This window comes from Carassius auratus, unplaced genomic scaffold (genome assembly GCF_003368295.1).
Source record: "Carassius auratus strain Wakin unplaced genomic scaffold, ASM336829v1 scaf_tig00023455, whole genome shotgun sequence".
Lineage (NCBI taxonomy): Eukaryota > Metazoa > Chordata > Actinopteri > Cypriniformes > Cyprinidae > Carassius > Carassius auratus.
The window spans coordinates 1-62,614 of NW_020525270.1; the positions used below are offsets into that span (position 1 = coordinate 1).

Sequence of the window (62,614 nt, forward strand, 5' to 3'; positions counted from 1 at the left end):
AACCTGTCCACTCTTACTCTCAGGAGCCAATCCAGAGTAAAACAAGAGAAAGGGCCTCATGCCAGAATCAGTCAATTTGATTTTACCTTTCTGACCTAGACTTGGCTACTTGGCTTGGCCAATGAGCTGGATTTCCAAACTGAAATTCTCATGGTAGGAATATGTGATTTTGATGGATGTACATGGTCTGTTTCCCTTGAGGGAATGAAAAAGAAAAGACAATAATGCTCTCTTTTTGGACTGACTATGCAGAGTCAATTTGCAGTTCATCTTGGTTTCACATCACTTCCCATCTAACTAAAGCTCCTCACACCCGACCCAGTTAGCAGACAACACCTGTGGTCTCCATTCAAAACAAAAAATAAAACAGAGTTATAGTTTGCAAAGGTTTGTCAGATACATTTTTCATCAATGATACAGGTTGCACAGCACAGTCAGCATCAGTTACCAAAAAAGATACATGAAATCCAAGATGGTCCATAATCCAAACTTTAAAAAACTGACAAATAAAGAAAAAAAAAAACAGGAAAAAAAAAACAGCTGCTTCCAAGTGCCTGAGGCAATGTCTTGGATTCAAAATTGAATTTAAATCTGGAAATAAATAGAAGGTTTTTGCATCTTGAAAAATTCCAAAACAAAGAAATGTTATGACATGAAATAAAAACCACAATAACAGCAGCCAGTTTGTACAGTTGGTCAAAGGTTTTTTGCTTCCAAACTTAAGATCCTGTTCTCCCAGATCATCTCAAATCATACAGGAGAAAAAAACCATCAGGATTTTTCAAGGACAAACCAACACTAAGACATAAAATCATGCAGAACTTCAAATCACCTGCCAGCCAAAGATGAAATTATAGCCTGAGCCTAAGCAACCAAAGCATTTATCATCTTTTACGTTCAAAGTCTTTGTTCCAAAACCTAGCATTTCCTTGAATCAAAGCAAAGTAAAGAGGTGAGGGGGTTAAATGAAAAAGCAGCTCTTGTTCAAGCCCCCCCCCCCCCCATTATCAGCCCTTCACCCCACCTCGGTTGCACTTGAATCTTTTAGCCACGCGCTCGCAGTTCTTCTCTGCCAATTTTTTTGTGCGTTTCTTCTCCTCTTTCTCCTCACCTCAAACCTGTCAAATCCTATAAGCGAAAACATATTGAACGCACACTATTTTCTTTCTTTCTTTTTTTCCTGTTTTTCACAGGACTGATGGATTTTCAATCTACGAAACATTTGTCTGCATGACATCACCCATGGGTTTTAACTGCATTATTTCACCAGAAACTGTAGTAAGGAGAGAAACACTTTCATTACCTTCATAATTCACTTTGGAAAATCTTCCTCAGACACCCCCTTTCTCTTTAAAGCTAGTTATTACTACAGGAGCAAAAAAACCCATCCTTGCTTGTCACAATGGCATGCATTTAATTAACTGTGATTGTGATTACAAAACACTGTGGCGGATGAGATTCCTGGAGGCTGACCTTGATAAAACTGCTGTGCATGGTCATCAAATTCTACGTCACACTTCCTTCTCAAGTGGTTAAGCAGATCAAACTCTACTAACATGCATTAACTTTATACTAATTGAGCTTGATTTAGACAGTTGGACTACCACACATACAGTATTATGGTTAAAAAATTTGAGGTCAGTAATTTTTTTTTTTTTTTGGCAAGAAGGCAATAAATTGCTAAAACTGTACTCCTACAAAAGATTTCTACTTCAAATAATGCTATTCTTTTGAATTTTTCTATTCATCAAAAAATCTTACAAAAAAAAAAATCAATTGTTTCCAATAATGATAAGCATATTAGAAAGATTTCTTAAAGTCTCATTGACACTGGAAGAAAAAGTCTGCTGAAAACTATAGTTATAAGTTATTACCTTTCACAACACCACAGACCTGCATTTTGGCTCAAGCAAATATTCTCACAAAAAGGGATTTGTTTAATTTTTAAAGTGAGCAAGTGGGAGATTTTAAGGCGACATTTCTGTGCCAAAGGTTTACAGAAATCAACAGTTTCTTCTAGGTGAATAATTACTATTTTATCATGGTTTGGAAAAATCACATCTGATTGGCTTGTAGATTGTGGGATGCCAGCAGACACAAACACACAGCAGACTCAAGGTAGCACGTCTTACCTCGGCGTGTGTGGAGGGTTATTAAAGGAAGACAAACAGCATGCTGAGAGATGTGACAGGCCTGAAAGACCCAGACGAGTCGAACGACGCCCCCTGATGACAGACAGCCACACGTTCTTTAGAGTACCGTTGTCCCGGGACATCTTGAGCAGCATGGGCAGTTGAGGCCACTTGAAGAGCAAAGTGCAAACGTACACACAAAAGTTAATAAGCCTGGATAAGGGCTTTCTAATCTTACATTTAAAAGGTAACGAGTGACTAATGGAGCTAAATAAGTGCTGCCTGAAATGAGATTTGGACATAGTTACACTACTTTTACACTCTAGGCCAAAAAAATACACCAGCCATAACAGCCACAGCAATGACAAACAAAAGAATGTGTTAACAACAGTTAACATCAACTCGCAATGGCTTATCAGTCATCACCAGGTGCCATGTAGTCTGGTGGGTGTGTCACAAATATTTTACAGCCTTCTTTGATTCAGTCATTCACGTTTTCTTTTGAATGAAGCGTGTTATTTGAAAGAAATCTAATCTCGGTGCCAGACATCACTGCAACTGTCTGATGATAAAAGTCAATTGTTTATAATTTGTTATAACTGAGAAGAAGAGAGAAACATATGGGCCATTATAAATGACTGCAAATGTCACTCACAGAATGTCTAAAGCAATCAGAGAGGCTGATTTCACAGGTCTGTCTTATTCACTTGACTATAAATAATCCTAGAAGACTCCCATGAAGCGCAATGAATGAGTGTTGTGATACAGGTGGGCCTTAAGTTTTACAGCTACATTTTAAAGTTACAGTGTAAACCATACAACAAAAATACACCATACAAAGTTTTTTTTTTTTTTTTTTAAATCATATCAATAAACAGGAAGTCCTCACACTCCAAACTTTACACACTGGTTGAGCCTGATTATTATTAACTGCAACAACAATAACAATTGAAATCACAAAATAAAACATAAAAAGGATGAATTTAATTATAATGCAAAGTATAATAAATAGAAATTCACTATGAGATTCATTGAAGATTACATTGAAAAGTGTAAAGTGTAAATTATAAAGAGTAACTTAAGTTGTGTTAGATGAAGGCAAATGTGATTTACATGTTAAAAAACACGGAGCTGCTTCCGTGTACAACTGTTGGCACAAGCTACATTAAAGTGATTATTGCATTTAGAATATAGATATTTCACTTTCAAAAATGCATCGATTCGCTACCGAATGCCTTTGTTCCCCCCACGGATGGGTGAACCAACGCTTTTATGTTTATGTTTCAGGCAAACCAACTGAAATAAAACAAGTTGAAATTGAAGTAAAGAAATTACTAAAACTAAATCAGAAAAAATATATAGGCTATATATTAAAAGTAAAAAAATATATACAAATAAAATATATTACATAAAATATAGTAAATATGAAAAAAACAATAACAAAAAAAAATACTACAATAATACGTAAATTATGCTTAAATAACATTTACGAAATTGTCCAGTAACAAGAAACAAAACAAAAACTCTAATTTCAGCAAATAACAGATTTTGATATACTGCACTTCTAGAAGTCTCCTTACATATTATGCACACTCTCATTATATGAAGATTCCAGTTAAACCAGTTTCTGAAAAAAAGATATATATATTTTTTTTTCAAGTGGAGCTGGCCACCAAATCAAGGCCACAGATTTGTGTGACCAACAAAAAAACAAAAAGTGCACCATTTATATTTATGTGTGTTTGTCTGTGCACACAAAACAGAGCACTGAAAATGCATTGTTAGAGTAACTCAATAGAGGTGGATGCATCTAGTCTGACATCTTCAGACCACACCGACCTCATTTATGAGCATGCTTTCAGCTACAGGACACACTTATTTGGAGGGACTTATTGGACCTCTTCACCTATACCCAGGTGGGCTGGTTAAGGAAAGACATTTCATCACTTTAAAAGAGGAGAGGGGGGAAAATTTTATCAGCAGATCTGAGATCCAATGACAAGCAGTGAAGCGAGGCGACTTGGGTCCTTGCAAAGCACTCCATACAGGCCTGATACTCCCTGGGGCTTCGCTCTCCATGTGTGGTCCCTCTCTGTTTCTCTCAGGGCCTGTGTGCCTCCGTGCACATGGACAATATGACAACACTGACGGCCCAAGATGAGCCAAGACAAGAAAAACAATCAAGCCAGGGCTGTGAACTCGACTGTGAGAGCTTGATTTTCACTGCCGTCCACTCCCTATCTGAAAGTGGCTGACAAACACACATATACACACAGGATCTTCTCTTTTTTCCACACTCAGCTTGGTAATGTAGCTTAATGGAGTGATGGTAAAGATCCAAATAAAACATGCCCCCCCCCCCTTCTTTTACGTCTTCCATATGCTTTGATTTCAGTGCTCTGAAAGGAGGGAAAATGATTCATGCTGTTGGCGTGCGCAGCGGAGCTGCAGCTGGACGCTGCACCTGCAACTCCCAAATCTGGGAAAACAAGCTCCCGGGAGCAGGAGGAGAGAAACACACACACATATACATGCAGAATACCTCGTCACCATTCAAGGGCTAACTGATTACTTTGTACACAGAAGAGCAGCTTAAACTCTCTGGTTTATAGAAATTACATTCGTTAAAAGATACATTCATTAAAACAGCCACAAATGAAGAAGAGATCGTCACCTTCGTGATTCAAGCCAATAAAAAGCAGCTTTCCAACAATAAAGGCTTTAAAAAAAATTGTGACATTTCGGCTTTTATGATGATTTGTTGGGCTGTTATTAACTAAAGTGGAATGCCAAAACAGCACTAGATCAAAACACCACACTATTAGAGATCTTTGCGGTCCTCTTTTGTGACTGTTGCCCCCAAAAGGGAATTCTCCACAGTTACACACACATATGTAAAGACATTCCACACAATACCCCTGCACATACACAAACATACCAGGAATAACGACCCCATTATTTCTCAATCCTCGGGGACATTCAGATTGATAGTGTTTTTAGTAACTGGTTTTAAAGCATATTTTGTTTTGCAGTAAATTTCAGAAGAAAAACGAGCCTTCAATGTTCCAAACATTGCATGTTATAATTGAAGGGATAATTCACCCCAAAATTTTGAAAAGTTTTGTATTTCTAATTCGTGATGGGTGTGTTTTTTTTTGCTTTCTCATCCTACGCTACACCTACGTCAGGGTTCCCAAATCTTGCCGGTGATGGCCAATGCACTGCAGAGCTTAAAAAAAAAACAAATTATCTCGTGGGCCAGATTTAATGATCCCTGTCCTACGTCATCTAATGGAACGCCACTCTCTCATGAACGCATGTATGGCAGTTAGGAGAAGCTAGGTTTATAAAGTTTTAAATATGGATGTTTTTCTTACACAAATGCTTTGATTCGCTTCAGAAGGCCTTTATTAACCCCCAGTGTGGAGCACTTTTATGATGGATGGATGAACTTTATTTAGCTTAAAAATCTCGACCCCCATTGGCTGCCATTATAAAGCTTGGAAGAGCCAGGACATTTTCAGTATAACCCAGGCCCTGTCTACACGGAAACGTGGTTAGCTGTTTACGCAGAAATTTTGTATCGTATAGGCGATTTGTCCACACGGATCCAGTGTTCTGGGAGAGTGGAACTGATATTTTTTGAAACCGATTCCCAGAGACGATAAATATGAAAACGCCATCCTTGCGATTTTGTGTAGACAGCAAATCTGTAAAATTTTCTGAAACGATGACATCATCAGCCCACGTTTCGCCGCTAGTCAGGTTTTTGTCTTACATACGTAGTCACACATACGTAGAATGTGTTGAAGGTGAGTAAATAATGGGGTTATTTTCATTTTTGGGTGAACTGTCCCTTTAAGTGTACAAGTAAAAAAAAAATTGCTTTGAGACATCAACACCTTATTTTCCTGTTAACTGACATAAAAATATTTGAGCATATTTATAAAAAGGATATACAGTGTTGTGATGCATCTAAAGTAAAAAAAATATATATTTATTCCATTAAAATGTTTACGTTTATAAGTATATTATATCATAAACAGTATGCTGTGCAATGTATCACTGACAGTAAACTGATGACTTGTGTATGATGTACTGACACACAGGACAAATTGTTTGCAACAGGTGCTTTGTCATGTTCAGTGTTGACAGCGCCTACATGTCACAAGAAATGTAGACAAGGTGTTTGAGCCCTAAATTCCTGCAAAAGTCTGTTATATATATATATATATATATATATATATATATATATATATAACTACTGTATGCAACTCATAACGTATCTAATAACAAGTAATTTTTATTTTTATTGAAAACTAATTGCAATAAAAACTACTTATTACACTTACAATTTACATATTAATATTTCATTGCAAAGTGCATATAACAATAATTCATTATATTACTTATTTAAATACCCCCCCCCCAAAAAAAACAACAACTAACTAACATGAATGAGAAACAATATTCCTATATTTAAAGACTTTATTCTTATTTCTATTATCCATTTCAGAGTGTGAGCTGCAGTTTAATGTAATTCTAACTTCTATTTACTGAAAACAAATTTCACTAATTATGGCATTATGTTTACTAATTAAATACAATTTAATAGTATTTTTTTACTTGCAAAGTGCACATATAATAATAATAATAATAATATTTATATTATTGTATAAATTATTTATTGCAAAAAAAATCATCTCCAAAAAAGTTTTTATAAATGAGATCTTTTTCTATAGTGTTCCTATAATGTATTTCAGAATGTGAGCTATATTTGATTGCACTTTGATATTAAAGTGTGTCTATGAAGTTTAAAAATTGATTGAGATATTACAGAACTTAAGATGTTTTGCATGCCAACTATGACACAGGAAAATAGACACACAAGGACATTCACACACACACACACACACACACACACACAATCCCTCACGCAAACTTGTGCAGCCCCTCTATTCACACGCAAACAGCTGGGTGAGGAATGTGGGAAAAACATGCTCCCAGATCTGTTTTGAATAGCACTAACTTCACTGGTCACCCACTGCCACTTTGAAGCATTCAGAAGGACTCTTGATACTTCACAGACAGACTGTAATGTGGGATTATGGCGTGCTGCTGGATGTTTGTAGTAATATGACCTTTGTCCTACCGTGAAAGAGATTGCTGTACCTTATGATGGTGCATATGGTTCCATATCACACATATTGGACCTGTAAAAAAACCCAAAAAAAAAAACATGAGATATGTATCCATGGGCACACATGTCAAAAACATAACAATGAAAGACTGTTAGACTTTTATCTCACAGTGAGATCAATTATCTGATTTCAGCAACAATGGTGGTGACAGACATAGTGACGTATCACACTCTTGTAACTGTCTCTTCTTGCCCACTCACAATATTGCAGTAACAACTTTAGTTTTTTTTGGGAGGGGAGAAATATTTAGAAATATATAAAATTTGATTTAAGTATGAAACTGTATGAACTGTACATAAGGAGCCGAGTTGGTTGGGATGGTGCAAAAGCTTCCCTAAACAGTCCCGTCTCCCTCGATTCATATTTTCCTGGGCTGTCAGCACTGCCTGGCTTCACTCTCTGACTCAGACTGGGAGATCAAGGTTGTCACTCTTTAGTTGCCATCGCTAAAATGCTCATGGCCTGAAACCAGATTTTAATGGGTGGGCCGCCTCTCCCCTGGGGACAAATGAGTAGGCAATGCTCATCAACGGTCCCGGAACAAAGTTCTCGATCAACCCCTCACCTGATGATAACAATGTCTGTCTGTAGTACACTTGGCTGACAAATTTTTCATTTTCTTCTGACAGCTGGAAAATGCAGATATGTTATAAATGCCTTTAGGGTGTTGGTCCTTCAACATGTAGGTCATGACCTAGTAAGAAAAAAAAAACAAGCTGAATTTGAATAAACCATGTAATTCTGCATAGTTAAAACAGGAATAGACTTATATAAATAGGCTTCTCAAGAAAAGAGGAAATGTTTCAAAGCTTTTTGAAGTATTCAAAAGCTGTTAAAAAAAAAACTACAAAAAATAATAAATACAAATATTAAATAATAAATGTATATTTACAACATTTACAAAAATGTATTATACAAAATTATATTATTAATTTTAAGTATTTTACATTTTGTTATATTTAAATAAACACGCACGCCAGTATATACAAGCTATATACGCTCATATAAAAATGTACATATTTTCAATTTAAAAGGAATAATACATAATTATTTTAAAAATACACACACAATAAAAATTACAAATGTGTGGTTTAGAATTGTATTTTAATAATTGTATAATAAATATAATTATAGATATATTGTGTATTATTACATTGTATGACACTGTTTAACATTAATAATTCATTTTTGATATGTACAGTATTATTGACAATATAATAATTTGTAAAATTATATATATGTGTGTGTGCATTTGTATCATTTTATTTATATTAATTACTACAATAACATTATTTATGTGAATAATATGTGATTGTGTGAGTACTTTTTTTTTTTTGAAGCCCAAACCACACAACAGACTCACCTGTTTTCAGTTATAAAAGAAGGGGTCCTGTCTTCAGGGTGCTATACATAAACTTGAAGGCACTGTGTGGTGGTGACTGCCACGCTAAGCTGGACTGGTGTAACGTGCCAGTTTAAGAAACTACATACAGCTGCTGCTAAGGCCAGAATTGACTTTGGCAAACGCTCTGAAACCTCAAGATCCTTAACAACTTATGTCCTCTCTGCCATCCAAGGCAAGCAGAGCCCTGTCAGAGTCATGTCAGGAAACCTCAAACCAGAGGAGTGTATCGCAGAGGCCTGCAGGCACTTACACCAGCGCCTCCTGCAACTACATGAGCCAAGAAATAACATCTTTGGGCGATTTATGTCTTTTGCACGACCACAATACTAGGAAATTACATGAAATACTGTACAACTGCTTTTACAGCACTAAACGTGGTGACAGTAGAGTCTCCGTTGCTGGTACGCAAGCCAAAAATAATGTTATTAATGCAGGAAAATACACAGCATACATTTGACATACATTTGGACACTTTTTAATTAAATATAAAATGATAATATATGACGCGATATTTATATTTTATGGCTGTTCACTAAAAATGGACGCATCAACTGATCTAATTTTCCATTGTTTATGCCTGTTTGATAACTCGAGTCTTAAAAGTACGTTGTCTTACACTTCTGTTGTAACTATATAGTGATACGTTAGCATAAACTTGTTTCTAAACACATACGCGTCGTTTTGTTGTGAAATAAATGTATTTATCCATGCCTGCCAGGAAGAAAAACTCGAAACGCCACATACAACGTCGTTATCGTTACGGATGTTAATTAGATTACGCAAACGGTTTTGATTACGTAACGTTACCTGTACAGTGTTGAATTACGTAATCACGTATATTAATATGAGTAATTTAATAAATAACATATTATATGTTAAATATAGGCGTATATGTCAATGTCAACTTCTGTCAAAAATCACGATTTTAAACATGATTCGTTATTTTATCCTGCTTGATTATTATTATTAAAAAATTAAAATGGAATTGATGCGTATTAGTAGCCCTAGTTTCTGTCATTGAAAAGTGTGAAAAAACATGTTTGTTATAATTTTAGCAAAAGTACAAGATTTAAAACAATAATTTAAAAATACAATAAAAAAACGACGTTGGAGCACTTTCTAACACTAGAGGGAGCAGCGGACAAAATCCACCGATGACGTGTCGAGCACGTGGCAGCGCCTGTGAATGGAGCACAACAAACAAAGCAGAAATGTTCTTTCACATCTAACGTAAGTTCGTGCAGACAACAATAACTCTGAATCTCCTTCAGAGGATTGAAACTTTACAGATGATGTAGTTGCACTTGTTCAGAGAGAGATAGGCGGCGATCTTAAGTTGCTAAAAAAGGTGTCAGTGCTTTTGGAGCAATTTAAATCAGAATAAAAGCAGCTGGAGGAGCAGGTAAAGCCACAGAGACTCCCTTAACAGTATTTAAGTGTTGTAAAGTATATATATATATAAATATATAAGCTTAGCCATTTTATTACATTATTTTTATTTGTCTCATGTGAGACAAACTAGACCAAATGCTTGTCTATTTATTTAAGTATTTTCGTTTTATTTATTATTTGTGACTGCATTAAAATACATTTACAAAACTGATATTGCATATGCTGAAAGCATATTAAATGCAAGTGAATAGTCTACTTTAATGATTTAAATAACTTTTGTGAAAATAAAACGTTAGTATACGTTAGGTCAAATTATGTTCCATTGTCATTCAGCGTGACATATTTATGTAAAAATGAAACGCATATTTATTCTGACCTGTGCTTAGTAAAACATAAATATATATATATATAAATGGTCATACTTCATTTTATTATATTTAAAAATGCTAGCAGTTTGAAGGATAGTGGTAAAGAAAAAATAAAAGCGTATTAAATCTTTGTTTTGATGCCTGAAACCCCTTTTATTCTTTGACTCATATATAAATAATTTGTTATATATTTTTCCGTATTTATTATTTTTGTTTTGCAAATTTCTAGTTCTGTTATTCATTATTATTTTGGTGTTATTTATAAAATCATAGAAATTATGATCTTTGTGTATTTATTTATTTTAGGAATACTTTTATTTATTTGTGTGTGCATGCAGGTGCTGACTGTCCCCTTTTCAGTGCCAATGCTCGTGTCGGCTGCCCTGTCCGTGGCAGAGGAGTCCCAAGTGAAGCTGGAGTCTTTACTGGAGAAGGAGAGACTTTTGTCCAACAATTTGCAGCAGCATCTGCAGGGCGCACAGGTCTGGGCCGACAGCATTGGGCAGGTCTTGGGTCAGCTAGACAGCTAGAGAGGCATATGAAGTACCTTCAATGTTTGTCTCATATTGAGGAACTCAGGTAAGTGTGTCGCCACTGATGGTTTATACTGGTATTTAACACAGGTTCCACTTCAATTCTTTTGTGTAGCATTAGTGACAGCATCCAGCAGTATCTGATGACCAATAGTGTGTGGGATGCTGTCGGTGTGATAGACGGGATGGCCTCTCTGGATTTTTGGGTGAACTAATGTTAGACAAACTATATGAGATGCTGTTCGGTTTTATTAACAGTATTATTGATTTATTTTATAATTTATTATTTATTTTATAACTTTTTAAAGATACAACACTGGTCATTTATTTTATACAAAGATTTTCTTAAAGTATGAGACACACTACACCAGATGCTGCTAAGACTAATCATTTTATTTACAGTATTATTATTTATTTTTTTTATTAAGGTGCAAACTGGTAATTTTCCTTTAACAGGTGTTGAAGTGATGACCTTATATCAGAGTCTCCTCCAGTGCAGTCCCAGACTTCTCCACTCTCATTGCCCATTCAGATCATGCTGCTTCTCCTCAGTAAGAGGTTCAGATATCTCTTCACTGAAAACTGCCTGACAAACAACTTAAGCAAGGTTAGCGACTACACATTTGTGCGAGTAGGCAAACTATTTATAAATTATCATATGGACATCAATGATATGATATTAACTTAAATTTTTCACCTTTACAGCCAGAGTGGTATTTGACCCAAGTCCTCATTTGGATGGGAAACAACTCCAACTTTATGGATGAGAAGATTCAGCCTATATTGGATCATGCTGGAGCATAAGTTAATGCGAGGGTATGTTTTACATTGCATTGGTTTTTCTAAATGCATATTATAGATTTATTTATTGTTTTCACCTTGTACTTTTTAATCCAAATTTCATAACTTGGTCTTCCAGTCAATCAACCATTTTCTCTTTGGTGACTTATGGCAGATTTCTCAAATCCCCGTCCCTTTCTTACAGTTGACTGCAAGCTTGCATTTCAGATCGGCCTCCATTCAATCAACAACCTATTGATAGAACCATTTTTTTTCTATAATGCATGTACATCACAATATGAATGAGAAAATCTTTTTAAGTGCAAATCTGTAGGCATCAGTCTGTCCTCCAGGTGGAGCTTTGCAGAGGACTCTTGACACTAGCGCAGGAGAAGCTCATCAATGACGCTCCTGTACGACGATGCTCTCTTCTGCCACCTAGTGGACGAGGTGCTGCAGTTCGAAAGAGAGCTCCGCAGCACCCAGTTACCCACGAGCCCACCCTGGTGTCTTGCACATACTGCTGGAGCAGACCATGTTCCAGAAATGCATTTTGACGTCAAATTTTCAGTTTCTATGATAAATTAAATTTAGTATGTTTATGCTCTCTAGTGGCTGTGGAAAAAGTGGACGTTATGCTGTCTGCAGAGGGAGCCTCTCAGTATAAAGACATCACTGATATGGATGAGCTCAAAACAGAGATTTTGCAGAGATCTTTACGACCCTTCTGCTGGTCATCACAGGTATCAATTTAAAAAAAAATCCTTTTGATCATCCTCATCGAATAAAATCATTCATTTCTTTATTTTTTATTTTTTTGTCTGACTGACCCCCAACGTAAAAATGTAGAATGGTTAAAGAAATCGAGTCAGGATTAACCATACTTAAAATCTGCATACAGTAATGTGTCAGGTTTTTTTGCTCTCAGCTGATCTTCTATAACCATTTCAGTGAAGGCGGGGAGGCACAGCTTCAGTACGATGTGACCAGAAATCTCTTCCCTCTTTTTGGACACTACTGCAAGAGACTTGAAAACTTCTTCAAACAGTAAGTGTGTTGAATCGGAGCTAATATTAAGAAAAACCTGATTCTAATGTCTCTGTTTCTTCGTCTCAGTGTGAAGGAGGCCTGCATCATCCTAACTATTAAGGTCAGCCCGGCACTGCTGTTGTGTGATGTGCTGAAGCAGTCAGAGGAAGATGAGGGCATTCTGAATCCTCATCAGCAGCCCAGTCCAGATTCAGCGCTCAATGAGCTGGGAGTCTATAAGCTGGCCCCCAGTGATGTGCAGATCCTACTCAACCTCCGTTCAGCCTGGCTCAACCAATCATAAATCACCCAAAGCAGCATTAACAAAGCATCACCAAGCATTAAAACTCCTGTTATACTTCAGATATGACTTAATGAAATATCCTACATCAGCTGCACTATAGTATTTAAAAAGTGGACTGAAGGGAAGGGAATTGAGAAGAGTATGCTGATGTACAAAAGTAAAACTTAAAACTCTTTTGGGCTGAAGGAGGAGGCTGAGCTGGTGGATGGTGAAACATGCCCATCACCCTCTACACCTGCTGTGTTCAGCAGTGCATGAACAGCCTTTCAGCCTAAATGGAGTAATAAGAGTAAACAAAACTCAATTAACTACAACTTAAATCAAACAGACGAAAAGAGAGAGGTCAAAATAAACCACAGTCCCATTTGCTAAAAATAATGCACTCTGTAAAAACAGCGCATGTGTATCCAACACAAAATAAGGTATGTCTTTAGATTAAATAAAATCTACCTGTCTAAACAGATCTCTTTTTGTCCAGCCTGTAGTGCTTCCACTGCGTCTGCAATAGGGTTCATTGTTGATAGAGGAACATTATTAACAGCAAAGAGAAGCAGAATCTAAAGAGATCAAATACAACTCTGCTCAGGAAATACAGAGTTCTGGCATGAAACTCTGATGGCGCAGTCTGATAGGTCTAACTCAATCTGACGTAATGACATCATCATCACATGGCACATCTGATTCACTCCTGTATCGGTAGCCAATGAGCTCGCTGCTCAACATTTAAATATATGACTAGAGCTTGCCGTAGCAGTGGGCTTCAGACACCCTCCACCTTCCCCAGCTTCACCTGTATAGATCTGCTATGAGGTGATTCATGTATGCTATATGGGGGTTATTTCATGTATGTTATATTTAGGATCGCCAGACATTGACAACAGCCCATCAACACCCTGAACTCCACCTGAATAACACAGTCACCATTACATAAAAACATATATACAGTACAAAGATTTTCAGAGTTTAGATCAATTAATTGTTTAATGTACTGAATAAAAACCCTAGTTTAATAAAGTTATTTTTCCTGAACCTGTAATGTCATGTTTGAACAGAATTAGAGGATAACTTTTATAGTAAAACAACATAAGTTTTTGCTAAGAATATGGTTAAATGTGGTTAAACACCCAAAAAGAGGCCTCTAGGTCTTTGGGGATCAGATTTGTCTGCCCACCATTCCTGCATACAAAAAAGATCAACCAAGAGAAGATGCTAGATATAAAGATTACTCCCTAACATGTGCAGGATATCAGCCTCCAGCAGGCGGTCTCTGTTGCTAGAGGCCTGATAGATGCTGAGCGCACATTGCAGAACTTCCTGAGCAGATATTAAGGGCCTCCAGGGTTCCTCACATCCCTCAGAGGAACTTGACAAAGCCTGCAATGCCAACGATCGACCTAGAACAGATAGAATCCACATTCATCATAGCAGCATCTACTAAGCCATTTTTGGAAAGAAATAGCCATGGCATAGCAAAATAATTAGTTTGACATTTAATTCTGTGTAAATGTAATGCTTAAATACATGACCAATGACAACTCGGTGTGCAAAATGACATAAGATAAGAAGACCATTCACAATTTAGTACTCAAATATCACGGAACATTTTCAGTTCTGAATATTATTTCAGTGTAAGTTAATGGGAGAATTCCATGCATTCATCTTAAACAAACAAACAAAAACTAAATGAAAAAGGGAAAGCAAAACAAAACAGAAAAAAACTAAATGGAACAAACGAAATATAACATTTAAACAAAACAAATAGCACACCCAATGCAATTTACAAAACAAAATTTCTATATGTTAAGCAGCTGAGTTAACACATTTTAGATAACAGCAAAGGTTAAGTCCACATGAATATCTACTTGTGTCAGGCTTCAACAAACATTTTGAGCATAATAATATCAAAAAACCTGTTGCTGCAGTAGTTTCTGTGTGTCTTCCTGTTCCTCTCAACTCACAATCTCCTAAACAGACACACATCAGCCATCAGAAAGAGTCAAATAGCACTAAATCAAAATCAACTGTCGTAACAAACTACTGATCTGTAGCGTGGACGTACTGTCTTCTCTGGGTCTGCCACGGTGTGTGTTGAGTTGGACACCTTGTAGGAGTAACAGGGCTTTAGTGTCAAGGTCTCCCCAGGCCTCAGTCTCCTCCAGACCCTCTTTCAGTGGCCAAAACGCCTCTGCACTGCTGTCCGCACCTGCACAAACAAGCACAAGTGGTCAAAAAACACCAGATACCAGTTAGATCGAGCAACATTCACACCACATTAAACTTTGCAAAGCAGTTAACCAGAGCAGATTGCAGTTCAGGGACATGGCCTTCGAGGGAGCGAGCTACCGCCAGCCCACAGTGCAGCCAGAGAAGGAGATCCATGCGTTCTCTCGCTTCCACTTCTTCTGGAACTTCTCCACTATGGAGATCAAGAACAGACTTTTTGTCCCGGGAGCTTGTCTGCAGAGAAAAAGACAGAGAGATAAAAGCCTAATGAAACTGATGCAAGATCTGAATTAAGCACTGAATTTATCTCAGTAAATCAGAGGTTGATTATTACCTGATGTGCTTTGGCTCTGGGTCATCTGAAAGCAGAGGAGGGTGGTCCAGGACTCCTGGATAAAGAGGAGCCTCAAAGCAGATACTGACAGATCTGTACTACAATAGAGAGGAAAGATGTTCAGATTTATAATGGATTCAAACATACAGACAAGCATGCATTCCCAGGGGCCTACGATACCATAAAAAGTTTTTGAAATTTTCATAGGCTTCTTTTTTGACTTAAAAAAAAAAAAACTTAATATTGGTAAATATTATTACAATTTAAAATAACTGCTTTCTATCTTAATATGTAATTTATTCCTTTGATGAAAAAGCTGAATTTTTAGATGCCACTACTCCTGCTGCTGCTGGAAATCCTGATGCATTTTTTTTTTTTTTTAGTTCAAAACAGCACTTATTTGGAATATTATAAAAGTCTTTACTCATATTTTCTGAATAAATTCATGCATCCTTACTGAATATAACTACTAGTTTCTTAAAAAAAAAACACTGATCCCAAGCTTTGTAACAGTAGTGTTCATACAGACACCCACACAACTTCACAAACATGCATTTTTCCTCATGATTTAAGTTTCTGTACTACTTGGCAGACATTCTGACCTGGTGCATGTTGATATTGGACATTAACAGTCTGATCTCCACTGCCAGCTCCATTTCTTCAGGATCGGTGTTCAGAGGATGTGGAGTAAAGAGCTCTGGACTAACCAGAGCTTGTGCTTCTTTAAAAAGTATGGTCTGAAAGGGGCAATAAAGAGACATTATGTTCACTTTGTCCTTAATGTTCTTGGCATTCAGCAGATGCATTTATATTTGTGTTTATAACTTTATACTTTACAGCTATTAATGCTATAGGGTCAAACAATGTTAAAATGCTTTTATAGGCCTAGATCTGGAAGAACAATTTAACAGAAATGAATGGAGCACCTTGAATTCTCCTAATGTGAGTTTCCTGGCACCGAGCTGGAGACCCTTGGACTCGTCACTGCTGGAGACATCAGGCAAACAGGAAGTGCTAGAGCGTTTCTCCTGAGATTCGGATAACTCTGGGGGTTAAAGAAAATAATTCAGTAATGTGTTCTGGAGATTTATTATCTGTAATTGTCCATAATAAGATGATAATGGTATGATACCCGGAGTCAGTGGCTCAGGCAAGTCATGTATAGTGCTACATATAGCCAAGATGAGGTTAACTCTGGCCATCAGGAGTCACCTGGTCAATTTTTGCCATAAAGATCCTTGATGTCTTTACATTGCCTACTGTTAACCACTTCCTCTATTACCCAAGTAAAAGATCATACAAAACATTAAGCTTTTTACAAACAGTACAGTATTTTGTCAATGATGTACGTGTATAAAAACAGGTTAACTAGAAGATTGGAAGACAGCGGTTTCCCTTCATTAAATATTTCCTATGGCTGTGGGATTCAATGTGAATTTTTCAGTGTCACATGCTGCTACAGAAATCTTTCTAAATATGCTGATTTGGTGCTATAGAAACATATAAACTCTACACTTTACTGTAAAGAAATTAACTGCTGTATTGCTTTTGTAAACTGAGTATTTTTTTAATTGTTTATGCTGCTTTACCCAAGATGGTTTCTCTGCTCTGTGGTGGCCTGCATGAGGTACAGGCATCTCATGAATTGTGAGACTGCTGAGTTTTTTAAATGCCTGAATGAAGGCCCCCAAATCTGTCAATACCTTTACCTGTAACTGGGGAGCGTATGATCTTATTAAACTCTTAGTGTTGACACGGGTGCTGCTTGTCATAATTTCCTCATTAGCGGAGTTCCAAAAACTCTTTTTCAACTCTATGAAAAGTGATTCAGCTCTCATAATGACGAGTTTGCCAGATAGAAGGCAGCACTTTGTGTGCTGATCGATGTTGGAAGTCAGGATGTGCCTGTCATTATAGGGGAAATAATACTGCTGTAATGAGCAGTCACAAATATGCTCTATGGTTTCTCACTTACTGTGCAATCTTGGCTGAAAGCAAAGCTCCATGAACACAGGGCCATAAGCCGTGGGGTTTCCAGAAAGTCACCATCGCAAGATTCCAGAACTCCAGAGCTTTGCAGGGCACAGTCCAAAGCCTTACTTTAGAAAGCGTGTGTGGATCTAGACACAAACATAAACACATATTAATAAAAAAATATTTTCTTGTCCTACATTGCTGTTCAAATGCTTGTGGCCAGTAAGATTTAATTTACAGAAAGTAATAGTTTCATTTGGCAACGATGAATTAAATTGACCAGTAAATTATAAACATAAACATAAGACTTAGTTATGATCTTTTTAAAAAAGTAATTATATATTTTGGGTAATTATATATGACCCAAATATGACATGCAAAATGTATAAAATGGTAAATTAATCAAAAAATAATCTGACCTCCACAGGGAAACAGTAACTGTCTGCTTGCATAATTCCTGCATGTCACCTATGGACGTCAGTTACAAAATATAGACATTTTTCCAACTGTAATGGACACAGAACTGGAATATCCATTCTAAAGGTTTGCATTGAACAGGCTGTGAACTCAATTTTAAGCAGCTCTTGTCAAAGTTAATCAACATGATGTGTATGTGATAATTTCTTTATACCTTCTCTCCAGAGAGAGCATCTCAGTGTAGGTGAAGTGAGGTTGAGGGGCTGATGGGTCCCCAGATCAATTGATCAGTTGATCCTGTTCAACAACATCCTCTGCACATGCACCAGAACAGTTATTACCATGTGAGAGTAGCACGCCTTGAAACCCATGATTCATTGCATTTCAATAGACTTTTGCAAGAGAAATTATATTCATGAACATTTGGATTAATGTTTACTATTGGCAAGTATTAAAATGAATGCAACTCCAGCATCAGTGAGATAACAGCATACCGAGTATATGTATTGAAAAGCAGGGCGAGGTGGGCCAGATTCTCCCACTTGGCCTGATAGTACAGAAGCTCTAATGTGTCCTTAGTAAGTGCAAATCTATAACTGTCCCATCATCCACTGGGGCAGAGAAGTATGGCTGGCCTCAAGCTCTGCATCTTGATCATCATAAACATTCCACAGCTACAGAATAAAAAGAAAACAAACATGAAAGATACTTTTACAGACGACTGAAAAAAAAGTAATAATATTTAATTAATTTAACTTCATAAAATAATTAATATGAATCATTTTAATGATCTGACTCAAATTCCTAAATTAAATTAAATTACCCCCCTCTTTTATTATTTAGAGGTCCTTTGAACAATGTTTTGGACAGTGGGCCTTTAAGTCAATATGAGAACCACTGCTCTAAAGGTGATGTGGATTAACCTTCAGCTATTCCATCATGTCCACGAGAAGATCTGAGGCCAGTAATATTAGGGGAGTGATCACTGTATCTGCTCTGATGTCAGCCATCTGGCATTGGTATTAGGGCTATGGTTTCCCTCTAACATCAGGCCCAATGTTCTGGATTGGTCCCAGAGAATACAATCCTGAATTTTCAGCAGCCATTACTAAAGGTTTCAGTATCACGTGATTCTTCAGAAATCATTCTAATATTTTGATTATCAATGTTGAAAAAGCTGCGCTGCTTAATATCATATAATGTCAGTCTTCTTTTTCTTTTTTTTAGATGCATTAAAATGCACTTTATACACAAATGTTTTCTATTTTATCATGAAAATGTTTTTTTTTTCCGTGTTTCCTGTTTCATTTATTTATTTTCTTGGTTGTTAGATGTAAAGTATAATTATATGCAATACGAACCCCCTAAAACACAATAATTTTTTTTTTTTTTTACCAATCTGCCATCTACTGGCCATTCGGTAATGACGAATCTACCGCAAGATATGTATCTTAGCAAAAACGATACATAGTATATAGTAATGTATAATAATGAATAATATAAAATTATGCTTATTTATATTTCATTTATTATTATGTAATTTACAATTACGACAATATTATACGACGAATCTGCGCCCTCGAAACTCAATTCTGACATGTTACATGCTGTTTACATGTGGACAGACGACTGGAACCTCAGGGTTTGTGACATTTAAACGTGTTGTAACTGTAATATTGACTTCATATTACAACGCCTGTATTTGCACCGACCAAAGACAGTATTATAAACAGACATTTTTTCGAAGAGCTATCTTTGCTAACGTTACCTTCCATAGAAGGCTATTTCATGGGATGGGATAGTTACATACATATCAAGTGTCCGTTTAAAATCCTTTATATGTCTTAATATATTTGTTTATTCGTTTTCAATATAACAAAAATCAAGATAAAATTTGCAGTATCAAAAATAGTTTTTACTTTATAGTGTTATTTTATTTATATACTTTTATACCGATGATTATATGTTGAATATTTATAAACTAAAGATTTTTTGTTTTCAAATATTCTTCATTTGAAGATCTGAATAATTTATGATGAATATATTATGAATATCAACAGATTGTTTCTGTAGATCTGCCTGCTGAGTTGAGGCTCAAACCCTAAATAAACACACCAGACTTTTCACTTGTAAATTGCAGTATGTCCGTCTGCAGGAAGACAGATCTCAAGGATTCAGAGCCTTGAACGTGATTTCTCCACTCACTCTTCATCAGTTATTCTGAGGATGTTGGGACTCGGCCGCCTCGGAGGCCTGGACTGTCATTTGATGTCACAGAGCATCCTATGGCAAAGTACGTGAAAGATTTTCACCCCCGGCTGATTGGATTGACGGGAACTGCAGAGGAAGTGAAGCATGCAGGACGCGATTATAGGGTCTATGCCAGCGCTGGGCCTAAAGGTGAGGATGGGGATCATATTGTGGACCACACCATCATCATCTACCTGGTTAATCCAGACGGACTCTTCCTGGACTACTACAATAGAATGAAAAGCGATGTTCAGATTGCTGAGAGTATACGTAATCATATGATAAACTATGTTAAATTATTTCCAGATTAATCTAAATGGGGGGAAAATGCTTGCACAATAAAGCTGTATTTCAAAACACTGATCAGATACGTGCTTGCTTCCACGTGAATAAATAATGGCATTGTAAATCAAGTTAAACTGAAACTATTATCTTTTTGTAATTAAAATTAGGCTGAAATATTATATTGAAAATCTAAAACTTGAAAATGTGGAAAATGCTGAAAACTACTAAAAAGTACTAAAATGACTCAAATTAAAGCTACACAGAACTATTTTCACGAGTTCACACTTACATATAATTAGCTGAAGTATTATAATGCATATTTGGCATGCTGTCCGGGGAAGGGGCTCCGAGCTCGGGAATGGCCCGAACCTGGAGTACCACCCCCGTATATGTAAAAGTGTAAAATGAACTCTAGTGGAGGAGATGGGGTGGAGGGGGGATGCTGATAAACCGTTAATGGAGACAGGTAGGCTAATTCAGCTGTATTTATACCCTAAGATTGATTATCTTAAGTGGCTCCACCTGTGCTAATTAGGCTAAGTATCTGACGTGCTCCTCCCGAACCTTGTTATGAAACTGCATTTTGTGAAAAAGCAAATAAAATTACTCAAATAAAAATAAAGTATATCTATAAAAATATAAAACATGAATTAATATCCACATAATTAAAAGATTGTTAGAGGGAATGTTCTATTTCTGATTTAAACTCAGTTTGTGCAGTTGATTAAAACTGTACAGTACATATAAAGGCTACTATTTATCTAAACTATAAATCCAGAAGCAGTTCTCATATACCTCACTGCTACTAAATGTTAGTTGCACATGCTACTTACTTACATCACACAAAATGACTTTTTAAATAGTTCAGCACTCTTTTATTTGTGTGTCTTCTGACCAAAAATTGGTTTAGAAACTGTACAGACATGCAGTTTACATAGAGATGAAAATAGGAGGGAAACGTCTCCGTCATTTTAAAATCTCAAAGAATGCATAGAAAAATACTTTTTTTTAACCATTTTAAAGACTTTTTTTTCATAATTTTAGCCAATGAAATATGACATATTAGCTTCTTAAAATGCAAAGCCAATCTCAAACACGGGTTATTTCTTCACCTGTTATTTCTTTTCTTTTCTTCAGCATATGTAAAGGCCAAACTGAAATCTTAAGTACAGTGCTGGATATAAGAATACAGGAATTATCAGACGGAAAAAAAAAAATCCTTTGTGTGGATTTTATCTCTGAAATTGTAGGTGATAAAAAGGTAATGTTTGGGGCCGAAGGTAAGAGATGATGAGCAATAAACAAACATAAAGGGTCAAGGTATATCTGTAGCAGATGGTGCGTTGTAGGTTTTGAGACGTTCATGAGCCCTCTGTGTAGTCAGTAACGTGAGCTCCATAGTATCTACGCTCTCTTCAAGCCCATGTCTCTTGTCAATCTCCACCGTGTAATCATTGGCCTGTAATACAAAAGTAGCATCAGGTGACATTTTTTTTTTTAGAAGGTTATGTTGTTTTAACTTAAACGTCGCAAGTATCAATACAAATCTCAGTAAAGAAATACAAGTTGCTTAAAATGCCACAAACAACCTTTCTGGTAATGCATAACTATACTTTAAGCCTCAGGTAGAAAATACCAGCAGTCATTGCTTTTAATACCCACCAGCTGAAGTGCAGCCAGCATGTATCTGCAGGCTTCTGTGTTCTCCTTGCCTTTTACGACAAAGGCAAATGATTTTTTCACACCCACACTACAGAGGGATTGGACAATTCTGTCTCCATACTCATGGATGTCAAAAACTGGATGGGTCTCCTGTGCACAAAATATTTCAGACACTCATTTAATGGGGATAAATGGCCACCAATTGTTTAAATCACTATTGAATATTTTACCACAGAAACCTTGCAAGGCTCAGCCCACATTACCTGAGCAGCAAGATGAGGGTTGATTCCATCCTCCCACTCTTTGACTCTCCGAGACAAAGCAGTCTCCTGCGCATACTTCTGAGAGTTCACCAGAAACAGGTCCTACATACAGAGAAAGTTTAGAAAGAATAAACTACCACTGTCCAATTCATTTCTCTAGAAATCGATCTTAAGCTTTCGTACCACACTCTTCTTGACCAGATCTTCATAACTCATCCGGCTCATATGCAAGTCATGGAAAATTTGCTCCTGTTCACCAAGGTGCTCCGCGGGTTCAAGATCATCAACCAACTTGTCATGTTCCTCATCCGAAAAGTCCTCGCCTGAAAGAAATTGAGGGAATAACCACAAAATATTTATGTCTGGTGCATTTTAAACAATGGGTCTGGGCAAATAATGTTGTAGGGGAAAAAGTCTAGGCCTGGATTATTTTTAGTGTGTGCATCTCACCCTCTTCGTCTGGATGCCGGACAACCTCGACCTGGTCCTCAATATTCTCTGGTTCCAGATAAGTTTTCTTTAACTCCTCATCAGAGACAAAAACACCCTAAAACAGAAAATACCTCTGGTCACATGACACATAACAAATACACTACTGTTCAAAGTTTATCCTCAGCAAGATATTTATTTGATATAGAAAATACAGTAATATTGTGAAATTTGATCACATTCAATTTGATATTAATATATAAATTAAAATGTAATTTATGCCTATAATGCTAAAGCCAAAATGTTATTGTTCCAGTCTTCAGTGTCACTTTTACATTTACATTCAGTCTTTTAGCAGATGCTTTTATCCAAACCTACAAAAGAGCAATAATATGTAAATGCTGTGACAAGTCTTGGTTAGCCTAGCAAAATACAAGTAGCAAGGCTTTTGAATATAAATGAAAAGAAAACAAGTAGCTAGAATAGAAAAAGAATAGGAATGCTAGTGTGGGAGTGTCTAGAGAGAACAGATCCTGCTGATTTGTTTAATTAACAGAAGGTTCAAAAGAACAGCATTCATTTGAAATATAAGAGCCCAAACATTTTGAATGATATATCACACAACTCAAAATTGTACTTACCCTTTTCCTGAGGATCTGCTTCTGTGCTTTCAGACGCTGACCCATTTTACTCACAAAGATGTAATTAAGGTCTACCATAAGAAAAACAAACATTTGTATACATTTCAACCACTACTTAGAGAAAATGTATATATATTTATATTACCAGGATAAGTAGGTCCGTTCTTAAGCTTGCGGTCTGCAGTCTCAACTGTAAGGGAAAAAAAACTACTCTAATTCATCCAAACAGCTATGCCATCCATTCCTTTTCAAATAATATCCTGATAACAGCTTACAGGCTTTAGAGAACCAGCTCCCAAAGTCCTGAAGTTTTGAAGGACCCTTCCTCTTCCTCTTTCCAGACTCTTCAAGACCAGCAGGCACTTTATAACACTTCCCTAGAGAGCACAGAAGAAAAGAAAAGTCCAACTGCAATAAAATAATGAAATGAGTTATTTTATTGGAAGAACATCAGATTGAGCACACACCTGTTTTGAGAGGTTTGTCCTCCCCAAATGCAGCATATGAATCATGGCTTTTCCAAGGGTCCACAATTTCCTGGAATATACACATGCAATTGATTACTTTTACGAGGACATGATTACAGAATGCATAACAAACATAACATACCAAAATCATATTGATATTTTAACATGTACTACATGTGAATGTTCTTTACATGACTGATTTAGTGTAAGTGTGAAGAATCTATACCTTGAGCTGCTTGGGTTCCTCTGGAACTGGCTGAACTGCTGGTCTCGGTCTTAACATCCTCCTCTCACTAGGGGCCTAGATCATTAAAAAAATGGAAAACTTTAATAATTACATTCAACAGATCTTATTCCAAATGCCAAATATATCAATTGTTAATCACCTGATGTCTTTCCACCCACTCTTCTGACTCAACCTGCATCCCATGATCTTCCAGTGGAGGAAGAACCTCCGCACCACCATCTTCTTCATCGTAACCACCGTTAACCTCAGCGACACCCTCTGGACCCCAGATGACAACGATAAGACAAAAACAAAGCAGATCAGTGTGGTAATCTATAAGTCTTGTAATAACAATAAGGTTCAGGTTTAATTTTGGGTCAGTAAGATTTAGAAAAAATTTGTTTGAAAGAGGTCTCATACGCTCACAAAGGAATTTATTTAGTACATAAGTACATAAAAACACTAATACTATGAAATATTATTACACTTAAAAAGAAATTTTTCTATTTTACTGTATTATAACATTTTAAATTTTTAAATGTTTTTCTGTGATAGCAAAGCTGATTTGTTTCCAGTGTCACATGATCCTTAATAAATCATTATAACATGCTGATTTGGTGCCAAGTAATAATTTCTTGTTATTTTGAAAGCTATTGTGCTGCTTCATATTTTTTGAGGAAATTGTAATATATTTTTCAGTATTCTTTGATGACCATACATTGACTTAAAAAAAAAAATTGTAATAATCTGATCTAGTGCAAGTTCTCGTTCATGAAACTTTCAAAAACATCTGTATAGACTGTCACACGAGAAGCCTGTGTACTCACCATTATCTAAAGGCAGAGCTTCATGTACAGAGAAGTTGTGCTGGATTTCTGCGACCTCCTTGAGGAAGTCAGTGTGGGAAGAGCCCAGACGCATCAATCCGGATTCATCCATGGTGAAATGATTCATTCGAAAATCCTTACAGCTGCCAAGAAGCTCTCCTTTAAGGCTAGAGGATAAAAAAAAAAGCATTTTGGTAAAGCATTTTTAGCTCTTTGCAAGTTGAACTTAATTTCCAGCAACTGAGTCACTTGTTCAGGTAATATTCTCCTGGAGAGCATGTGACTGGACTGCTATTTTTGGACTCTAGAACCAATATAATTAAAGAAGGAACAGTGTGCCACGATTTTCTTTGTTTGTGTGGGTCTTTACCTGAGAAGGGGGTATTTCTGTTTCTCAAGTGATTCTACAGGAATGAGAGATTCAGGAGGGAGACGAATAATCTTCACTGTCTAAAAAAAGAATATCAAAAAATAAAAATAAAAAAGACAAAACAAAACTCACATGCTATACAACTTGGTCTGCAGAGCATTAAAAAAAAAAAATTTTTTCCTAGTCAAAGACACAAACGCAGATTAGTATGGATGCCTAGTATAGACATTATAAATTGTAGAAACAAAAAGTATGATGAGGTGAAGCCCAACCCACCTCTGTTGAATCTTTCATCGTTATATTCTGAGAGTTGATGTTCTCATCCTGCTCAATCTCATCAAACTGCATAAGAATACTCAATTATTCACACAGATATATAAAAACTGAAATCTTTGTTTAAATTAATAAGCACTATTGCTCATTTGGGCACCTCACAATCATCTCCTTCATTGCCTGAAGGGTTTTTTTCCTGGTTACCGTCTGATGAAGAACCTTGTTTGTCACGTCTGTGGAAACAGGGACAAACAGCATGACAACACACCAAATGCCGATTTAAGAGAATAAACAGAATATGAAGGTCCAGGACAATAACACTTACTTTTTGTTTTTGTTAGAGATGTAATCTAATGTTTGAAACACCAGAGTGTGAAGGAGCTCGACCTAAACATTCAGAACAGATCATTTTGTGAAGAAAGTCTTTTGCCATAATAAATGTATTACATATTATAGGATTAGTTCACACAAAAATGTAATTTTAGATGATGTAGGTGGTTTTATTTCTTCATCTAGTAGATTTTGAGAATCACTTGCTAACTAAAGTATCCCCTGCAGTGAATGGGTGCCGTCAAAATTAGAATTTAAACAGCTGATAAAAGCATCACAATAACCCACAAGTAATCCACACGACTTCAGTCCATAAATAAATGCCTACTGAAGTGAAAATCTGTGTGCTACAGATAAACAAATCATTATTCTTCCACCTCCAGTGAGAAATAATAAAATAATGCCAAAGCAATAATAAAATAATACCACCTCCAGAGAGAAATAATACAATAATGGCAATGCAATAATAAAATAATGCCACCTCCAGTGAGAAATAATACAATAATGCCAATGCAATAATAAAATAATGCCACCTCCAGAGAGAAATAATACAATAATGGCAATGCAATAATAAAATAATGCCACCTCCAGTGAGAAATAATACAATAATGGCAATGCAATAATAAAATAATGCCACCTCCAGTGAGAAATAATACAATAATGCCAATGCAATAATAAAATAATGCCACCTCCAGAGAGAAATAATACAATAATGGCAATGCAATAATAAAATAATGCCACCTCCAGTGAGAAATAATACAATAATGGCAATGCAATAATAAAATAATGCCACCTCCAGTGAGAAATAATAAAATAATGGCAATGCAATAATAAAATAATTCCACCTCTAGTGAGAAATTATAAAATAATGCCAATGCAATAATAAAATAATGACACCTCCAGTGAGAAAGTCGCTTGCTCAGTGCATATGTCTCTCCTGATACAGACAAACATGCATATTTGTGCATCTCAAGATGTGAACTGACGGCCTGAAATTGTGTGAATTACTTGTGGATTATTGTGATCGTTTTATGAGCTGCTTGGATTCTCAATGACGGTTAAGATACTAATATGAATTATAAATGTATTTATTTCTGCCACGCATTAAACTTTTTAATAAAATATCCAAAAGTAAATAAATTAAATAACATTTTTACTTTAATGAAAACTACTAAATCTATATATCAGTGAAACTAATCACTGTAGCACACACATAAAACATCAAATGTTTTACCTTTCTGCCATAGATGCATGTGGATCCTTGGATTAAAAGTGCAGCCTCTGCAAAGTTCATCATGGTTTTCCCACCATCGAATGAAATGGTCATCTGGTCCAGCTGTGATCACAGACAGCATACTTAATGTTAGAAAATGAAGCTTTAAATGAATGAAGGTGCTTCTTGATCAGTCTGTCTTGTGTTTTCTCACCTCCTCAAGATACTCTCCGAGCTGGCTGGCCAGGTCAATGTCCCAGTTCTTGGTGAGGTCTCGCAGGGGCTGAAGCAGATGGCCATATCTCGTCTCCGCAGAGTCCATGACCACGTATTTATAAAAATACCCTGCAAATAATCTTTCAAATTAATCACCATTCACCAAATATATTAATAATGATATAAAACAAGACTGCTTAATTTTGAAAAGAAGACAATGGCATGTAATATTTTATTTAGTACGCTCTGTTTTACTATGTTACTGCTCTTTAGAGTCAAATACAGAAATCCAGTTAACGTTAACGTTACACATGAAAGAAACAATTAACTTATGTCATTACGGAATCAAAGTAACATTAAGTGTAAACAGGACATTTGCTATCTGTCTAGTAACTACAAGCATAATACATATATCTGTATATAAACATTACCATTAAGTGTAAGGTGGTTTTATAACCATTCGTAATCGCTGTTAAACTGTAAACTATGTTTAATTGTTAAACAACAGTAACGGTTTAACAACACTGAAGCTCCGCGCGACGCTCGTATGTAACTTACATATCAATACGCTCACCTTTAGTATGCGAATAAGCAACGGTGGCTGGGTAAAAATAATCTCTTGATTTCGTATTTCGAAAAACGTACAGGTTCTGTCTCTAAATTTAGCAAAAAAAAAAGTAAACAATAAAATCTACTCTTTGAGGAAACTCGGCACAAACGTCATTTTTGTTTTTGCCGCCTGCGTGACGTCACATCGGAGTCACTGGGCATCTAGTGAAACGCTGCCCACTGCCGGCCTGGAGGAGGATCGTCGCAATCATGTCTGGTCTGTACTGGTACTGGTCGAATAATTAGAATATCATCAAAAAGTTGATTTATTTCACTAATTCCATTCAAAAAGTGAAACTTGTATATTATATCCATTCATTACACACAGATTGATATATTTCAAATGTTTATTTCTCTTAATTTGGATGATTATAACTGACAACTAAGGAAAATCCCAAATTCAGTATCTCAGATAATTAGAATATTGTGAAAAGGTTCAATATTGAAGAAACCTGGTGCCACACTCTTATCAGCTAATTAATAAATGGTCTCTTGCTCTAGTTCTGTAGACTACACAATCATGGGGAAGACTGCTGATTTAACAGCTGTCAAAAAGACTACCATTGACACCTTGCACAAGGAGGGCAAGACACAAAGGGTCATTGCAAAAGAGGCTGGCTGTTCACCGAGCTCTGTGTCCAAGCACATTAATAGAGAGGCAAAGGGAAGGAAAAGATGTGGTAGAAAAAAGTGTACACGCAATAGTGATAACCGCACCCTGGAAAGGATTGTGAGAAAAAACCCATTAAAAATGTGGGGGAAATTCACAAATAGTGGACTGCAGCTGGAGTCAGTGCTTCAAGAACCACTACGCACAGACGTATGCAAGACATGGGTTTCAGCTGTCGCATTCCTTGTGTCAAGCCACTCTTGAACAACAGACAGCGTCAGAAGTGTCTCTTGGACAAAAAAGGACTTGACTGCTGCTGAGTGGTACAAAGTTATGTTCTCTGATGAAAGTAAATTTTGCATTTCCTTTGGATATCAAGGTCCCAGAGTCTGGAGGAAGAGAGGAGAGGCACACAATCCATGTTGTTTGAGGTCCAGTGTAAAGTTTCCACAGTCAGTGATGGTTTGGGGAGCCATGTCATCTGCTGGTGTTGGTCCACTGTGTTTTCTGAGGTCCAAGTTTTAGAGCACTTCATGCTTCCTGCTGCTGACCAACTTTATGGAGATGCAGATTTCATTTTCCAACAAGACTTGGCACCTGCACACAGTGCCAAAGCTACCAGTAACTGGTTTAAGGACCATGGTATGCCTGTTCTTAATTGGCCAGCAAACTCGCCTGATCTTAACCTCATAGAAAATCTATGGGGTATTGGGAAGAGGAAGATGTGATATGCCAGGCCCAAGAATGCAGAAGAGCTGAAGGCCACTATCAGAGCAACCTGGGCTCTCATAACACCTGAGCAGTGCCACAGACTCATCGCCATGCCGCATTGCAGCATTAATTCAGGCAAAAGGAGCCCCAACTACATATTGAGTGCTGTACATGCTTATACTTTTCTTTTCATATTTTTCAGTTGGCCAAGATTTAAAAAAATCCTTTCTTTGTATTGGTCTTAAGTAATATTGTAATTTTCTGAGATACTGAATTTGGGATTTTCCTTAGTTGTCAGTTATAAGCATCAAATTAAAAGAAATAAACATTTGAAATATATCAGTCTGTGTGTAATGAATTAATATAATACACAAGTTTCACTTTTTGAAACGAATTAGTGAAATAAATCAACTTTTTGATGATATTCTAATTATATGACCAGCACCTGTATCCTCTGTATGTTTTCAAAGAGTCTAGTGAAAGTCTCAGGAAGACCACAGGTATTTGGGCTTGCGATTTGTGTTATTTTATATATATTGCATAGCAAAAAATACAGAAAGAGCTTACATATAAGGAGGTTAGACAATTTAGAGAAAACATAAGTCATATGGTTTATTAAAAATAAGTCAATAAAAAAGTAACAAATATTTGCACTTTACAATTATTTGTTTCTTTTTTTCATCTAGCAGGAAAACCAACGTAAACTTTACATCATCCAGAAGAGGTCGCTATAAGGCAGACATACAATTTTTTTTAGCTCAACCCCAGAGATGCATAACCAAGATAGAAGTGAACAATTACAGTACAAAATATGAAGATTATTGAATGATTATATTTTATAGCATTTCATACATTTTGTCCTAAAATGTTTTTTATTGGTTTTTATATGTATTACAAATTAATTCAACACAATCCCTCAACCCTGACCTAATATTCCCCAAAATTACCATAATGCTGACCATTTTCATAAGATAATTGAACAATGAATTTACATAAATATGTACACACATACACTCAGTTATGCACATGCATGGCAATAAATAAACAAATAAACTGGTTTTACATCCATTTGGCTTAACAGGGCTATTTAGTCAATAATCGTGTATTATTTAGAACAAAATTTTTCAGGTCTTCTTTATGATGAGTCTCTATCTGATCTTTGCAAGGCGGAGGCAAGATATTATATCTCTGAACCGGATGTAAATGGTGGAACAGAATCCTTCCAATTTAGTAGTTTTTATCTGCATTCTAACAAGGAAGAAAAAGCAAGGACTTTAACCACTGGTGCTGAGAAACATTGACAGCTATTACGCATACAGTACATAGGTAAATTTGGGCTAATTTAACTTTTGACGTATAAGAGTTATGTACTATTTTAAACCGAAATGAATGCAAAACCAAGCACAAATTGGTGATGACTGAACCTGTTTGAGGACACAGGCCCATGTGTCATATGAGGCTAATCTGCCAAGAACTTCCTCCTAACTGTATCAAAACAAGAGGATGCTCAACCACAATTTTATTTGTTTTAAAGTAGCAACTAATTGGCTTTTATACACAAGTAACATGACCCGTCCATAAAACTAACAAGCATTCCAGTTGTCTTCGTAAGAGTGTGTGCAAGGTCATCTGAGACATCAGACTTAGTCATCTCTGATTGCTGATGTGTTAAATGGATAGTTCAAGCTGTTGACAGTAGTCATAGACTTCCATAGGAATAAATACTATGGAAGTCAATGGCTACTGACAACTTTTTGGTTACCAACATTCTTTAAAATATTTTCTTTTCTGTTCAACAGCAGTTTTTGAACAACATGATGGTGAGTAAAAGTGTGAACCATAGCCATTTAATCCACTGTTGTCTTTATACAAAGATATATACATCTATCTATCTATCTATCTATCTATCTATCTATCTATCTATCTATCTATCTATCTATCTATCTATCTATCTATCTATCTATCTATCTATCTATCTATCTGTCTATCTGTCTATCTGTCTGTCTGTCTGTTTGTCTGTCTGTCTGTCTGTCTGTCTATCTATCTATCTGTCTGAATGTGTTGTGGATATTTAGGTAGTTTATTGTGGTTTTGGGGTTTTTACACAACGACGAAACTCAATATTATACAGCTTCTTATATTTTGTTTTGTCATGTATGTAGGCAATAAATTCCTGGTTTAAGGTGGCACTTGTCATGCTGTGACTTGCTCAGAGGAGTTCTGTAACATTACACACATATCTCGAAAAGCAACAACTGTTTATTCTATAAAACCTGTACAGATTCTATAAAGAAAATAAAAAAATAAACCTTATTCCCATCGCAGATGTTTTATTAATAAACATTTTATTACAGAAATACAACACAGAACGATTAATTAACAATAAAATAGATTTGGGACGTGTTATATTGAACGTATCGCAGTACATTTCGTCTGTCCCTTGCACTTCACTGCTGGTTGTGATATTAGGTCTTTATATATATAATTCAATTATTCTTCTGATGAAAACAGCCTTATAAGGAAGATCTAAATGTAAAACCAAACGAAAAAAAAAATTATATATTTATAATTAATATAAACATGTTTACGATATAAACGTGTCTGGCAGATCTCAACAAAACAAACAAATAAACAACAACAAAATAGCCAGTTGGCACGACCTTAAGAGAGCGCTCGCACATCTGACCACGTGATAGGATTCCTGGAAAGTTCCTGGAAATTAGTCTTTTATATACTAGTCTTTTTAAACGAGGATTAAGTAGTTAACGACGAGCGCGCGCACACACAGAGAAAGAGAGGGAGAGAGAGACAGGGCAAGAGAAAAAAAGATTCGTTGGAATATCACTAAACTGCTGGAGAGAGTAATTATATGTCCTGCTATCTTGGCTCGCGTTGTAACGCGTTAGGACGCGCGGTGCGCGCGGTGCGCTTGCAGACAGCGCGAGACATACAGTGTCGCCAGTATCGCTCCCGAAAGAATCAATGCAAATACACGGAAAAACGCGTCCCGATCTGCTGAGCATCAGGGGGTGCTGGTCGTTTGACAGGGAGCCGATCAGTGTTTCCCATCAATAATAAACGATGGGTCTGAATCATGTTGCCATTGAACGACTGTAACGTGAAACGCGCTGGACTTGATTGCTTATTGCTTTCACTTAGACAAAAGGTAAGTGCTGTGCGCTTTCTCCGACTGTCACCTTTCAGGCTCAAGTTTATATTCAAAATATACTCTGCTTTATTTCGTCTGATTCATTATGTCTCACATAGCAGCTACATCAAATAATCCGTGCAATTAGAACTAACGTATCTTCATTTACACGTTCAGGAGAAAAGACTCTCGTTTCTCTTGTTTGTCACACTATCGTTTACCAGGAGCTAGCTGTCAATGGAGTTTCCTAGTAAAGGCGGTTCTGCGTATTTTGCCGTCTCTCAAAGACACCCTTTGTTTTTATTCCTCATGCACGTGCGCAATGAGCCATTCACACACAAGACGGACGTTTGTAGCCTAATGTTAATGAAGCTTATGGTGATGTCATTTCGCTCTTTTATCCAATTAAAAACAATAACCGAAAACATAACAGTAGCTGCCCTTTGCTTTATTCAATTGAGAACTTTATGAGAGTATAAAAAAACAACAATAAGAAATGCGCTACAGGAGTGGAATGACTATGTGAGCACCACCCTCCTGGGTGACAGTAGACGCGTTAAGACTGTAAAAATACTAAGGATTTACAGGGCAAAAACAATTTTAAGGTAAGGCGAGGAATGATTTCGTTTCTGTCTTAAGCTACAACTCAAATTCAGATCAGGATAATGAATGTTAAATGACAGAACTGGTGTCATTAATGTTTAGTTTGACACAAGTATACAAGTGATAGTTCACACAAGCTTTTCATTTACGTGTTAAAAACTATAAATACCATGTCTGAGGTGACGGGAAGGGATGTAACATTTTCCATTCTGCTGGAGACACAAACAGTTGACCAAACCAGGACAGTGTTATACGCTTACCTCAATTGTGTGAGTGACTAACACACACTCTTTCGTTTAGCGGTATTATGCATTTGCGTATTTGTTAGGGGTTCAAGCACGCAGTGCTGAAACCCTATTGTAATTGTAAGGATTTTTTTTATTATTATTATTTTTCTCCGCTAAAACTGATTGTGCAGACCAAACCGTAAGGCCTAGAGAGCTGAAACTTGGCCAGAATGTAGAGCTCCCCGAGGGGACATTCTGACAAAGTCTCACCCCAATCGGCCAAATGGGGGCGCTACAGCGCAAAAAACAAAAAAATTTGACATTTTGGGCCGTAAATCGTAAACCGTTAGCCGTAGACTCAAAAACATGGCATCGTTGCAATCCTTGGGTTAGCCCGAACAAAAGTGCACGGCGCCTTTTTGGGGTCTACGACGCACCGTTTTCTCGCAAAATCGAGCTATATCCGAAACCTACTTTTGCGAACTAGTCCTAGGATTTTCAACCAATCAGAACCAAACCACTTCAGAAATATTCCCTGGACACTCAATATCAATAATTATCAAAAAAAAGTTGAAATTTCAATTCTTACGCGAAACAGTACACCAAAAAGCGTCTATGCTAACGTTAGCCAAATGCTATTTTGACTATAACTCCTGAACGGAATGAGATATCTTCACCAAAATTGGTACACATATGTATGAGCTCAATCTTTGGTCAAATAAAAAAAATTGCGCAGCTCTGCCACTTGGGGGCGCAATGAGATTTAAAAAACACATAAATGGCTATAACTAGGCAACCGTTCGCTCGATCGACTTGAAAATTGGTATGCAGTGTCTTGGTCTGAAGGGGCACAAGTACCTATGAGGACATTTGCATATCTCAAAAAACATGGCCGCCATTGGCCAAACAATTTTAAGCACCTATTTGAAAGGGTTAACGGATGTTGATCGGAACGAAACTCGCTGGGTACGTTCGACTCATGAACCTTAAGGTCTGTAAGAATTTTGAAAGAAATCGGCCACTAGTTGGCGCTAACGAGTTTTATGGCTCTGTAATCACGTGGTGTTTCACATATCAACACAATATGCATATCACTTGATAGATCTCCTCATAATGCACAACTTTGCCTCAAGAACCATTGCTGTCAATCAAATCGTTCAATTGTTATTCACAAATATGTTAAAAACCTACTTTTGCGAACTAGTCCTAGGTTTTTTGTCCGATCGGAACCAAACCACTGCAGTAATATTCTGTGGACTCTGTAGATCAATAATTATTAAAAAAATGTTGAATTTTGTCCTTTGGTTAACTGTAAAGTGGTAATATAGAAAAAGGGGTGTGGACAAACATACCCCAAAGCCTATAAAACCTAAACGAAAACTCAAAACTTTATGAAACTCAGTGAAATCATGTAACATGATACTCTTAACAAGCATGCAAAGTTTCATGGAGATCAGACCATAGGTGGCGCTATAACAGTAGAAAAGGTCTCAAAACACAAGATTTCTATGGTAAATGGCCTCAAATTGTTTGAAAATGCTCGTATATTCACTCAAAAACACCAAATCTTCATATCATATGATATATCTCCTCATTCTGAACAACTTTGCCTCTGGGACCAATGTTGTCAATAAAGCTGTTAATTAAATATTCAAGATTATTTAAAAAAGTTACTTTGGCATACTTGTGATACAGTTTAAGATGAAAATCAATAAAACCACTGAAGTACAATTCTCTAGACTCTGAAGGTCAATAATTATCAAAAACATGTTGAACAATTGCATTTGGGCAACTATAAACCAGTCATTTTATAATATGTTCTTTTCATAGTGCATACAAAGGCCTATTAATACAATCAGAAAGCCCACAAATTATCAAAACTGTGTAAAATAAGGCATAATTTCATTCTAAACAAGCATGCAAAATTTAAGAGAGATTGGGCAAAAAAAAAAAACACTATAACAGTTATGTTTAAAAACACAAGTGTTGTTGGAGTAAATGCAATTTATAACCACTAGATGGCAGCGGAAGACCACTAATGGGCTCATTCAGTAAAGTTGAACAGTACTGTTGAAAGGATTCATGAATTCATGCCAAAACATTAAAAAATGAACTGTTATAACATTTAAAATCTCATTGAGTCAATGTTTTCCATTTTGTTTATACAGATATATCAGCTTTTTTAAATTTTGCCACATTATGATTACAGTTTAACCTGAAAATGACATCTAACTCTTAAAAAGAAAAGACTTGCAATAAGTTTATGGTCACCTATCACTTATTTCAAATACCTATATCTGCAACAAAATGTTTGTGCATGTATATGTGTGTCTTTGTGTGTGTGTGTGTGTGTGTGTGTGTGTGTGTGTGTGTGTGCATATGCTTATAGAGTATACATATATTAGTCTAATCATTTAGTTTCAGTGTGTGTGTCTGTCTGTTAGCCTGTTCTCCATTTTGGATGTGTTTAACTGTCATCCATGCATCCAGGTTGGCTCAGACCACCTCAGAGGCCTTAATGTGCTTGAACCCCGGTAAATGCTGCTTGCAGCTTTAATTTCTTTTTGTTATTTTAAAGCGTTTTAACGTTTCCTATACGGTGGCCTTATTGAATTAAGTGATTTAAAGGAATCGAGGGTGACTTGGGGTGACATAATTGTTTTGAAGAAGTACATTTGATGACCATAAATGCATGCATGTCCATGTTTTCTATTACTCTCAGGTAATGTAGAAGATTGTAGCACCAGTACAGTACCAGTAGGCCTAATTGACATCAGTTCACACGGTTTTATGCTACAATGTAGTTCTTAAACATCAGCAAATTAGCAGCAGACATGTATGGAAATACTAATCAGCAAAAAACAAAACAAAAAAAACAACAGCAACACAAAAAGCATCAAACAAAACATAGGGTTAAAATCATGTTTGTATTTTCAGATCGTCGCAGCCAAACAGTATCCACGGACGCTGTGGAAGACTTCTCACATGTTTTGGTCGATTGTAAGAGTCAGTAGTCTTTGAAGGATAATTATAGACATTGAGTGGATGCAGAACGCCGTTCTCCAATGACCTGTCACTCATCCGACTCCACGGAAAGCATCGAGAATGAAAGGAGATCGCAAACCGAAACCCAAGTCGCGGAGTCCGAGCAGAGTCGCATTGCCACTGCCATGAGAGACCTTAAAAACACTGGTAAACGTTTACTGCTCGTTTCACTTACATACTCTCTTCATTTGCTCCTGTAACTCTCACTGAATTCATGTCGCATGCAACACAGCAACAGGCTAGTTAAAAAATAATTATCACAATGCGTCAAATTTGATGTTAAAAGTGATAACAGTCGATTTTAAAAAGATTAACCTTCTATATAAAATTTCTGTAAAATGTTTAAAGGTTGTTCTGAGTGTACTTTAATCTCATAAATCAGATTAGCAGCAGCTGTATCGTGCTTTTGCCATGAGTTTGTTGCAGACCCATACACAGTTTTTTTTTTTTTTTTCAAAATATCGATGTCCCAAAATGGAGAGTAAGGTGGTTCCTCCCCCAAGAAAATTTAGATTTTCCTGGCTTACATGTGTGCATTTTAAGATGTTTAAAGGCTCACAAATTGGATTATAATGTAGGTTTTAAACCAAGGCAGTGGGTATAGTAGCACAGATTATTTTTCAACATAACAGATTCTTAAACATGAGAATCAGATTAAAAGTTGCAATGAATGATCCACGCTACAAATAGAGAAGATGTAGTTTGTTTATGAATTTAATAAACGTCTAAAATGATTAAACATGAATTTGATTAGCTATTATTATTATGTAATTCACACTAATAGAAATTAATCTTTTCCAACAAGTTTAAACTGATTTTTACATTTTATAATAAGACATTTGGGCTGTTACCATGCAAATTAAATCAACACAGAAGTTGCATCTGAAGTGGCATTACACTGTTTAATGCAAGACGTGAATTAATTTATCTGCAATTACAAATGCATAAGTAATGTTTTGATATGTTAAACATAAAACGTTTACTGATATTTGAAATTATTTAAAACATAAAAAAAAAAACCACATCGAAATGTGAAATTAAAATCGCCAATAGGTAGCAGCAAGTCACTGTTCATAAGTGAGTCATTGCGATTGAACCGAATTATTTAAACGGTTGATTCATTCAGGAACGAAACAGCGTCATGTTGCTCAGAGACGCAAAACTGTGCTGTGGCTGTGTTTGGAATGAATTTGTTGGTGAAATAGAGCAAAAACAGGCAATATGTAAAACAGGCATCTCAGATGAGAAGATCTGTTATCTTGGCTTTTTATCCTTGCAGCACCAAAGAAGAATTAATATAATGTAATTAATTATTTTACATCTTCTGTTATTTAAAAAATACCGAGGTCTGGACATCGGGGACCTCGATGCTGCGTGACTGTCAAATAATTGAAAATGTTTCAGGACTTGCTGTTGTTTTTTTTTCTTTTCTTTTTTTTTTGTGACAATTTGCATCTGGTGTATTGTTTCGGGACTGTTGTTTGATCAGAAGATAATAATGAAAATATGAGAGAAGTGAATGTCAAGAAAAAAAGTAGGCTAATTATTTTTTTCATTAAGGGGCAGTTTTCACCACGTTTGGATTTCCAGGGGCATGTTTTTATTATAAATAAATAATTAGATATAATGTAAAATAAAGAAATATATAAATGCAAATTTATTTAAATGTAAATGTAATTTACATTTATAATCTATGAAAGTGTAATTAAAATTAATTAAACACCAAAAAAGAATATATTCCACATTAATTCTGGGGGCTATTTTATCACTTAATAAAAGAAGTATGTAAGTGAATTATTGGAACGAATTTCTTGAAAAAGCTTTTACTGTTAATTTTTCTCCGTTTTGCTTTTTGTGCAACAAAAGAGTTACATTATCATGTCTATGAAGCTTTTGTTATATATCCTGGTCTGGCTGGAACATTTGTCCTTAGTGGTTTGTGTCTCTGTCACATCACATCCCTTTCTGGTTTCAAGTGCATGTGCAAATTTAGTCCAGCACTGCACTGTATAAAAGAAAAACATAACATAAAGTCATTATGATGCTGCAGCGAGATCCTTTTTTAGGTTTGTTTGTTATTGAGAAATACAATGTGAGCAGCTTTGGGGAACATCTGTCAAGCATCCGCCATCACAAATGTCAGATACTCCCAAGATGAATAGTCAGATGGTCTAGTTTACTATTTCAGGAAAAATATATCATTTATGTTGATATTTCTGCTGTCTTGTTTAGACTTGCTATGCCACAGTTGTCATAATGTTTGCAATTAACGTTCACTTATCAGCTCATTTCGGAAGTGCTTGGTTTCTTGCTGTATTATCAGATGTGAATTAGCTCTTTAAATCAGGGCACAGTTTGAGAGGTTGCGTCCTCTTCTGAAAGCCAAACTATCTGCAGTGACTCAGAAAACGCCTGATAAAACAACAGCCGAATTGCTAGGATATGACTGTAGCTGTGATGGTTTTTGTGAGCCTCTCTTTATAGGGACACGTTATGGGTCTCATGTTACACAAGCAAGCGACTGAAACAGATACTGTGGAAGAGGATACGTATGTGACCACCTCTGTGTCTTCTTTTCTTGGAAGCAGGCTGGTATTGGGGCAGCCTGACAGCAAATGAAGCCAAGGAGATCCTGCAGGACACGTCGGAGGGGACGTTTCTGGTCCGAGACAGCTCTCAGAGGGACTACCTCTTCACCATCTCCGCCATGACATCTGCGGGACCCACCAACCTGCGAATCGAATACAAGGACGGCAAGTTCAAGCTGGATTCCGTGGTGCTGGTCAAACCCAAACTCAAGCAGTTCGACAGCGTTGTCCATCTCGTGGAACACTATGTGCAGCTGTCCCGGACGTCTTGTATGGGCAGGACTACCCCTCTCGCCCCGTCCAATGGGACAGTGCAGCTGCTGCTCACGAATCCGGTGTACACAGCCACACCATCTCTGCAGCATCTGTGTCGTATTGCCATCAACAAAACCACACGGCGGGTACAAGAACTTCCTTTGCCGAACCGTCTGAAGGATTACCTGACAGACTACACTTATAATGTATAGAACCAGATGGACAATAATGACCATAAGTGCAGAGGTACTATGGATCATAGATCCAGTGATACTGGGGTGCTGATGTCCCGTTTAGGATCTTTTGCCTGGGATCCCTCATCTTGTGTCCAAGGACAACTTTAAAAGGATAACTCAAACACACAAAAAATGTAAGTCTGTCATTAATTACTCACCGTCAGTGATGTTCCAAACCTGTTTGACTTTTTCATCTGTGGAACACAAGAGAAGATATTCCATTTTTGTCCATACAATGAAAGTCAACGGGATCCAAAAGAACACATCAGCGTTATTCAAAACATATTCCAGTTTCTGTTTTGATTCGGTGAGTAAATATTGACTGAACTATCCCATTAATACACAGAATATCATAACTGTTAAGTGTCCTTCATTGCGTGCTTAACAAGTTTATGGCCTGTAGATATTCTACAGTTGACTTTGAATGAGTGACTGAGCAGTATCTGTCAGGAGCATTGGCCTGCACTGACATCGGTGGGCTTCTTCCTGTAATACACACATCAGATATACAGGACGCCTCACGGTGTGACCATGCATCACTTTTAAAAGGAAGAGTTCACCCAAAAATGAATACACTAGCCCAATCTTAAACGTGATGTTCTTTATTCTGTAGAACATAAAAGAAGATAATTTGAAGAATCCTGTAGCTGTCTTTGTCCATATATTGAAAACTACACTCTTCAAATTTCCAGATGGAGTTTTGCAGTGATTCCTTAAAGGAACCCTTTTAGGTCACCCAGTGAACAGTTCTTAAAACTATTTGTCCTTAGTGTGAAGAACATTTTAATATTCTAAAAAAAAAAAAAAATTCCACTATAAAGAACTGAAAAGTTTCCATGGATGTGTATTAGATGAAATAAATCCATACGACTTCTAAATAAGGATTATTTACTCTCCAATCACTGATCAAAGCACACAAAGGCAGACCACATTAACTTTGGTGGCACAAACATCCACTGATGTCAAACCTCATTGGGATGTTAATTGAAGTTTGAAGTATTTCTTTTATGTTCCACAGAAGAAAGCAAACCATATGAGTTTGGAACAACATGAGGGTAACATGAGTACAGAATTCTCATTTTTGGGTGAGCTATGCTTTTATTGCATCAGGTGTCTGAGATGTTCTGCATCCTGTGTTTGGGACATGGGAGTTTGAAACTGTATGCTTTTGGACTATGTTTTATTTGCTCTTTATCCATGTTATATTTTTGTACTGTAGTCATAGAAGATCATTTGCTGTCATGGTTGCCCAAGGAAATGCTGGAAACTGGCAAGTACCTTGTGATATGATATACTGTACATACATGTCTTCATGATATCGTAATATCTACTGAAAAAATACAGGAAAAAATTGCCCTTTTAAAGGTCATTTGAAACAAATAAAATGTATTATACATATACACTACCATTTGAAAGATTGGGGTTAGATTTTTAAATAGTGTAATTCAGCAAGGACACATTGAAGTGAACAAATGTGTCAGTAAAGATATTAATAATGTTACAAATGATTTCCGTTATGATCTTTTGAACTTTGAAGAATCCTGAAAACAATCCTTTCATCAAACACATTAAGCAGCACAATGATTTCTGAAGGATTATGTGACACTGAAGACTGAAGAGAAATGGCTGCTGAAAATTCACCTCATCACAGGAATAAATTACATTTTAATATATTATCAACTTTTTTTGCTCTATTGTTTATCAAATCAATGTAGCCTTACTGAAAATAAGAGACTCAAAAATATTGGAAAAAACATACCACCCCCAAACATACAAAAATTTGAATGGCAGTGTGTGTATAAACATTTTAATTTAAAAGCTCAAACTTCTCCCCCTTGCCCAACATTTAAGGGTGTGTACTTTGCAAATAAAATATACCGTCTTAGTATTTTATCGGACATTCTGAACCAAGAGGTAATTTGGCAGCATGGTTTGTTTCAGCTTTTGTTGCATATGGTCAAGAAGTATTGGCCTGTGTTAACCCTACCTCAGGAGGGTGTCGTTATAAACCTGCATGCTGATTGGTCGTCTCTGGAGAATCTTTGATTCTATACTGAATCGTAATTTTTTAACCAAACCAAACCAAAAAAAATAAAATAAAAACTTACTAGGTCAGAAGCTTTTTATTCTCTCCTTACTGCTATTTGTGGAGAGATTATAAGAAAAATGAGATTTTCCTCTCAAGTTCCTCATTAATCTGAACTCCTTTCTATTTTGGTTTAATGAAACATACATAATATTATCCCTTCAAGAATGGGTCGCTCAATGTATTCAATTCACCATTGTTCTTGGGTGCTAAATTCCTGCATTTTCTCTTTATGCTTAGTCTTTCAGTTAAAGCATTCAAATAGTATTATCTTAAAAGCATTGCGCTTAAAAGGATTACAGGTTGGTGCTTTATTTTGACATTATTTTTAAATAAAGAAGTTCCTTATTTAATATGATTTAATTAAAATACAAAAACAATCTACCAGAAATTCTTAAATAATTGGGAAGCTGATCTCAGATCAGCTTAAGAGGTGTTTCTGCCAACATCTTTAAAATCCAGTATACTGTTGTCAATATTATTCATCGTCTTCCTTGAGGACATGGTATAACTAGGGTAGTAAGTCTGATGTGATCTCTTTGCCACTACAAAATTCCACCAATATCATTTTACTACATTGTGCTGCATCAGTGGTGAATGGATTGTCTCCCAAAAAGTGAGAAATAAAAGCAAGCATAGATTTAATTCCTGTTCTGTGTGTGTGTTATTATTATTTATTTTTTTGGTAATGTCTGATAGAGGACTTGGGAAATAGAGTATGATTTCTACAACAACTTCACTCTTTTATTTCTGCCCCAAAATGAGCCAATCATGAGCAGAACAGACAATAACACCCATCACCAAGGTCACACACCCACAACCTGGCAACCTCTCAAACCTTCAGTAAACCCACATCCTGAATGGATTTCTGGTTTCTAATGTTCTGAAAATACAGATAATCAAGTATATTTGGTGTTTGTATGGAAATAGTTTGTTTGGTTGTTTAGAAAATTCACTTTTTAATCCAACAGTGTTTGCAAGAATTTTGTAAGTGTTTTTCTTGTGTACATTTTCTTTGGAAGTGTTTTGTCTTTGCCATCTGAATTGGGAAGTTTCACTCCCAGTTTGCCCAGTCAATTTTCCATTTCTACAGCGTTTCTTGTCCCCTGCATGTTTTTTTTTTTCAAAGCATGGAAATTCTGAGTAACAATTTGAGTCACTTCATATTTTCCAGGGATTTTTAGAGTGAATTGTGTGTACAAAGGCTGTGTATTTGCAGACATTTCCTCGAGAGGCAACCGACTAGCCGATCGGTGCAAGAAAGTAACTATTTCTGTTAAATATTGACACCGTTCCCAAGAAAGAGCTGCTAAAAGCAGGAGTTCTCCTTGTCACAGCACATAAGAGTTGTTTAGTCAAAGATAACGTGGAGATAGCACTGTTTTCCAAGTAATCTAAACTTAATTTTACATGGAAATTGGATGTAATTGAACCCACAAGTGCACCGTCACAGTTTCTGCAGTCACAAACACATTTAAGTGTTGGCTTCGGCATGTTAGAAGAACAGCGTCATCCTATCCAAATGACTTGAATTACTATACAAATGACTTCATGTTTAAAGTTACACCAACAAAACCTGATATCATATACGTACAGTATGTGTGTGTTTGTGTGCATACACCAATGACTCCTTGCAGGATTTGTTGTACCTTAATTGTATGTTATAATTTATATGTTATAAAGTGTTACATGGAATACATAATTTAGATTTTTTTCACATCTTTTGACTTTTTTTTTTTTTACCACAACAATTTTCAGAAATTGTTATTGTTTATATATATGTGTGTGTGTGTGTGTGTGTGTGTGTGTGAAAGTTAGCACACCCTATTAAATTCCATGGTTTTCTGTATTAGAACATAATAAATATGATCTGGTCCTTGGCAGGTCTTAAGATTTGGAAAGTAAAACTTAGACTAACAACATCACATTATATATCACACTGTGTTTATATTTAATTAACACAAATTAAGCCAAAATGAAAAGCCATGTGTGACAAAGTTAGGAGACCCTATGATTCAATTGCCTGTAGATCCACTTTTAACTTCAATTAACATTTTCTGTTTGACTTGATCAGTCTCTTTTTTTGTGGAATTTCGTCCCACTCTTCTTTACAACGTTGCTCTAGTTTATTGAGGTTTGAAGGCATTTGTTTATGCACAGCTCTTATTACAGCATTTCAGTCAGGATGAGCTCTGGACATTGACTGGACCATTGTAACCCCTTGAATCTTTTATTTTCAGCCGTTCTGTTGTAGATTTGCTGCTGTTCTTGGGATCATCGTGCTGTTGCATGACCCAATATTGGCCAAGCTTTAGCTGTTGGATGGATGTCCTCACATTTGACTCTAGGATACTTTGGGATACAGAGGAGTTCATGATCGGCTCAATGACTGTGAGGTGCCCAGGTCCTGAGGTTACAAAACAAGCCCAAAATAATCAATCCTCTATGTGTGACTTCTGGTATGAGGAGTTTGTGCTGAAATGCTCTTTAGGTTTTTACCAAATATGGCATTGTGCATCATAACCAAACATCTCCCCCTTGGTCTCATCTGATAAAAGGACATTGTTCTAGAAGGCTTATGGTTTGTTTAGATGCAACTTTGCAAACCTAAACTGTGCTGCCATGCTTTTCTTTTTTCTTTCTGGCAAGCCTTCCAAACACGCCATACTTGTCCCATATTTTTCTAATTGTACTGTCATGAACGTTATGTGTCACTCTTCCCAGATTGATGGCAAAAACAATTGCTTCTTTAAGATTATTGCTGATGTCTTACATCCTTGGCGTTAAGACACCTGAAGGCTCCAGACCATCAAACTGCCAAAACTTCTGCTTTCATAGAGATGCTCACACTTACTGATGATCATTTAATCACAGGCATTTGATTAGCAATGCCTGACCATTACTTACCCTCTTAATTCATATGTTAACAGTAAGGGGGTCCTAACTTTGTAACAAAAATTATTCTTTTTCTCCATTTTGGCTTTATTTTTGTTAATAAATAATGGTATGGTACAATATGTCATGTGTTGCTGTTCATCTGTTTGAATTTTCACATTTTAAGACCTGTCAATGACCAGATTTTTTTATTTTTATTATGCCCTTATACGGAAAACCATGGAATTCAAGAGGGTGTCCTAACTTTTTCACACACACATACATATATCGTCAATAATACAGTTAGCATATTTTATACTTTATATTCTATTAATTTGTTTTAATTTCCATAATTACTCATTTTCTGTAGACAAAACGTTAGGTAGATGGATTGGATTTCAGTAGGAATCTTCCCAGTGACGGGGATGAAATGAAAGTGCAGTGAAATGAAATGCAGAGAGATGCACAATATGTTGACCTGAAACTTGACAGTGGTTGAGGGCAAGAGGACCAGAACTGACCCACTGAAGAATATTCTGGATCTCACATCTCTTTACATGACCGGACCTGACACTGGCTTGGTGCATGTCTTAACAGCTCACGCGGTCAAGTAAACAGGATTTAAAAGGTCAGTTCAGGGGCGAGGGTTATTGAACTCAGACCTCATATCACATGCACAAAACAATTAAGTGGACCACTTCAGCTCAGAGTCTTCATGTTGTACTGTACATCTGATAAAAGCACAGCTTTTTCCAATCCAAAGCACAGTTCGCAAAAGCACATGTGACATCTTTTGTATCATTATAGCATTATCAAGACCAGACAATGATAATATCCAACTGTTCGGTCAAACTTGAGGCAGGAGCGGTGCCATGCGCAGAAACACAACATTTGGAACATCATTCAGAGCTATGGTTGATAACATGAAACAGATTATTAACATTAGAATAATAAAACATAAGATTAATAACTAAAAGACGTTAACTGTTTGAAACATCCAATGACTGTACAGTACAGTTTTATGCAAATATCCATGTCCTTATTTGGCCCAGTAGATGCTTCCAATTTAGTCTGAAGTCCTTAAGCCTCAAAAATAATGGATTCTCTGAAGGGAAAATCCCTTCTAACAGATTTTAAAAGGATTAGTGTAAAACGTGCTTGTTGGTAAATCTGACCTTATGTATGGTTGTAGAAAGAGCCATACCATAGATGTAATGAACTGAACATATAGCGCATTATGCTTGAGGACACGGGGTCGAGTGCTGCAAAAAGCAATGATGGTATGGACATTCAGGATTATACAAATAATACCAAGGGGGATTTACATAGATACATCCAACTTCTTGCAGCTCATAAGTGCCATGATATTTAAATAATCCGCTCTTCCTGGAACAACTGTTGCTCTACAAATTCATAACCAGTGTTTGAAAGACTAAAGCCACTTTAAGGGCAAAAGAAAGCTTAGCGTTTCAAACAAGCTGTTTAACTGAATGTCACGAGGACAAGAAAATATATACAACAGAACTTTCCTAATCAGGGGACAATGTCAGCAACAGACAGCTTTATATACAATGTTTTTGTAAGAGTCATCATCACAGGACAAACTGGAAAGACAAGAGCATCAGTGAATTATATCACTCGCTCCACATCATGGGAAAAGAAGAGACACAAAGAGAGACCGAAAAAAGACTGTAATTATAATCCTTCGCCAACGTTTTCTGTAGTAACTAGGCTATAGTTTAAGCTAAAATATCAGAGTTGCTCTAGTTATTGTTAATATATGTCTAGGAAAGTAAAAACATAGGCCCAACACATTCTATTGATTTATATAAACGTGCTGCATTAATAATTCAGAACGCTTGCTTGTTAATATTTCAATATATTAGACTAGAAAATCCAGCTTTTAATATTGAAGGTTTCTGGATGTGTCTGAAAGAGATAAATACAGCTCTATTATGTTAGGTTATAGTCTCAGGGTATTTTTGTTTGTGATCATTATTTCTGCACAATGTTTAGCCTAAATTACCCAATTTATTAGTTCCTCCTGCTCCTCGTTTCCAGCCAGTAGAATTTAATACATTACGTGGAAAACTCATGTGTAACCTAATACACAATGTATTAGAGACAAAGGCGGCAACTTATGATATTATTGGGATATATATACACAAACACCCCTTTATGTGCCCTCACCAACAATTTAATGATATGTTAACAAAGAATTATTCGACGTTGTCCAGGCTGTTGTAGTAAACTCTTTATAGTTCAGTCAGTTGTTATGGTTAAAAGTGGTTTTTACGGGGTTATCGGGTTCAAATATGGACCCACAACACAAAAAAACAGCTCCGATCTCAGCTGCTTTTTCTAGCCGAGGAGCTCTTTGTGGACGACATGATTATAGAGTATTATACCAAGAGGAGATCTTAAAGGAAGAGTCATTTAGAGGAGATTCATTCTGAGTTGTCTTATAGGAAAAAAACGCTATAGCTGCTGGATATTCTGGCCACGCGGGGTTCGCGCCTTCCATCACTTTATTCAGTTATTAGAAAAATATTTTCCCTGGATCAAAGACAAATTACAGCGACTGTGTGCTGAAGAAGACACAAAGTCTCCTCCTCCGTCCTTCTCAGGTGAGTCCTGCGTGGGTGAACTTGGCTATCGTACTTGGCCACATCTGACAGAACACCCCTTTTTTGGGATGTCTTTAATTGAAAAATACTATTCATAAAGAATATAAACAAAAGTTTTGTGTGAGGTTTAGGGAATATAAAACATAACCTAATTATCTCATTAACTCACTATACTAATTAACTAACTACCTAAATTAAATCCCCACAATGACCACATATACACACACACACACACACACACACACACACAAATAGGTGTGTGAACCTTATTGTTAACATAAGAGTGGGTGTGGCCATATGTAACTTACTGTAAATTTGCAAGGCTTCAGTCTTGTTTTTTGTCTTGATATTGCAAACTAGTATTTGATCACATTATTTTATTATCGTATTCACATAAACATTGATTTGTAGTGCAAATTTTTTTGTAGTCTACTGTACTTTACTAACTTCTAGTTATTTATCTATAGCTCTTAATGAAGTCTCACATATTCACAGAAAATAGCTTACATTACTTATGCCTTGAAAAATAAGGTGGATATGCAAACCTACACTTTTTGGACAAATGTCCAGGCATGTCTCACATATATTAAATTATTTTATATATATATATATATATATATATATATATATATATATATATATATATATATATATATATATATATATATATATACACAGTATTGTTCAAAATAATAGCAGTACAATGTGACTAACCAGAATAATCAAGGTTTTTAGTATATTTTTTATTGCTACGTGGCAAACAAGTTACCAGTAGGTTCAGTAGATTGTCAGAAAACAAACAAGACCCAGCATTCATGATATGCACGCTCTTAAGGCTGTGCAATTGGGCAATTAGTTGAAAGGGGTGTGTTCAAAAAAATAGCAGTGTCTACCTTTGACTGTACAAACTCAAAACTATTTTGTACAAACATTTTTTTTTTCTGGGATTTAGCAATCCTGTGAATCACTAAACTAATATTTAGTTGTATGACCACAGTTTTTTAAAACTGCTTGACATCTGTGTGGCATGGAGTCAACCAACTTGTGGCACCTCTCAGCTGTTATTCCACTCCATGATTCTTTAACAACATTCCACAATTCATTCACATTTCTTGGTTTTGCTTCAGAAACAGCATTTTTGATATCACCCCACAAGTTCTCAATTGGATTAAGGTCTGGAGATTGGGCTGGCCACTCCATAACATTAATTTTGTTGGTTTGGAACCAAGACTTTGCCCGTTTACTAGTGGGTTTTGGGTCATTGTCTTGTTGAAACAACCATTTCAAGGGCATGTCCTCTTCAGCATAGGGCAACATGACCTCTTCAAGTATTTTAACATATGCAAACTGATCCATGATCCCTGGTATGCGATAAATAGGCCCAACACCATAGTAGGAGAAACATGCCCATATCATGATGCTTGCACCTCCATGCTTCACTGTGTACTGTGGCTTGAATTCAGAGTTTGGGGGTCGTCTCACAAACTGCCTGTGGCCCTTGGACCCAAAAAGAACAATTTTACTCTCATCAGTCCACAAAATGTTCCTCCATTTCTCTTTAGGCCAGTTGATGTGTTCTTTGGCAAATTGTAACCTCTTCTGCACATGCCTTTTTTTTAACAGAGGGACTTTGCGGGGGATTCTTGAAAATAGATTAGCTTCACACAGACGTCTTCTAACTGTCACAGTACTTACAGGTAACTCCAGACTGTCTTTGATCATCCTGGAGGTGATCATTGGCTGAGCCTTTGCCATTCTGGTTATTCTTCTATCCATTTTGATGGTTTTCTTCCGTTTTCTTCCACGTCTCTCTGGTTTTGCTCTCCATTTTAAGGCATTGGAGATCATTTTAGCTGAACAGCCTATCATTTTTTGCACCTCTTTATAGGTTGTCCCCTCTCTAATCAACTTTTTAATCAAAGTACGCTGTTCTTCTGAACAATGTCTTGAACGACCCATTTTCCTCAGCTTTCAAATGCATGTTCAACAAGTCTTGGCTTCATCCTTAAATAGGGGCCACCTGATTCACACCTGTTTCTTCACAAAATTGATGACCTCAGTGATTGAATGCCACACTGCTATTTTTTTGAACACACCCCTTTCAACTAATTCAACTAATTGCCCAATTGCACAGCCTTAAGAGCGTGCATATCATGAATGCTGGGTCTCATTTGTTTTCTGAGAATCTACTGAACCTACTGGTAACTTGTTTGCCACGTAGCAATAAAAAAATATATGAAAAACCTTGATTATTCTGGTTAGTCACATTGTACTGCTATTATTTTGAACAATACTGTATATATATATATGTAAATACATATAGTTCTACTTGTATAGCTTTAAATAAAAATACAATTAATACAATATAAATAAAAATAAGTTAATATGACACATCATTAACTAAAACATAAGAGTATTTTATAAAAGCAATTTCAAGGCACCAGTTGCACTACACTATGTAGTCACAGCATTTTGTAGTCAGATGCGTTTCTATATTTCCTCGTATTCCCTTCTAGTTTCACCTGATTTCACTCTCTGCCTCATAATGAAACTATTCTTTTTTTTTTTATTGAGATGAGGTTATGAAAGCTTGAGGTCAAGCTATTACATCTCCCGTTACTGCTCGGAGGGTTAAATAACAAATGCTTTAATTGCCCTTCCCCTAATCCCCAACACTAAACCCTCTGTTACTAATTTTAGCTGGGAACCTATACAGCAAATGCATTTAAAGCCTAGCAGATTTCCATATCATTTGAAAACTAATGTTTTTGCATATTTACAGTCTGTGAAATGCCTTATTTACATCCGCACCAGTGGTTTCAGACCTTGGTAAAAACAAAGGAGTTCTCTGCATGCACTACGTATATTTAAACTGCTCTTTCACTGGAAGACAGCTTATTATCTGCTTTCTGTTGTTTTCCCACCCACTAACAACCCCGCACTGACACTCCGCATTTCCCTTTTTAGACAGTTAACCTTACCCCGAACATCTTAAAAAAAAACAAAAAAAAAACAACCCCTTCCCTCCTAGAAAAACAAGAAGTAAAAAGAAAAACAGAAAAAGAGTGATGTATAAAAAGAAAAAAAAAGAGCTGAAGTTGTGTTTTGAGTCTCTCAAGGCCAGGCCGGCTTGGTGCGCTGCCCTGGTTTTCCATGAAAGCTGCATTAATTCCTGGCACTAGCGCTGCGGCCCAGCACTCTCGCCGAGCATCCTCCTTTCTAGGAAAAATATAATCAAAGCCGTTTGTTGGCAGCTCTCCCTCTCCCTCCTGTCTCCAGTTACTGAGCTGAAGATTTTATTGTGGTTCAGATGGTAATAAATTGGGGGATGGGGTGGGGTTAGAGAGAAAGCATAAAAGAAATGGAGGGAAAAAAGAAGCGTGCCTGCAAATTTCTTGGAAGTCGAGGACGAGCGCTACTCCGAGCAGGCATTCTTCACACTCAAGTACTCGCTTTAATTTTAAGCTCTTCTTAGCTTAATAGGTTTGAGTCGTCAGGGGCCATTCGGGGACAGAAACGGTCGTGGTGCTTTGTTCTTCCTTTCCCGCTTTTATTGTCATCCGCTGCTCATATTATCAATATTCATGTCACTATGAATTTGGATCTTGACACCAATGATGTCATCCTGTTGGCATGGGAACGTGTTTTTCATTCAACTCGCTTTCATGCTCCGTCGTTGTGACAGGCTCTGAATCTGAAGTGTCACGGACACATTAATAAATGAGACGCATGTTCTGGTTGAATTGAACAAAGCACCATCCTTATGATCTTATTACCCACTTTTAAACGGAGATCAGTCAAGTGGGGACACAATATCCTCATTTTAAAGTCCATTTGCACACCTGCTGCGAGTCATGCGTTGCATGTTTATTTATGAGATGCTTGCTTTTAAGGAAAATTATGCAAATGGCTCCGTAAGCCTTCACTTACGGGTTCTGGGAATGATCGTACTTGATGCTGTAAGGTTTTGAATTTTAAGTTGTTTACAAGGCTAAATGTTCTGTGGCAGGCCTCTAGACAAATTTATCACAACTGGCTTCCATTATAGCAGAAGTTAGCATGTCCATAACCCTTGGTGACTGCTTATTAGCGCAGTTGTGAGTCATTCTGGGAGCTTTCTTCTCCAAACTGGCTTGTATGAGACCTTGATCAGACAAAACGGCATATTTTTTTTGTAGTTGTTCTGTTCTTTACTTTGCCAGTTTTAGCCAAAGAACTGTCAAAAAATGTAATGTATTCAAACTAATGGTAACACTTTAGTATGGGGGACTAATTCTCACTATTAACTAGTTGCTTATTAGCATGCCTATTATTAATATATTGGCTGTTTATTATTACTTATAAAGCAGATTTTGCATGACCATATTCTACCTAGTTGTTCAAACTTAGTTGCTTTTTCATTGTTTCCATTTAGCATTGTGTTTGCCTTCCCTATCAGAACAGAATGTCTAGGAAGCTGACAAACACTGCTCTACATGATCAGTAACATGTGTCCACCAGACCAGTGCTACTAGTCATCAGACCACGATGACTATAGTATCTGTCATTTGCACAGCTGCATTTGCGTGTGTCTGTCTTATTTCTTCAGGTCAATCCCTTATATGTTGTTAGTCACCCTCTGTAATACCCAGCAGCTGCCGATTCATCTCAAGAGTGTTTACTTGTACAGTGTATGCCAGTGTCGTCCACAAAGACTATAAAAAAGCTTGAGTACTAAAGTAGATATCCAGTACATAATATAATCTGACGGCATATAGCATACATATGGTAAAACATTCACATACAGTCCTGCTTCTGTATAACAGAAGCACAGAATTTTTTTGTGCTCTATGGCTGCTGAATATAGTGCAACTAAAATGAAAACTCTTTTGTGTCGAACCTGTATGATGTTTTTTTTTTCTCAATTGGAGACAAATATATATATATATAAAAAAACTACTTTATTACTACTTTATTAAAATTATGGTTGAACCACTGATGTCACATCTATTTTAACAATGTTCTTACTACCTTTCTGGATCTTGAAAGGGATAGTTACGTAGCTCTAGGATTTCATAAAAATGTATCTTGTTTTCCAAAGATGAACGAAGGTCTTACGGGTTTGGAATGAAATTGGGGTCAATAATTAATGACAGATTTTTTTTAGGTGAACTATCCCTTTAAGAGATCCTGAGAGCAGGTAATGTTAAGCTCCAAACAGGACAATAAAAAAGAAAAGTTGTACAAACTTTGAGGTCTTTTACATTTTTTTATGTTTTTGAAAGAAGTCTCTTATGCTCACCAAAACTGCATTTATTCAATTGCACTGAATTAATTTTTACAGTAAGACCTGTAATACTGTAAAATAACACGTATCTCTTTAAATTAAGATTTAATTTATTCTAGTGCTGCAAAGCTGAATTTTCATCAGCAATTATTCTAGTTTTTAACAACCGTTATTATCTTTCAGAAACCAACGCAATATTTCTATTATTATAAAATATATGTTTTACATAAATATAACTTTTGATTTATTTAATGTGTCCTTGCTAAATAAAAGTATTCCTTTCTAATGTCTAGTATATAAAGCTACACCATTTTCACCAGCATCACTCTAGGATGTAGTTACAGTGAAGTCATCGTAACATGTGGGATCGATCGCTAAGATCTTGGTTTTTGATCTAATTACAGTGAAATGAACGCATCAGAACAGTCACGACTAGGTCATTATTTTAGGAAAACATGCTTAACCAAATGTTTGAAGTGTATAAAACCTATAAGCAAGGTTATTTATAATAGCAAGCAACCTTGTTCCTAGTAACAATCACATCAATGTCGGCTAAGCCGGACTTTTCTCCTGGTGTGACTTGTCGCCTCTCTGCCTCGCCCACGGACCAACGCAGGAAAACACTTTTCATAATTCGCTTTTGAAACAAGCCAGCACAGTGCTGTTCACTTGTTTTTGTTGGAACATCACATTGACTCTCCTCCTCCTCCGTCCCCTCCACCCATCTCTAGTACAGTCTGATTTCCAGGAACGTTGGCTTGAGGAGAGTCTTCCTGTCAGAATGTGGAAGAGGGCTGCATCTATCGGCCGTTCCAGCTGGACTCTACACTCGGACTGACTCCTCGATGTGCTCCGTCTGTTAGGAATGTTTTGTATTGACAAACAGAGACGACACTCTCATGCTGGTGCAGTTTGGAGATGATTGGGAGGTTTATCGAGATCAGATGTTGAGCGTCCACAGCCAGTTTAGCCACACAAGATTGTTTTTTGTTCATGTGCCCAAACCCAAGGCTTACACATGGGGTCTATTAAGGACAATTAATAGGTCTTCGATTTATGCTCCATTTGAACATTTTGAGCCACTTCATAACACGAAACCATCTGTCTCAAGTTGCTTGTCTAGGCAAATCTTTATATTTTAGATTTTGTGTCTGCATGCATTGCTGCCATTCTGATTTATATGGAGCTGGATTAATAAATTAATAACTGATTGTGTCAGTCATCTGAAAAATAACAAAACTGTGCTGGCCCAGTCAGTTCACATTTGTACTTTTCCTGCTCATATTTTGACTGAGAGATAAGATACAAAACACAATACAATTGATTTTTGCAAGAAGATATTTTTGTTTTCCAGAATCTCTTTTTTGTTTTTGTTAATTAAACTTTTTCTATTTACTTAAAAAAATTTAATAATATAAGTTATAAATAGAGAACATATACTTTACAACAAGAATACAACAAGAAAAGTTGTCAGACCATATATATAAATATACATATAATAGAATACAATTGTATATAAGTAAACTAATAAATTACATATAAAATAGAATATATATATATATAAGTTTAATGTACCTGTAATATTTTGGTTTTATATACATAATTATATAAATGTTAATTATATTATGCACATCTATTTTTTTTATTAAACCATTATTTGTATTATTAATTGTACTCATTACAGTTATTTTAAAACAATAACAAGTGTATCATGTTTTTAATTCACATTAATAGCTCTGCTCTGATCCTTGTGTCAGTGTGTAAACTTTCCACAAAGGATGTGTTTTCATGCATAAACTTAATTATTCATTCCATACTTTTTTCGTTAGATGTACAAACAGAAGCCACATATTTTTGACCGGACATTTCAATCTTATCTTTCAGTCTGCAGTATTTTGGGTTTAGAGCCGAAAATAAAGTAATCCAACTGGAATTCCTTCCTCGGGCAGCAGGATTGCAGTCATAAGGAATGAGATGGAACGTCTGAAGCCTGATAAATACTGGAATGTACTGAAATCACGTTTGAATTTATGAAATGTACAGCCTCAGAGGAAGCCAATCACATCAAACAACCAAAGTCAGGCTGTTTTTAAAATAATAATAATAATAATCAAAAATATTTAATTTGAGGCTAGTTTGCAGTAATTTGTGCCTGGATTGTTAGCATGATAACCTGTATTGAGCCTAAATGTCCTCAGTGAACCCTCCTCTTCTATCTTTCTTCAAGAGGAAACAGGAACATTAATGTCACATTGTGATGGTATCCTGCAGGTTTATGTGAGGTTAGCTGTGAAATTCTCTGGTTTATATTGTATATTCTGGTGATTTATATGCCTGTGACTTTTCCTCTTTTTAACTTCGGATAAACAAGCCCAGTCCTGTGACGTCAGGCTTGTTGAAAAGCAGGGTTTATTGTGGGATTTCGTGGAATTTTCCAGAGATACGACACAGCTTGCTGTTCCCTAGAGGCCATGTGTGGGCGGTTCACTATCACCCTGCCTAAAATTAACAAATTTACCATTCCTAGAGAGACAGAGTGACCTGTTTTAGGAAATTCTAACTCTCACACACAGGCACGCTCGCTCACGTCTTCATTTTTATTGCCTTAGAAAAAAAAAAAATCCTAGTCCTTCAAATTTACTGCATCCTCCCACAAGGATGTTTAATTAATTATGTAAACACTTTCTGCTGTTATGAACGAACTCACGGGCACTTCTTATAACAAAAGCGTGATGGATAGGCTATATACTGTATATACTGTACATTAGAGCTACATGTGCCTCCGTACGGCCTCTTAAGACTAAAGTACGCTAACTGTCCCCTTCAGATCAAGGCTTCTGCATACTTTAGGTTCTTAAAGTGCACAATCAGTTCCCTCCAGCAATCTGGAGTTAAGTGTCCACATGTACGCATGGAAATGGAAGCTGGAATGCTCCATCCTATAAAAAAGAAACAATTCTCAGAAAAGTTAAACATTTCGCCGAAACCCAAGCAATGTTCTTTGCAGAGCACCCTCTCTCTCTCTCTCTCTCTCTCTCTCTCTCTGTTTTCGTTATTTCTATCTATTTTATCCATTTATCCATTTATCTATTGCATTCACAGTAAAACCTCTTTTTACCAATTTTTCTACTTTGTTTTTACCAACTTTTATCAACTAATCGTGATTGTGCTATACACATTTTCAATTATTTTTTTTATTTATTTTATATATAATATTAGTGTGAAGCTGATTCTCAAAATGTCACTGAAATGCTACTTTTTCTTGGTAACCAATAAAGTTTCAGAAATTTTTGTCAGCAAAATAAAATAAACGGCAAAATATGACAAATATGCCTGCTAATATATTGAGTACACTGGCAAAACTGTAAAAAAAATAAAATAAATAAACACAGAATGTGACCACAGAGTCACAAATATTCCAGCTAAAGTAACACTTTACTGATTCACAAATTGAAATCTGTGAAATTAGTAATTTTCTTGTCAGAATGAAGCCTTTTTTTGTACTTAAAAGTTAATTCAGCATCATTACTACTCTTTGTTAAAATGACAATGTATACTTAAAGAATTGTAAGGTTTTTTTATTGTTTATTTAATTTTTATATTGAAGAATATGTTGAACATAATTTTTGTGTATGTCAAAATTAATAGCATTCATATTTTTATGTTATAATAACATGAATGTAATAATATTATTACAATATTCATATTTAAAAACATTTATTTTAAAACAAAACATTAAAAATTGATTGCTCACTCCCAATGTCTTTTATGCACATTATCTTTATTCTTAATCTTTGTCTCTGACTGTCTTTTTCCCACTTTTCCTTTGTGAACCTCCACCACCGTGTGCCGTTAATCAGATAAAGTATTGCCACAGACATGTTATGGATCTTTACCAGCTCACCCCTGTTTACTAAAGCAGCACTTGCTGTGTGAAATCCTCTTTGCGGTGTTTATTGCTGATGGTTGGGCCACCTCAACGCACTAATCTTCTTTGTCTCAGGGGTCTAGAAGCTTTAAAGCTGTGAAAAACTATCATAAAGCGTCCAAATCCATGGCAGAGAATTCCTGCACTTTGTTTTTTGAGCACTTAAAACAGTGAAGAGGAATTGAATTGAATCTTTTCTGCTCCCATTAAAGCTGAAGTGGGCAATTTCTGCACCTGTTAGTGTCAGCAAGTGTTTCTGAGCAATGTGGATCCTTTATAGAAGATTATAGGAAAGAATGTATGAAACGAAAGAGTGTTAGATTCTGCTCAGAAGTTATTCAGATGTCCTGCCTTACAGAGTTGTTATTCTCATGGCCTGGTGTGGCCACTCCTGTCTCTTGACGACAGAAATCAATGGACGTCCTTGATTTTGGGAAGAATTTGGGAACACTCAAAACAAACTCTCAAACCGACCTTTGCTCCATTCATCGCCGCTGCTCAAATAAAACACATCTCTATTCTCTTGGGACAAAAACAATGACGTGCCTTGTTATTGCACAGGGACAGAAAGATTGGATGTTGATGTCGCAACCAAGAAACTGATTTGGAATGGTTAAATATGTTTCCGATATAATTAAATGGTGTTTGCTTTTATGTATATGTATCATTGTAATTAAAATTAATTTATGTCTTATATGTAAATTCTCGATCAGTCCAGTAAATGTGTTTTGACTTACTGATGCTGCTTTATGAAGAGACTTTTAGCAGTTTAAGCTGTTCCACTCAGGTGCATGGTGCATGGAGCGTGTTTAATTCAAATAAATACGCTTGCATCATCTAAGAGATGCTGTTTTTTGTCCTCTGACCCCCTCAAACATCTGTTACTGAGGTCAGAATTACACATACATGGCTTGTCAACTTAAGTCATTTAGTGGCAACCTGAGTGCAACATCGAAGCATATGAATAAATCATGATATGAATAAATGAATAAATCATGCTGTAGAGCATTCCCTTACATTCTTTCGCTTTCAGTGTGTATTTCTTATTTCCCTGGAACTGCATTTGCAACATATTTCATAGTTCTGATTCAGCCAAATTTTTTACAAATATAATAGAAAAAACAGCATAGACACACACGAACACACACAGTATTAGTGTTGAGATACTTGCACTCGGACTGCAATTAGGAATGAACTTGTATGGACTTGAACATGAACTTGACTTGAACTTAAGTACAGTCAAATCCTTGTCATGTCTAACATAAAGGATAAAGAAAGCAACAACGTCACAATTTAATCCCATCTAACGTCAAAGTTTTAGACAATGATCCCATTACTTTTGTTCACTGATTCCAATTGAAAGCAGTTCAGTGATGTTCTACTGAAGCCGATTCGTCACTTGTACCGTTTACGCACTCGTTTGACTAGCGCTCGGTGATGAGGCGTTTGGAATGCACGTCTGAAAATCTCCTGTTTCATGTGGTCGTAAAGACATTCTGCGTCTAAATAAACAAAAGTCTTCTCGTCTTGTAGTTCAAAAAAGAACTATTTGTTTGAGAATTGGACAACTCTGGTCATGCTGTATGTTAGTTGTTGCATGCAAACAAAAAGGAGAACACAAAAGGAGATGTTGAAGAAACCTAGACAGAAGTGAATGTCAAAGAAATCGTCCAGGTTAAAAAAGAATTGGCCCAAAACAATCCCAACTGACCCTTCACAAGGACCTGCTGTAGCTACTATAGCTATGTCTGACAAGCCTTGCCACTCTCACACAACACATCATGTTCTCACACAGTGAAAAATACACTGTGGAGCAAAAACGGAAACGGAAACTGTGGACGGAAGAGAAGCCACAGTGAGGCGACTGCTTCAGAGCCTGCAGACATCCTGACATCTGTCTTCCAACAGGTGTTTGTGTGACATAACAAGTCCATCTTTTCTGGACTTCATTCTGCTCTTGAGCTGTGGAAAAACCATGAAACACAGCGACAGAAGAGAAACAGACAGTGTCATTGCATGACTTTTTGTATTTTGTTACAAGAATGTATTGTAACTCCATCATAGAAAATTATAGAAATGTGTTTGGCAAACTGCTAATGACAGGTTAGCTCAGAATAGCAAGGTCATTAATTGACAGTAAAAGGCTGAAGTGTCCTCCGGTGTGACATCTGTACTGTCACACCATAGAACAAAATATGTCAAATTATCATTTTCAGTGTTCTTAAATGCAATAATTACATGAATTAAAACAAATTCTGATGTTTTTGCAGAAAACTTGTACTGTAATAAAGTGTCGTGAAAATATGTAAAAAATGTGACCCTTTGTTTTTGAAACAGAAAGAATTGATGGAGAGAAATTAGTGGAAGAGAGAGAATATGGAAATATAGACAGAAAATGAACTGGGATCAATAGAAGGGAGGAGATCCTGAGAGAACGATGCAGATAGTAAGTAGAATCCAATTGATGCTTTAAAATGAGTAGCCATTTGTATAAAAGGATTATTAATGAATATAGCTTGGATATGAATCATATGTTGCACATATGCAGCAGGGGGCTAGAAGAGTTTCAGTAACATATTGATTAACTAAGAGACTAAGAGAGAATTTTGTTGATGAAAATTATTTTGATGAAACATGTTGGTATTGTTTATATCTAAATGAAACTTTCTTTCTCCTTTGACATTTTCAAAATGAAAAAGAAATACTTTAATAACTATAGTTACTGTCCTTTAGTGTGATGTAAAGTATGGTGTGATGTAGCGTCTCATGGTGTGACACACCTAAATAAATATCACTCATTTAAAAAGGGTATAATTTTCAGCAGTTTTGAATGAATGACAGGAAAGTTTGTCTTAAAATTGTCCAACAAGTCAAGGTGAAAAAATGTTGTTAATTATAATTTCATAAATAAATAGCACTATATTAAAAGAGATGTATAACAATGCTCTCTTTCACGCTATTTGTATATATTATTAAGACTTTTTTTCTGCATTTTTGCTATGTCACATAGGACAAAATTATGGTACAGTTTAGTATGATTTGATTTGCAACAGAAATGACCAGAAATGTCCACCTATTTTTGTATTGCAGATATTGCCTTTCTACCACCAATGGTGAATTAAGTCAAATTTGTATGTAGTTGTACAATAATTTAATGTGTATTCATGTTTTATAATGTTTTGGTAAAGGTTTCCTGTCCCAGATAGCGTTTGTCCTTGATGAGGTGAGATGAGTTAAGACACTTTATGCAATCTTTATTTGAATCTATTTACCATCTGCTAGCTGATACATGTGACGTTCATAGCGGGGTCATGCTTTTTATTCCCATTCATAAACAAGCTGTCCTGCTCACTGATTCCATCCAGTAATAACCCTCTGAAACGCCCACATGGGATTTATGTTTCCAGACTGGTTACCAATTCTTTTTTCATACTTTTTAAAACACCATTTCTATACTGATCACGGTAACACTTTAGTATAGGGACAAATTCTCACTATTTATTAGCATGCATATTGTCCGTTTATTAGTACTTTTAGTATGTTTATTCGTTTCTACCCTGTGCATGTACAGTTCTCTCTCCACCTTCAATACCACGACTTGAGCAAGGCATCGAACCCCCAACTGCTCCCTGGGCGCCGCAGCATAAATGGCTGACCACTGCTCTGGGTGTGTGCTCACAGAGTGTGTGTTTGTGTGTGTGTGTGTGTTCACTGCTCTGTGTGTGTGCATTTCGGATGGGTTAAATGCAGAGCACAAATTCAGAGTATGGGTCACCATACTTGGCTGAATGTCACGTCACTCACTACATACTCTTCAAGACCATAGTATACATCCCTTGTCCTCCCCAATACTTAAACTTAACCTTAAGCAGCAAATGAGGAGTTTACTAGTCACGAGCTGACAAAAGTGGTACTTAATGGTTTAATAAAGTTCACTTATATTTAAGTAAAAGTTACTACGAGCTCAAATGCATGTAGAATGATTATATACAAGAATTGAAACATTTGAAAAATAAAAATGACACTTGTATGCCAGTTTGTTGAGATACTATTTCAGCATAATATCTCTGGTCTGCTCTCTGTTGTTTTTCTCTCCATCTGTCACTTGCTGTTTTTATTCAGTGCTGTTTACTCAAAGCGTACTCAATATTTACAGATCAGGTGTTTGTAATATGACACAGGTTATTTCCTAATCTCTCACTTATTAATCAGTGTGTGTGTGTGTGTGTAATACGTGCCATCATTTGTAAACATTTGTACGCGTCAGTTTCTCCTGCGATTGTCAGCTCCCTCCGCGTTTGTCATTGACACGTTTTTGTTTTCAGCTTTGTCTCTCAGATGCCATGTTATGAGACTTTGAATGCTTTCCTAGAATCTGAGCGTCAAAGAGTTTACACTGATGTATAATTGACTTAGTAGTTAAATATCAATGGCCATCAACAGCCCCATTGTCCCTGAGGTGATCCAATAATGTGATGTCTAAGAAATCACAGTCGACTGTTTTGTGGGGTTAAACTGATGGTTTGTGATGAATGTTCATCATCTGATGAGAAAGATTGATAAAGAAATCTACATACGTCCCCTGTGGCGTTTTATTTTCTGTATAACTGACTATAGTCTCGCTACATGTGCTTTCTGACACAGGCCTTCTGTCCTCAGTTCCCTAATTCCAGGGAAGCGTTTGAAATTCAGCAGTTACGGTGTTTCTCAGAAAAGTGCAGGAGTATTGTAATCGCAGCCTTCAGTTGGGACGGTTGAATTCATACCCATAAAATGATGTGTGTGCGGTCCAGTGGTTCAGAAAATTCACATGTGGTGCCAAAAAACGCATCAGGGCCCGTTAAAGCAGATAAAAATGCCTCCATGGGCTTACAGCGTGTTTGTTCTAGATTTAAAGGTTGCTGAAGGCAAAACGTTAAAGCAGCTCTTCAGCGAGCGATATGTCTTCCTCCATTGAATTATGGCGGTGGTCACCCGCCTTCCCTGAACTCAGGAGGAAATATATACTTGAGGGTTGCTGTAAATGATGTGGTGGGCTTTTCGGCTCAGGTTGTCATGGGAACCGGATTTGGATGGTGTGGCATTCTATACCCTGTGGGCTCTTGATGGGTTGGTCTGCGGATCTGTTCCTCTTTTGGGTTTCTGCAAATGAATGTCTGGATAGCAAGGCTAAGACAGGAATTATTTTTTTCCCTGATGCTGAGTTATGACATAAAATGCAATTATCATTATCCTGCATTATGATTTGAATACCGTTAGGAGTTTAACTGATTTTTTGACATGAGTGATAATTAGCTGTAATTATTTACCAGTCGCTGGTGGTTTTCCTTACCTGCTGGAACAAGATGTGTGTTAATCGAGGTAGTAGCTTTATGAAATCCCTCAGGACAGCTGAGAGTGAAAAGTGTAGTACATGTAAGTAAGCCTTGAGGTCATATATATGCTTTAAGGAAGTCCATTGCTGTCTACATTTACAGTACATTTATGTATTTGGCAGACACTTTTATCCAAAGCAACTTTCACTGCATTCAAGGTACAATTTTTATCACTTTTTGCGTTACCTGGGAATCAAACCCATGACCTTGGATTTATAGTGCCATGTTCTATCGTTTGAGCTACAGGAAGGTCTTAGAATAATAAAACATTGTGAGATAAAGTTTGAATAAAGCCTGTATATAGATGTAGTCAAAAGTGAAAAGTCACACTTTTGAGATATAAAAGTTGCAGTTTCAAGTACAAGAGATCAAGCCACTTTATAAAGTCACTTGTAAAATAAACTGTAAAGATATCAATAGTGACAAAAGTCATAAAAGCTACAATTGAGTTCAACTGAGTTCAAAAAAGTCATTTTGTGAAATACAAAACTTGCAGCTATGAGAAACAAAGGCATATTTATAGTCAATTGTGAGATGTAAAGTTATTTTGTGAGATACTGTCATATAGATACTTTGAGATACTTTGTAGACAGTTTCACAAGTTTGTGTGCCCATATAATCTTAGCATTAGTGGTGAACAGATTTGGCTTGATATCTGTAATGGAGGGCTCAGAGAGACTATTTTACTCAAGCTCCAATAGCCCCCTATAGACAGAAAGATAAAAAAAAAAAAAAATTCATAAAAGGAGGAGATGGGGAGGAGGAGGGATGCCGAAAAGAACTGACAACGGAAGTGGTAAGAGGTTGTATTTATACTTGGATATAAATTGGAAGATTAGTTGGGTGTACCCCTCCCAAAATTGCAGTTACGAGAAACAAAGT

General features: G+C 36.4%; 2 protein-coding genes, 1 long non-coding RNA gene and 1 pseudogene across 5 annotated transcripts; 3 read left to right on the forward strand and 1 right to left on the reverse strand.

The window, feature by feature from the left end:
- Positions 1-9,887: 9,887 nt before the first annotated feature.
- LOC113077874 (RAD50-interacting protein 1-like) lies at positions 9,888-13,550 on the forward strand (annotated as a pseudogene).
- A 6,138-nt stretch (positions 13,551-19,688) lies between these two features.
- LOC113077879 (uncharacterized) lies at positions 19,689-20,702 on the forward strand. Its single transcript, XR_003281399.1, has 2 exons — positions 19,689-19,734; positions 20,166-20,702. It is a non-coding gene; the product is annotated as an uncharacterized LOC113077879 (long non-coding RNA).
- A 785-nt stretch (positions 20,703-21,487) lies between these two features.
- On the reverse strand, positions 21,488-28,303 carry LOC113077880 (condensin-2 complex subunit H2-like). Its single transcript, XM_026250147.1, has 19 exons — positions 28,119-28,303; positions 27,543-27,673; positions 27,350-27,451; positions 26,111-26,172; positions 25,943-26,018; positions 25,789-25,854; positions 25,513-25,592; positions 25,143-25,309; positions 24,476-24,594; positions 24,316-24,390; positions 24,090-24,159; positions 23,898-23,999; positions 23,768-23,812; positions 23,623-23,693; positions 23,003-23,099; positions 22,736-22,875; positions 22,553-22,654; positions 22,290-22,439; positions 21,488-22,086 (listed from the first exon to the last, which is right to left on the reverse strand). The coding sequence occupies exons 2-19, from the start codon at positions 27,648-27,650 to the stop codon at positions 21,943-21,945; spliced, it is 1,776 nt and encodes a 591-aa protein (XP_026105932.1). The 5' UTR covers positions 27,651-27,673; positions 28,119-28,303; the 3' UTR covers positions 21,488-21,942.
- A 3,882-nt stretch (positions 28,304-32,185) lies between these two features.
- On the forward strand, positions 32,186-42,303 carry LOC113077875 (suppressor of cytokine signaling 2-like). 3 transcript variants are annotated; one of them, XR_003281398.1, is made up of 4 exons: positions 32,186-32,640; positions 36,390-36,644; positions 39,083-39,883; positions 40,796-42,303. XR_003281398.1 is itself a non-coding variant. In XM_026250141.1 (3 exons), exons 2-3 carry the CDS (start codon positions 36,518-36,520, stop codon positions 39,550-39,552), a joined length of 597 nt encoding a protein of 198 aa, XP_026105926.1. In that variant the 5' UTR covers positions 32,186-32,640; positions 36,390-36,517; the 3' UTR covers positions 39,553-42,303. The 3 variants fall into 3 exon arrangements, 2 of the variants coding, with proteins under 2 accessions (XP_026105926.1, XP_026105927.1); XM_026250141.1 differs by having other exon boundaries at positions 39,083-42,303; XM_026250142.1 differs by having other exon boundaries at positions 32,193-32,640; positions 39,086-42,303.
- The last annotated feature ends 20,311 nt before the right edge of the window (positions 42,304-62,614 follow it).

What these genes read in the sequence shown, in the direction of transcription:
- LOC113077880 (XM_026250147.1), bottom strand. Translation starts at nt 27,650, where the DNA reads ATGGACTCTGCGGAGACGAGATATGGCCATCTGCTTCAGCCCCTGCGA. An exon ending in AGCTCTGCCTTTAGATAATG is followed by an intron (nt 24,595 to 25,142) that starts GTGAGTACACAG and finishes TCTGGGGTCCAG; the next exon opens with AGGGTGTCGCTGAGGTTAAC. An exon ending in TGCTGGCTGCACTTCAGCTG is followed by an intron (nt 22,087 to 22,289) that starts GTGGGTATTAAA and finishes TTTGTATTACAG; the next exon opens with GCCAATGATTACACGGTGGA.
- LOC113077875 (XM_026250141.1), top strand. Translation starts at nt 36,518, where the DNA reads ATGACCTGTCACTCATCCGACTCCACGGAAAGCATCGAGAATGAAAGG. An exon ending in GAGAGACCTTAAAAACACTG is followed by an intron (nt 36,645 to 39,082) that starts GTAAACGTTTAC and finishes TTTTCTTGGAAG; the next exon opens with CAGGCTGGTATTGGGGCAGC.